This window comes from Manihot esculenta, chromosome 6 (assembly GCF_001659605.2).
Source record: "Manihot esculenta cultivar AM560-2 chromosome 6, M.esculenta_v8, whole genome shotgun sequence".
In the NCBI taxonomy this organism is placed as follows: domain Eukaryota; kingdom Viridiplantae; phylum Streptophyta; class Magnoliopsida; order Malpighiales; family Euphorbiaceae; genus Manihot; species Manihot esculenta.
Window position 1 is genome coordinate 17,843,903 of NC_035166.2, and position 72,089 is coordinate 17,915,991.

Here is a 72,089-nt window from a genome sequence, read left to right on the forward strand (position 1 = left end):
TACAATCGTAGTCACTGAGCAGTTCTACCTATCTTCTCTGCCTCAAATTCAAATCTCTCTGACTCAGGATGTACTGTAGGCTCTTATGATCTGTGAAGATCTCACATTTAACCCTATAAAGGTAGTGCCTCCACATCTTGAGTGCAAAGATTACTACTGCCATCTCTAGGTCATGCGTAGGGTAATTCAACTCATGCTTCTTAAGTTGCCTAGAAGCATAAGCAATCTGTAATACTTGTCTAGAGTCCGGCATCGGAATTCTACTTTCCGGTGGAGTCCGGGATGTCGGAAGTCTCTAGAAGGGTAGATTTATGTTTTTCTATAATGTTTTGCTATGTTTATCAAGTTTTATGCATAAGGAAATGAGTTTTTGAGTGAAATGAACCAAGGCAGAAAAGTCAGGTTCGGCCGCTGAAGTTGAGGTTCGGCCGCCGAACATGCATGGCTTTCGGTTTCACGTGTGGCCGCCGAAGGTGGTCTGGCCAGCCACCTATAAATGGCCCTCAGTCGGTTGAAGCGGTAAGAACACCGTTTTTTTGTCTTCTGAGGTGAGACCCTGTCCTTTGTGAGTTTTCTTTCATGTTTTCATTAAATCATGCAAAGATTTGATTAGTTTTTATGGTATTTTGAAGGTTTTAAGTTAAAAACTCAAAGTTGTGAAGTTTGGAGAGTTTGAAGGAAAGTTGTTCCCAACCTCCACGTTAGGATCGTTCATCTACTTGTTTTCAAGAGGTACGTGAAGATCCTGAGCTTGTTTTTATGTTTTCTGAAGGTTTTATGGGGTTTGTGGAGAGAGTTGCATGAATAGGGTTATTTGTGAGGTTTTGATGCATTTGTGCATAAAGCTTGTTTCTGTGTTGTTTGTGTTGTATGTTTGGGGTTTTTAGGTACGTTTTGACCCCTTTGAGCATATATATGAGTGTATGCAAGTTGAGGAAGTGTGGTGTGCAGTTGGAGAGGAGTTTGGTGCTTTTGGCGAGAGGCAGGGCAAGTTTCTGCCCTGCTGATGAACTCAGGTTCGGCTGCCGAAGGTACATTCGGCCGCCGAACCCCTAAAGAGGTGTGAGGAGGTGGCTTCGGCTGCCCAAACTTGCCCCCGAGCTTTTGGACTTTCGGCTCTGGAGGGAAGTTCGGCCGCCGAAGGTGCCGCCGAAGGTTAGAGACTTTCATCTCTGGAGTGTCTTTTGGCCTTCGAAACTTGCCCCCGAAAGGGTTCAGCTGCCGAAAGTAGAGATTCGGCCGCCGAAGGTGCTTGAGTTTCGTCTCTGGAGAGGACGTTCGGCCGTCGAACCTGCCGCCGAAAGTGTTCTGTCCAGCTTTCCTTTGCATGCTTTGCATAGATATTAGAGTGAGTTTAAGGGGATTCTTGGAGAGTTTAATAGAGTTGTTCATAAGCTAGTTTGGTCCCTCATTTGCGTCTATCTGTATAGGTACAGACCAGAGGAACCAGAGAGAGCAGCAGTAAGTACTGCTCCAGAGTGTACAGAGCCTGCAGAGTCAGTCAGTCCAGATAGTCAGAGGTGAGTGGAACTAAACTTAACTCTTTTAATTGCACAATGGAATGGTTTAGCATATCTCATGCATCATCATTATACAATAGGTTGATTGCATTACTATCCACGAATATGTTGCATTGCATAGTTATTGTTGATGTGGGTGAATGCTGAATGATCCAATAGTCTCAGACAGGAAGTCCAGGAGCCTTTGACTACGCCCTGGCAGGTATAGTAAAGACCAGGAGCCTTTGACTACGCCCTGGCAGGTATAGTAAAGACCAGGAGCCTTTGACTACGCCCTGGCAATGGTAAGTACAGTGGTGTTATATACACATATACATATATGACAGGAAGACCAGGTGCTCGATTCTACGCCCTGGCACAGAGTTACTAGGACTATGTGGTGACAGGTTTACTCTTGATGTGAATTGTCTGTGTTATGACGCATTCCATGAGATCATATTTTAATGAATTGTTTTACTGTTCTACTCACTGGGCTATAGAGCTCATCCCACTCCCTTAACCCCAGTCTTGCAGGTTCAGTGTACAGTGTACAGGGCAAGTCAGCAGAACACAGAAAGAGTAAAGAGAAATGTAATAGTGTAGAGTGGACATGTAATGTTAAAGAGATGTAATAATTATGTTTTCAGTTACAGAAGTGCTTGACTTAGTAGTTTGTGTTGTAAATCTATTGTTATGTACATGATCTGTATATGTATATGTTTTACTGTATGTGAAACACCAGGCTTAACAGGTATGAGTGAACCCATCTAGAGCAAGCTCTAGTCAGGGGTACAGCGTACAGAGTACAGAGTACAGAGATAGAGCATGCACAGGTTAAGCCTTGGTTCAGCAAAGAGTTTTTATTTTCACAGAAAATGTATGATCATGTATGAGATTTACAGGTACACAGAGAGTATAGCAGGCTTGCTACGGGTTCTGGCGGCCTTAAGCCGACCTGAATCCTAGCGCCGGTGACTGTCCATTTTGGGGTCGTTACACAATCACCCTTTCATTCTGCATTAGCACACAACCCAGTCCCACACGGGACGCATCACAATAGACTGAGAAGTCTTCATTACTAGATGGTAGAGCTAACACTGGTGCTGAAGTCAACCTTTTCTTGAGCTCCTCAAAGCTTTCTTCGCACTGGTCGGTCCACACAAACCTCTGGTTCTTCTTAGTTAGTCTGGTCATGGGAGCTGCAATTTTGGAGAAGTCCTGAACGAACCTCCTGTAGTAACCTGCTAAACCCAAGAAGCTCTTGATCTCTGTCACTGTGGTGGGTCTAGGCCAGTTAGCTACAGCTTCCACCTTCTTGGGGTCTACCTCGATTCCATTTTCTGACACTACATGCCTCAAGAATGAAATGCTCCTCAGCCAGAACTCACATTTGGAGAACTTGGCATACAAGCCATGTTCCCTCAAGGTCTGCAAAACCAACCTCAGATGATGGGCATGCTCCTATGCATTCCTGGAATACACTAAGATATCATCTATGAAGACAATAACAAAGTGATCCAGGTACTGGCTAAACACTCTGTTCATGAGATCCATGAATGCTGCAGGGGCATTGGTTAACCCGAACGGCATCACAAGGAACTCATAATGCCCATATCTGGTCCTGAAGGCTGTCTTCGGCACATCCTCTTCCCTTATCCTCAACTGGTGGTACCCCGATCTCAGATCTATCTTGGAGAAACAACTTGCTCCTGCTAGCTGGTCGAATAGATCGTCGATCCTTGGCAACGGGTACTTATTCTTGGTAGTGACCTTGTTCAACTGCCTGTAGTCGATACAAAGTCTGAGGGATCTATCCTTCTTTTTCACAAATAGCACTGGAGCACCCCAAGGTGAGGTACTCGGTCGGATGAAGCCTCTATCTACCAACTCTTGTAACTATTCCTTAAGCTCTTTCAATTCCGTGGGTGCCATCCTGTAGGGAGGGATAGAGATCGGTCTAGTTCGAGGCATCAACTCAATTTCGAACTCTATTTCCCTAGCAGGTGGTAAACCTGGCAGCTCGTCTGGGAAGACATTTAAGAACTCTCTGACTACTGGCACTGAGGCGGGCTCCTTGACTTGACTATCGATCTCTCTCACATGTGCTAGAAAACCCTGACAACCCCTCCTGAGCAGCCTACGAGCCTGTAGGGCTGATATCAAACCTCTAGGTGTACTCCCCCTGTCTCCTCTGAAGACAACCTCTGACCCATCCTGACATCTGAACTTGACTACCTTGTCCTTGCAGTCCAAGGTAGCACCATGGGTAGATAACCAGTCCATCCCTAGAATGACATCAAAATCTGTCAAATCTAGAACCACAAGGTCGGCTGGCAGGCATCTATCCTCTATAAACACTGGACTAAACCGGCAGACTGACTCTGCCACTGACGGGTCACACTTGGGTCCACTGACCCATAGGGGACACTCTAACCCAGAGACCATCAAACCCAACCTCTCGACTGCTCTCGGAGCCACAAAAGAATGAGATGCACCAGGGTCCATTAATGCATACACATCAGAACAGCCAATGATGAGATTACCTGCCACCACGGTGTTAGATGTGTTCGCCTCCTGCTGTGTCATGGTGAAGATCCGTGCTGGAGCTGATGGACCTTCACCCCGGGAACCTGAAGAAGAGGCTGCTCCTCTCCCTCTGCCTCTGCCACTTGCCTGAGTCATGGCTGGAGCTACTATTTAGGCTGCACTACCAGAACCCGTCTGCTGAGACTGTGCCCCTGAAACTGCTCTAGGACACTCCCGAGCCATGTGTCCCTCTTGTCCATATCTGAAACATGTGTTCGTCCCAGCCCGGCAGATTCCTTTGTGTGGTCTACCACACTTCATACAGACATGACCGCCCGAACCAGAACTTGAGCCACCTCTCATTCCCAGACTAGATTTTATCTTGTTCCAGAACTTGCTCTTTTTGGACTTGGATCTGTCCCACTTTGCACTGCTTGGTGTCTTAGAAGCTAAAGACTGATCCACTGACTGTTTAACCCTTCCTTCTATGATTGCGCTAGCCTCCATTTTCCGGGCCATATCCACTATGGCATGGAAGCTCTCCCTTTCTGCTGACTGAATTAAGGAGGAATACCTGGAGTCTAGCTTCATGATATACCTCCTTGCCTTCTTCTGATCTGTGTCTAAGGTTTGCCCTGCAAACGGCAGCAGCTCTAAAAACTTGTCTGTGAGCTCCTCCACACTCATCCCATCGGTTTGCCGCAATTATTCAAACTCAATCATTTTCAATTCCCTGGAGCTATCAGGGAAAGCCCATCCAGCAAACTCGTTTGCAAACTCCTCCCAGGTCATGCTGTCCACCCTCGGGTTCACATAATTTTTAAACTACTCACGGGCCTTCTTGGATTTGAGTGTGAACCCAGCCATCTGAATGGCTCTGCTATCGTCCGCTCCTATCTCATCTGTAATCATTTTGACCCTTCCAAGGTACTCAAACGGGTCATCCCCTTTGTCATTGTAATACCCGGCTCGTTCAGGCATCGGAATTCTCACCGTCCGGTGGAAATTCGGGATGTCGGAGTTGCCAGTAAGGGTTTAAGTAAAGGTTGTAAGTAAAAAGGATTTTTGCGTTTTGAAGAAAAGGCTAAAGAGGCAAAAGCACAGGTTCGGCCGCCGAAGGTGACATTCGGCCGCCGAAAGTAGGGCTGAGCAGAATTCGGTTTAAACCGAAATAACCGACCGAACCGAACCGATTTGAAATTTTGGTTCGGTTTTATTTTTTTTTCGGTTCGGTTCGGTTTGAAATTTTAAAAAAATCGGTGATTTCGGTTCGGTTCGGTTTTAGACGTAAAAATTTCGATTAGACCGAACCGAACCGAAATCACTTATACTACGTCGTTTGAGTAGTTTCCTAATTCCCTATTTCCCTTCCCTTCCCTTCCTTTGCCTAAATTTAAAACAAATTTCTCTCTCCGTGCGTGCATCTCTATCTCTGTGCTCACCCACCCCTAAACCTAACGCCCTCACCTCTCAACGTGCCTCGCCTCTGAGTTCCATCCAAGTTCCATCCAAGTTCCAGCGGCGGTTCCACCATCCACCGTCCACCGTCCACCGTCCAGCCTCCGGTCTCTTTCTGAGTAGTAGAGCCACGCACGCATCTCGTCGCGAGATTCTCGCGCATGTGATGTGCCTCCACTCTCCTCTCGACTGGACTGATTCACCATCGTCGATCTTCACCGATCTTTAGTCTCTCTTTCCACGCAATCATCGGCGTCGGCCGTTGCTCTCTATTGGCTCTCCACGCATCATCGGGCAGTCGGCAATTTGGTCGTGCTTATTCCACAGCCCTCAGTCCTCTCCGAGTCTCTGTGTCGCGCTTCCAGCCTTGAGCCTTTCACAGTTCGTGGACCAGACTCCGGGACCAAGAGTGCCACTCGCGCCTCCAGCCCTCGGTTGTGTCGGACATGGTTGTCTGCCAGTGCCACGGCGTGCTGTTGAACTTGAGTCAACCGTAGAAGCTAAGTAAATATTTGTGATTTGCTGTTGATTGTTGAATTTATGTACTCTTGGTTGAATTTGTGTACTATTGATTGTTGAATTTGTGTTATTGATTGTTCAAGTGTGTGCTCTGCTCTTGATTGTTGATGTAAACTCATGGCCGTGAAGTATTCTATTCTAGATTATGTTAACTGTTATTATTTTTTTTTAAAAATCGGTTCAATCGATTGAACCGACCGAACCGAACCGAACCGAATCAAATCGGTTCGATTCGGTTATCCCTCTTATTCGGTTCGGTTCGGTTTATGTAAAATACTGCAATTCGGTTTTCGGTTATTTCGGTTCGGTTCGGTTTTGAACCGAACCGACCGAATGCTCAGCCCTAGCCGAAAGTGCTAGAGGTTCGGCTTCCGAAAGAAAAGTTTGGCCGCCGAACGTTGCATGGTTTCGCCTGCATGTTTGGCCGCCGAACGTGGTTGACCAGCTCCTCTATAAAAGCCACTTAGGGCGGTGGAAGAGGCAAGTTTTCTTCCTCTTCCCACCCAAGGTGAGCTCATGTCCTCCTTGGCATGATTTCTTAGTCTTTCCAAGTTTTTTTCAAAGTTTTAGTAAGCTTTTGCCTTGGTTTTGAAGGTTTTGAGCAAAAGGAGTAAGTTTTGGCGTTTGAAGCTTTTGGAAGTGTTTTCTCCACGTTTTGACGTTGAGGTCACACCAACTCAAGAGGTAAGGGTTGATCTCTATGTTTTATGGTATTTTAAGCATGTTTTATGGAAAGTTTTAAGGGTTTTATGGGTTAGAAGTGTTAGATATGCATGGGTGTGCATGGGAGGGTTTCATGGACCCTTTGTGCACTATATGTTTATGTGTTGATGTTGTTAGAGTTTCAGGGTGTTTTAGGACCCTTTAGGTATGTTTAGAGGTTATATGCAAGTGAAGTGAGTTAGGATGGGTTTGAGGAGATGTGTTTGTGCATGAACTGGGTTCTGGAAGAACTCAGGTTCGGCCGCCGAAGTGAGTTTCGGCCGCCGAAGGCCTTGAGGAGGTGGCTTCGGCTGCCGAAGGCTGCTTCCGGAAGTTGGACTTTCGGATCTGTCATGCACATTCGGCCGCCGAAGGTGCCGCCGAACCTACCCGAGTTTCGTCTCTGGAGGAGACTTTCGGCCGCCGAAAGTGCCGCCGAAGGTGCTCTGTTTTGCCTTCCTTTGCATGATTTTTCCATGCATGTGTATGAGGCTTTAGAGGGGTTTTGGGAAGATGTATTAGAGTTATGCTAGAGATGTTTGGCACCTCATGCGAGTCCTTTGGATGTAGGATTTGATCAGAGAAGAGGTGTTTAGCCCAATACAGAGTTGGCCCAAGTTAGTAGAGCAAAGGCTTCAGGTGAGTGGGACTAACTATGCATGTTTTAAATAGTGTTGAAAGAGAATAATAGTATGAGCATGAGACACGCATCATGAATGCCATGATATGTTAGGTTGCTTGCATTAGAACCCACGAAGATGTGTTGCATAATTTGATGAGTATGTGGATGAATGTTGAGTGATCCTGTAGCCCTCAATATGGTATGCTACGACATGATATGAGTTAAGTAAAGAGTCAAACATGATACGCATGCGGGCAGGGAGGCCTAATCGCCCCTGTTCTTTTCTGAATGCAGTCAGGAGGCCTAATCGCCCTGACAAAACGTTTATAGGAAAAGGAAAGATAAAATGACCAGTCAGGAGGCCTAATCGCCCTGACAAAACGTTTATAGGAAAAGGAAAGATAAAATGATTTCAGTAACCAGTCAGGAGGCCTAATCGCCCTGACAAAACGTTTTCAGGAGAAAAGTCAAGTGATGCATGAGTCAGTTATGTGGAGGGCTATAGGTGACAACTTCTTCCTTGATGTGAAATGTTTGTGTTATGTTGCATAGCATGAGAGCATGTGTTTTAATGAACTGTTTTTATGGATTCCCCTCACTGGGCTTTAGAAGCTCATCCCTCTCCCTTATCCCAGTATTGCAGGGCCAGAGTATGATCAGAGTAAGCTAAGAGAAGAAGGCTAAAGAGCAGAATAATGAGAAGTTATGTCATAGTATAGTATGGATTGAGGTGTAAACATGTATATGTTTAGAGAAGTTTTATGTTATGTCAAGTTGTATATGTTTAGCAAGATGATGTAAAGTTCAAGTGATGATATGCTATGTTATGTATGCATGTATAGTATAGTTGTGGACATGATGATGTATGGACATGAGCTATATGAATGTATAGAAAAAGAATGTTGTAAAGAGATAAAGTAAAGTTAAGAAAAGTTAAAGAGATATGGTTAGAATGTGTTTTGCCTAATGTATAGAGGTATGGTTTGCCTATGGTTGGCTAATCCTGGAATGGTACATGATCAATGAGTTTAAAGAGAAATGTTTTCATGATGCATGAAATGTTTTACAGATGTTTTTTATGGCCAAGCCTAATAAGTATGAGCATGCAGGAGTTAGGCTTGGAAAAAAAAAAAAGGAAAGAAAAGTTTCAGTTACAGTCCCTCGGGGTAAGCCTGGGGTGTTTAAAAGTATAAAGTTTTATGAAAAGATTGATCATGTATAGGATTAGACCAGAAGTAGAGAAGGAATGTCAGGCTTACTACGGGTCCCGGCGGCCTTAAGCCGATCTGGATCCTAGTGCCGAACAGTTTGGAGCCGTTACAGAAGGGTACCGGTTTCCGGGCTGTTACAGTCATACTGAGGAGCACCCAGCTTCATGTAGTCGGTCATCTTCACCTTGTTCCCTCCAGATGAGCTAGGTTTAGGTATGTGGGTTTCTGGAATTGTGGGTTCTGCTGGGGGTGGAGGAGGTACAGCATTCCCCGAGGTAGGGTCTGCTGGATTTGGATGGTAGGGAGGGGGTGGATACATAGGGTACTGTGAGTATGGTGGGTAGTAAGGTGGGTATGGCATCTGAGAGTGATAAGGGTTATAGCTGGGGTAATCCGATGTACCTCCCATCGAATACCCGGGGTTTTGAGAAAAGGGTGGGTAGTAAGGTGGCTGAACAAATCCCGAGGCCTGAGTGCCTCCTTGGGACTCTCCCATTCCCTCTTCCGACATACTTACTCTGAGACTGCCATCCCTCCTCTGGTCTACATCCATCTGATCCTCCATATCCTCTGACATCCCACCTTGAACTGTTCCCCTCACTGATCTACTTCTGCTCATATCCAAAGACCTTCTAGGGTGTAATACCCGGCTAGACCCCGGTATCGGAATTCCTACGTTCCGGCGGATTTGCCATTGGAAGTCGGGATTCGAGGATGTCGGAGCTTGCCCTAAGGGTATAAGAAAGGTTTTCAAGATGTTTTTTAAGTGTTTTTATCATGTTTGCATGTTTTGAGTTAAGAAAATTGAGTTGTGAAATGAAAAGGCCAAGGGGACAAAAGCCAGGTTCGGCCGCCGAAGGTGAAGTTCGGCCGCCGAAAGTTGCATGGTTTCGCATGCACGTTAGGCCGCCGAAGGAAGAGTCGGTTGGCCACTACAAAAGCCCCTTTGCCCGAGACTTGAGTGTTAAACACTCTGTTTTTGGGTCAAAGGTAGGTTCAAGCTCTCCTTGGAGTGATTTCTCATGTTTTCCTCAAATCTTGCATGTTTTAACTTGATTTGAGCTTTGTTTTAGAGATTTGAGCAAAAGGAAGCAAAGTTGAGCACTTGGAGAGTTTGATTGAGTTTTCTCCTATCTCCAAGCTTGGATCATCAATCCTCTAGTTCTTCAAGAGGTAAGCATGGATCCTCACCTCCCCTTATGTTTAAAGCACGTTTTAGAAGTTTTGGAGAAGTTTATGGCATGTTTTGGGTATAAGCATTAGTTTGAGCATATGTTGCACACTTTGTTTTTGGGTCAAAGGTAGGTTCAAGCTCTCCTTGGAGTGATTTCTCATGTTTTCCTCAAATCTTGCATGTTTTAACTTGATTTGAGCTTTGTTTTAGAGATTTGAGCAAAAGGAAGCAAAGTTGAGCACTTGGAGAGTTTGATTGAGTTTTCTCCTATCTCCAAGCTTGGATCATCAATCCTCTAGTTCTTCAAGAGGTAAGCATGGATCCTCACCTCCCCTTATGTTTAAAGCACGTTTTAGAAGTTTTGGAGAAGTTTAAGGCATGTTTTGGGTATAAGCATTAGTTTGAGCATATGTTGCTCATATACGTTTTGTTGTTGTTTTTGGGGCTTGAACTAGTTTTTAGGCCTCTATATGCATGAGTTATGTTATATGTTAGTTGAGAAATGTTGGTATGTATGTTCTGGGTGTTTGATAGGAGTTTGGAGGCTGAGAGCATGAGTTGTGCTCGGATTCTGCCTTTCTGGAGAATCCAGGTTCGGCCGCCGAAGCAAGGTTCGGCCGCCGAACCCCTTGTGGAGGCAGTTTCGGCTGCCAAACCTTGCCCCCGAAAGCTAGGCTTTTGGGTGAGAAAGGGGCTTTCGGCCGCCGAAAGAGGGAGTTCGGCCGCCGAAAGTGCATGAGTTTCGTCTCTGGATGAGACGTTCGGCCGCCGAAGGTGCCGCCGAACATGCATGAGTTTCGTCTCTGGAGGGAGGTTTCGGCCGCCGAACCAGCCGCCGAAAGTGCCCAGTCCAGCCTTCTTTTGCCCCTTTTTCCATGCATGCCTATGATGTTTTAGAGGGGTTTTGGGGAGATAGTAGGAGTTATGTTTAAGTAAGTTTGGTCCTCATTTGAGTCCACCTGTGTAGGTACGGACCCGAGAGACCAAGGAGGCCCACAGAGTTAGAGTTACAGAGACTGCTCAGCAGTTGACAGAGGTGAGTGGAACAGACCGTTATTTTAAAAGTTAAGAACTGTTTTAGCATGATTCATGCATCATTAATGCCATGTTTATGTAGGATGCTTTGCATTAGTATTCACCAAGTTGATGCATTGCATTATACTTGTATATGTGGATTGGACCGAGGCGCTCTCAATAGCCCATAAGTCTGTCATTATTGTATGTCCTGTGTGAGCTCCTTTGGGGCCGGGCATTTACCTTGGATGAGTCCTGTGAGAGCCCTTATAGGGTCGGGCACCATGAGTAGTTAGTGAAAGACCTGTGTGAGCTCCTTTGGGGGCCGGGCACTGACAGAGGGAGTTTTGGGATCATGTCCAATTCGAGATGTGAAATGTTTGTGCAGTGATGCATCATAGGATAGCATGTTTTAAATGTGATGTTTTTATAGATTCCGCTCACTGGGCTTTAGCAGCTCATCCCTCTCCCTAACCCCATTTTTTCAAGGCCTCAGAGAAGAGAAAGAGAAAGAGATAGCAAGGGTAAAAGGCATATGTAATAGTATAGAATAGTGGACATGATAATGATGTACAGGACAGAGTTTATGTAATGTATAGAAATGATGTAATAGTAAGTTAGAATTGTGCTTGGCCCTAGTGTATGTTTATCCCTTTGCACATGATCATTTTATGTTTATGTTTTATGAGTGAGATAATGTTGTTATGAGAGCTAGGCTTGGTGCATGGTAGTATTTCTATCTCTGTAGTTACTGGATGGTACCATAGCAGGTATCACTCTTCGAGTGCATACAGACAGAGCATGCATAGTCCAGGCTTAGTTGATGAGAAAAGTTTCAGTGTTACAGAAAGAAAAGATAGTCAAGCAAAGAAAAAAAAGAGTAAGTAACAGTTTTAAGCTTCAGTATGATCATGTATGGGATTTATCAGGTACACAGAATTGACAGTAGGCTTACTACGGGTCCCGGCGGCCTTAAGCCGATCTGGATCCTAGTGCCGGTGATGGTCCGGTAAGCGGGCTGTTACATAGGGTCTCTTACTGCTCTTTCCCTGGTAGACCTGCTAGACATTGTCCTTGGCAATGCAGGGGGACGGGCACTCATGCCCTCATCCTCAGGTGGTACTCCAGTCAATCGTGCAGATCGACGAGTTCCCCTCATCCTGTTTTCTGAAAAATAGTACACATCACATAAACATTAGCATCATATGGTTCATGTGAGAACACATGAACCTGCATCACATATATAGCATACATAACATATCTTTAATGCTCATGCATATAATCATGGCATTTCACATCATCATCAAAAGACAGGACTACTCATCCTATCCTAGTGGACATGATCTTTCCTATTGTGCTTGACCTTCTATAACATCTATGAGCCCGACACTCTAGGTCCGACCATGACTCACTGCAATTGATTCAACACAAGTTTAAAGAGTTATCACATCAATGGGGTCATGGCAAGAAAAACTCATCTAACATAGTTCATCAGTTTGAGTAGAGCAAAACAAAAAGAAGAGGAAGAAGGTTGTGGTTGCGTGTGTTTTATTGAAAGCATAAATAAATTAAAATTCAACTGTAGGAAGGTGGAGCCTCCTTTGCAATTTGAATTTTGAATGTGCAAGGCATGAGGTGGCAAGCTTGTGATCTTTTTTGGATTTGGCTTCCTTAATAAGCTGGATTTTAAAATTCAAAATTTGAATATGAATCTTGAAGATTTGAATTTCAAAATACTTTCCTTATTTGACTCTTCATATATGGCAAGTTGAGGCTTGGCTTCTTGAATAAGGAAAAGGCTACTTGGAGTTTTGAAATTTGAATTTCAAATTGCTTTGGCTGAATGTTCTTTCCTTCTTTGCCACTTTCCTTATTTAGCTTCACTTGAATTCAACTTGGCAGGCTTGCACTCTTTTGCTCCAATTAAGGCAGTTTTTGGGGGATTTTCTCCAAAATGTCCTTTCACACCATTTTCTGCAAAATAATATCAAAAGCACTAAATTAAGCAGAAATCATGTAAATAATCATCAATAATATCAAGATAAAATGAACTAAAATATGTTCTATCAAATATCCCCACACCTAACCTTTTGCTTGTCCTCAAGCAAATAAACAGAGTCAAATAAGCTTTTTTGCTACTTGATCCTTATTTCCACTTAAGTTCTTACTCTAGAAACCTATTTTGAATCATTATAGTGAAGAATATATGCATGAAGATTACTCACCTTCTTTCCTTGTTTCCCTTTACTTACCATGGCTAGGATTTGTTTTACTCAAGAGAGAGATCATACATGCACATATTATTTGTTCATATAAGACTCTTTTTAGCTTTCGGATTGACTTGCCCTTACCTTGAAATACTTTATTCAGTCTTTTGCACTTAGATCTTGCTTGAAAAAGTCACCAACCTTTTGACGTGAAGGTACATATTGGTGATATCCATCCCCAGTTATTCAGTTGGTCACCTGTCCAAGTGGCTACTAGCTTTGTTCATAGTCTTTTGACCATTGAAACAGTTTTTGAATTTGTGCGTATGAGGTCTTTGCCTTTGCTGAATTTTCTTTCTCTCAATGGAGTCATGTTAAGTTCATTCAAACAATTTCAATTCATTCTCTCTAATGAGTGTCATCAATATATTTTTCACCATGGCAAACTCAAAGATTCAATTCAAAAGGCAATTCTCAAACATGAATATAACTCACTGCAATTGATTCAACATAAGTTTAAAGAGTCATCACATCAATGGGGTCATGGAAAGAAAAGCTCATCCAACATAGTTCATCAGTTTGAGTAGAGCAAATAAAAAAGAAGAAGAAGGTTGTGGTTGTGTGTGTTATTGAAAGCATAAATGAAAACAAAATAAAAGAAAAACTGAAAGCAAAAATCGCATGAACTGCATAAATTAAAGCAAAAATCGCAAATCTAGAAGGAAAAAATGAAAAAATTTCGCAGAACTGAAGAAGAAAAGAAGAAGAAGAAGAAGAGAGATATGCACCCCCACACCTAAATCATGCATTGTCCTCAATGTATAAGAAACATAAAAGAACAAAGGAAACTGAGTACTCCCCTGGGGTGTAAGGTGCATGTTGCGATCCTCTTAGGCAGAATGAGTGACGAACAGATGTTCGTCTGGGAAGTCTTCCTTGACTGGACAAGGCACAGAGCTAGATGGGAGCCGGCTGAGGTGGTCAGCTATAAGATTTTCTTTCCCTTTGAACCTAGGCCTCTAAGACTAATTTGTAACAGCCCGGAAACTAGACCGCTACCGGCGCTAGGATCCAGATCGGCTTAAGGCCGCCGGGACCCGTAGCAAGCCTAACATACATCCTGTGAACCTGTTTAATCCCATACATGATCAACAACATCCATAAAAATTAAAACTTTTCTTTTCATTCATGAACCAAACTCAACCTGTGCATGCATTAACATAGACATTAACATTAACCCCACCATGGAGTCCTCATCAATACTCCAATGGGGTACTATAATCATGCATTAAGTTTGGTAAAACATAAACATCAATAAAAGATCATGCATTCATAAAGGGATTACACAGCTAGGGTCAAGCACACTTCTAAACCTCAATACCGTCATTACATTACATAACTCAACATTACATTACAACATCCATCATGTCCACTACTAGCTATTACAAAACCAAAACTTTACTCTATCCGACCTCTTGCTCTATCATGCACCTGCAAACCTGGGGGTTAAGGGAACGGGGTGAGCTAAAAAGCCCAGTGAGCAGAACCATAAAATATTTTAATTATTCATGCTTTCATGGAATGCATCATAACACAGACATTTCACATCAAGGACGGACTTGTCACCAATAACTCTCATTTCCATAAACAATCATGCATTTGCCCGAACGCGTGGCATGGGCAGCCCGGGACTTCATAACATGGTGCCAGGACGCGTGGCATGGGCAGCCCTGGACTTCATAGGTTACATGCTGAGAGCTAGTGGGTCATCCAACATCCATCCTTATCAACAGTAAAAATGCAATGCATCATATTCGTGATTACTAATACAACACAACCTACATAAACATGGCATTTATGATGCATGGATCATGCTAAACATTTTATTAAATTTAAAACATAGTTTCGTTCTACTCACCTCTGGCTGATGCTCTAAGGACTCTGAAGCAGCTAGCACTGCTGACCTCCTCGGTTCCTCGGGTCCGAACCTACACAGGTGGACTCAGATGAGGGACCAAACATACATAGACATAACCCTAAAACATCCCCCAAAAGCCCCCTAAAACACCTCAAAACAATCATAGAAAACATGCAAGAAATGGCTGGACAGGGCACTTTCGGCGGCAGGTTCGGCAGCCGAAAGTCCCTCCAGAGCCGAAAGTCAGGCAGGTTCGGCGGCACCTTCGGCGGTCGAAACTCCCAGATAGAGACGAAACTCATGCATGTTCGGCGGCACTTTCGGCGGCCGAAATTGCCCTTCAGAGACGAAAGTCCTCTTTCGGGGGCGGCTTCGGCAGCCGAAGGCTGCCTCCACAAGCGGGTTCGGCGGCCGAAAGTCCATTCGGCGGCCGAACCTGAGTTTCTCCAAAGTGGCAGAAACTCAACTCCAACATGCACAAACGCCTCCCAAACCTTTCAAACATGCATAAACCTGATCTACAACATGCATACTCAAGCAAACAAGCTCCTAGGGGCTTCAAACTATCTTAAACCCCAACTACAACACATCAAGCAACCACAAACATCATACATTGCTCAAAACTTAACATAACCTATAAAACCAACCAAAACCTAAACATGTATTTCTACCCCAAAGATCAACTTAAAACTTGTTTAAAACATGTAATGAGCTCAAGATCGACTCTTATCTCTTGAAGATCGAGAGGAAAATGACCCAAGCTCGGAGATGGGAGAGATCGAGTTTCTTGAACCTCCAAGCTCCAAAACTTGCTATATGCTCAAAAATCTTCAAAACAAAGTGAAAACTAGTGAAAATCGTGAAAGATCTGAAGGAAGGAACTCAAAAACGGCGAGGGATGGCGGAGAGCTCACCTTGGCCGACAATGGGGAGAAAAGCTCACCCATTTCAGCTAAGGGACCCCTTTATAGGTGGCTGGCCAGGCCACATTCGGGAGCCGAACGTGCCTCCGCATGCATGCCATGTTCGGCGGCCGAACTTAAGGTTCAGTGGCCGAACCTGGACTTCCCTCACTTATGCCTTCGGGGGCCTAAAGCACACCCAAAGTGCAAGCATGTTCGGCGGCCGAACCTGGGTCTTCCTCCAAGGCTATTTTCATTCAAAACTTAATTTCTTTCTTGCTTAACACCATAAAATACATTAAAATATTTTATGAAAACATGGTTTTACCCTTCTAGAGGTTTCCAACATCCGAGATTCCACCGGACGGTAGGAATTCCGATACCGGAGTCTAGCCGGGTATTACATTGGGCCCATGGCAATAGCCCATCACCCGAAAGCCCACATGCTATCTGCCTAAAACAAACCCAACTCGCCCAAACCTTAAAACCGGGCTCCACTTGGACCTCTCACCCAGTGATAAAGACCAGACCTGCTCATCACCTAAGAAGGTCAAGAGCTCAGCTCACGGTTTAAAAACAAAGCTCGCGGGTTCGACTAGTCCAGCTCGGACAAATTAGCTAAATAAAAAGCTCAAAGACGCAAGTAGATGGAAGCACGATAAAGACCAGACCGGCTCATCACCTAAGAAGGTCAAGAGCTCAGCTCACGGTTTAAAAACAGAGCTCGCGAGTACGGCTAGTTCAGCTCGGAAAGAGTAAACCAAAAGCAGTTAGTCCAGCTCGGAAAGAGTAAACCAAAAGCAGTTAGTCCAGCTCGGAAAGAGTAAACCAAAAGCGGTTAGTCCGGCTCGGAAAGAGTAAACCGAAAGCTCGGTCGGCTAAATAAACTCTAGTTCGGATCGGCTAGGAGGCGAGAAGGAAAAAAACGATACAGCGGATCCCTCAGCAAAACTACGAAACACGCGATCTAAATTCTTCGCTCATGATAAGGAAAGAACAGCTCGAGTATGAACGAAAAATAAAAATTTCATTAAAAGAAAAGCACATTACAGCATGTCACAGATACCTACACTACGGGATAAAGGGCTACCCTTAAAGGATTTACATGCCCGGATACATCATCATCTACGTTTACATCATTATCACCTACACCACTACCTTAGCTTTCGACTTCAGAAGAATTCTCGTAGTTCGGAAGATGAGCTTCGCAGGCCGGCTGAGCTCTGTCTCGTTATTATAGGGGAACTGAACAAGCCGATCCCCATAAGCATCACTCACTGTTCCGTCATAGGTAGGCATTCTGAAGAGCAATGGAACAAGTGAATGTTGCAAACCTACGCCCAAGTGTGATGCACGATACACTCGTGCACACCCAGGAAAACCAGTGAGGCATTCTGAAGAGCAATGGAACAAGTTAAACTTTCAATATCCTGAAACATATGTGGAAAGGCATCATCAGGAGGTGGGGCAGGCTTTGTTCCTGTCGACCTGAAGTCCTCGATTAATCTCAAAGTCCGAGAGAACCTGAGAGTTCGAACAATTAGAGCAGCTGAGACTGACTTGACACTGATGTACAGCCTTGAAGATTCGAAACCTCGAGAGCTCGGCATGGAAGCCCGAGCTGGAGCAAGGGAAGGGCAAACCATACCCCTTCCACACAACAAAGAAAACTAAACCCGCATCTTTCGGGAGATCGGTTGAACAAGAGGAAGGAAGATCGAAAAGAGAGATCTCACTGTTCCGTTAAGGATCCCAAGGATGAGAAGGAAATGTTAGTAATATATAGCCAGAGGCCGAGCTTTTAATGTGAAACAGGGCGACTTTATACCCTAGGCTAGCGGCATTAGAATCCTTAAAGGCTATTCACCAGAAAGGAAAGAAAACATACCGGGAAGATAAAAGCAGGAAAGTGAAGATAACAGTGTACACAAAGAGCAGAGGAAAGCTAAAAATAGAAAAAAAGACAGAGAAGATTTAAAGCTACAAGTCACGATAAGATGAAAGGGCAAGCCGAATACAAACAGGCGCGGTCATAATGATTCTAGGGGTTTACCCCCTCGACAGTTGGGGCAATAACTGCCGAGAAGGTAAAGGGGCAATTGATGACCTCTGGGCTCACCTCACCCCAGTCTAGGGCCAGACCCATGAAAATAGCCCATTACTTAGAAATCCTCAAGCCACTCACGCGAACTGGGTCCAGTCCGCTCAGCCTCACAATTGGGCTTCATCTGGCTTTCTCCACCAGGCCGACCTCGTCTTCACTGCACCTCGGGCCGATCCCATTTGGGCCCAGCTTTGTTCCTATCCTCCGGCCCAGCCCGGAACCCGAAGAAGGTTTCATCCATCTGCCCCATAGACCCGCCTACACGCGCACAGAGAGAATCAGAGGCCGTTATGCATGGGGCAGAGATCTGATTCCCTCGTACGTCCGTATCAGCGTGACAGGGACAGGTGGTCTAATGATACTCGTTTTGTTGGCACGTCACTAGCAGACAAAAGGAAACATATAAAAGGAGAAATACTCCTCTCTATATTTAAACTTTTTCTAAGTTTTACAGAGCCCATTGTAAAAATCCTATTTCTCTGGATCTCAGATCATCAATATTGATGATTATATTCTATTATATTTTAAATTTTTATAAATTAATAAAATAAAATGAGTATTATTTTATCACAATTTAAATTTTAATCGGTAAAAATTTTAAATACAATAGTAATAAGTATAATTATTTTTTATTCTTTTATAAATAAGTTATCGATAATATAATTAATTTATATTTAATTGTTATAATTTTTGTTAGTTTAAATATTAAATAAATTTTAATTTTAATTCATTTGTGTTAATGAATTGATATGAATTAATATAGAAATATAAGTAGATATTCACCAAAATGTTTTGTTTAGCTCGTCAAAAAAAATATTTTGTTTAAAGAATTTAAGTGTGAAGTTTCAAATTGGAAATGGAGAATTACCGGGCCTGAATGGGCGTGAATGAAAAAAAAATCAAATTGGAATCATGATCTATAAACCAGTTATTTTAGTTTGATTTATCCATTTAATTTATAACTAAATTGATTATTTGATTTATTTCAATTTAATTCAATTTAATTGTTTTCATATTTTTTATTTGAATTGAAATTAATTTTAATGAAATTTAATTTATAATTTATTTTATTTTGATTTTAAAATTAATTTAGTGTTTTGACTGAAGTTAAGTGATAAATTACCAAATTTTATTTTTTTTATAATATTTGACTATGCTAAATAGAGTTCATCTCTTCCAAAAATAAAAATGGGCCATAACGTCCTTTTTGGGCCAGTAGGAGTCCATTTTAAACGATGAGTAGTAGAACAAAGTACAAAACACCGTCTTAACATTTCTCTATGTTTTAGTGAGGAGTCTGAATCTGCAGATCTACCAAGAATCAGTCGGAAGGAAGCAATGGCAGCACCGGATCACCTATTCAGTCTCCGAAACAATTTCTACATAGGAGCTTATCAGGCTGCCATCAATAACAGCGACCTTCCCAATCTCTCCCCCGACGACGCCGTTGAGCGTGACTGCCTCGTATACCGCTCTTATATTGCCCTTGGCAGCTACCAGGTCCTTCGCTTTATTTGTATACTGTTTTTACCACTGATTCATTCATGCATTATTTTCACTTTTTTTTTTTTGGCTTTTAAAATGAACAACTAAATAAAATTTGAAAAATTTTGCAGCTGGTGATCAATGAAATCGACAATTCGGCTGCCACTCCGCTCCAGGCGGTAAAATTGTTGGCCTTGTATCTCTCCAGCCCTGCAAACAAGGTGTCCTCTCTATCTAAATATAAATTTTTTTGGAGAATTTGATTTATTAGTTGGATGATTCATTAAGATTATTGCTTATTTGTTGGTTGCAAGTGTGAGATCTGAGGTTGATTTGGTTCCTTGATCGGAAAAAATATTGCTCTTTGCTGTGGTTGACGGGTGACTTTTAGTTTAATCCCTGAAATTTGAAGCGGAGGCTACAAGTTTAAAGTGAAGCAAAAGCAAAGCTTTACTATCTCTGAAATTTTCCCTTTTTAAAAAAAAAAAAAGGTTTGGACTTTGTACTTGCTTAGTTATGCAGTATTTGGTGTTTGGTATGTGATATGAATTTCTTTAGTGTGTACAACTAGAGATTTGGGCTTTATTTACATGCTTTTATTATGAGCAGAAGTTTGCACCGGATTTCCATTTCAAATGTTGGATTTGTCATGTCCAGAAGTCCGTTATTCCAATAAAAATCCCATTTTCCCTGCCGAATGTTGTATACCTACATATTTGTATTTGTTTGCTTTTGTTTGTGTATGCACACACAGGCACTTGTGCAAATCTACTTGTTCACATTTGTGCTTTTTGATTGACAATGGAACAGAGACAAAGACTTAGACTCCAAGTTCCACTCATAAACTTTTTATTATTTTGGAACATCGAAAGATGTAAAGTCCAATGGATTGTTTTTGAACTGTCCAGGAATCCACTATTTCAAGCTTGAAAGAGTGGCTGGCTGATTCAGCCATTGGAAACAATGCCATTCTGAGGCTGATTGCTGGAACTATATTCATGCATGAAGAAGATTATAATGAGGCTCTAAAACACACGAATGCTGGAGGAACTATGGAATTGTAAGTTCAATTTGACATAGATATTATAGTTTAACATATATCCATCTCCATTCTTGGAATGCTTATCATGGTTATTGTTTATTCTTATAAGCACCAATGCTGAAACGTTTATATCTTGTAGGTTAAATGACTGGCATGTGTATGCGGTCTGTTAGCTAATTCTCGAAGATCAATGTATCTGATTGAAAATTAAAGATTTTAGGAATAACTTAAAGAGTTAGATGTCCATGACTTCATGTAAAGCATACCTAAGAGGGTTGGATTGGAGTTAGGAAGCTCTTATCCCCAAACTAAATATTTGGGTTCCAGCCAAGTGTGAAGGAATATATAAACTTCTCTAAAAAGATGAATGGTCCATGATGTGATCTGGAAGAAGAGCTGTCAATAAATATTATATGTATTTTATCAATTATTGGGCAAGGCCATGCATCAAGGCTTGATTAAATCTTAAAATCGCAGACAATTTGGAATTTGTAAATAATGGTCATTTGGGACACTCTCTCATGGTTTGTCATAGTCTCATTGTGTTTGTCAAGATAATATATTTGGCTTCTGTTGCAAAACTGTAAAAATCAAGATGTAGCTATATGTGGTAAACGATTAGAAAATTAAGAACCTGTTTTTTCTGTGGTGCTTTATTGAATTATATAGAGAAAATTCTGTGCAAATTGCTTTTTTTTTTTTACTTTCTTTTTTCCTTTATATTTTGATTTTCAATACTGAGACATGCCTGTTTGCTCTTATCCAGGCATGCATTGAATGTCCAAATATTCCTTAAGATGCACAGGTCAGATTATGCAGAGAAACAGCTGAGGTACATGCAGCAGATTGACGAGGACCACACATTAACTCAACTTGCAAATGCATGGTTGAATCTGGCAGTTGTATGTGGATTAATTTGTTATTATTATCTATGCCATAATTCATTGACAGTATTCTAATCATATATTATTTTGTGAATCAGGGTGGTTCAAAGATACAGGAAGCATATCTCATCTTCCAAGATTTCTCTGAGAAGTATCCAATGACGTGCTTGATCTTGAATGGGAAGGCAGTTTGTTGCATGCACATGGGCAACTTTGATGAAGCTGAGACATTGTTGCTTGAAGCACTAAACAAGGCAAGTTAGAATTAATGACTATCTCTCGTTTTCCCCTTCCATTGTTGAGGTTATAACTGGTAATCCTTTGTCTTGTTTCTTTACTCACCACTTCTACTTCTACAGAATGCACAGCTTTTCCTGAAATTTACTGGCATAGGGCAGTAATATATACATAATGCTACTTGTTGCATGCTTGCGTGGTTACTTTGAACAATGATGATATTTATTCTTTGCTGGATAAGCTTTGTTACAGCTATACTTCAAATTGGTTTTCTTGGACTGGTTTTGAATTCTCTGCAATTTATTCCTTCCCTATCTATCTCCAAAACTTTGGTTCAACATAAGGAGTATGAGGTTGACATCTGTTGACTCTTAAGATTTTTCTAGATCATATAAGTGATTATGGTTTTAATTTGTAATTGATACAGGATGCGAAGGATTCTGAGACTTTAGCCAATCTAGTAGTATGCAGTCTTCACCTTGGTAAACCCTCGACACGTTATCTCAGGTAAAATTTCTTTTCATGTACTTTAGTTTTTTCTAAAAAGTTCATCTATTTTGTAATAATTTTTTGTGAATATTTAAGATGATTTTTTTTTGTAAGCTAAATAAGCCTTCTCTAATGCTTGCGCAAAAACTTAAACTAAAAAAGTGATGGTAACTCCAGTCAGTCATTAAATATGCTTGTGTTTTTGTGGAAGCTAGAAAAGTTATTAGCATAGTTGTCAAACAATATTCAAATTGAGAATCAAAATCTTCATTTTGTGAATCAGGAATTCGATAATCAAATTAAATTGTAAGATTAGATAAAAAAATTTTAAAAATTAATTAAAAATAATGTGTTTTAAAAAATAAATGTAAAAGATATTATAAGCGCATATTTTAATAAATATAGAATTTTCATTTATCTAATTAAAAATATGTTCTATAATAGAATAATATACTTTTGTTATGTTATATAGTTTTACATTGTCAATTAGGAACACTTGAATTGTACACAATGGTTATCATTATATTATATGCTGAAACTCTCATTTAAATTTGATCAAATAACTAAATAATAAAAGAGACTATTAGGTTATATTAAAAGATCAAAATATATTAATATAAAAGGTGCTTGACAACTATAATTACAGAAGTAAATGAACTTAAAAAAGAAAAAGAAGAGAAAGGGGGAAAAGAATGGGTGAAGGAAGAAAATTAGTTGAAGGATGGTTTATATGCACTTGTCATAACAAAAATGAATGAAATCTTAAAGCAACAACCCTTTAGAAAATAATTCTAAATCCCTTTACTTGGTCGATTCATATTTTGATTTATCTTATTCACTTTCGATTCTTTCAACTTAGTCGCAATTTAGGTACAATTGCGAATTTCCTTGTAGATTCGACTGGCTAGGATATGGAATTAAATCGAAAATTGTAAGATTTAAGTATATTTAAGATTCAACTTGTAGATTCAAATAGATATGTGGGAAATAGATTGGAATCGAAAATCATAAGATTCTAATATAGTGGTTTTTACCTTTGCTGCTGACTGGCGATAACTTTTTGAATGTATGTGTTGAAATTCCTAGGATAATCATATTACTAAATATTCAATGATTATTTTGCAGTCAATTGAAACTTTCACATCCAGATCACATGCTTGTCAAACGTTCATCATCTGCAGAAGAGCATCTTGAAAGGGCATTGCAATCATTTGCTTGATGCGCAGTTGATTTTCATCTTTGTTATAGCCTGTCCTGTGCTTTTGGGTCGAGTAGCCTAGAAGGCGTGCACAATTCTCACGGAAAGTATCTCTTGACTTGGAGCTCAAAGCCGATTACCAATGCCAATTTTCCAAATCCCTTTTTTGATAAGGAACCATCTATATGTATCATTTGTTATAGTGATTTTGAAATTGAATAATTAAATGAAAAAAAATGAACTCCTATAAATAGATATTGGTTAACTAAAATTAAATTTTAATAATGACCATTTAATTGGAAAACTTCAAGATTTGAAATTCAATTTAGGTTACTAAAAGCAAAATTGTGATAAATAAATTTGATTTAACTTAATATTTAAATTGATATTTTTTTATTAACAAATAAAAATGTTCTAAAATTTAAATTCTTTATAATATTGTAAATTCTAAACTGCTAAAAAAATCAACTAAATGTTGTAATAAAGCTAAATAATACTAATAAAACTCTAATATACTATCACCTATACAGTATATGACACAAATTTACCCATTCTAGTTAGGGTTATATTGACAGTCATGATTTCACAATATACATTTTTATTATGTCGAAAATTAATTTGACAAAAGGTGATCATCTGAGATAAAAAAAGATGGCAGAGTTTTAGTGTGCGATTGAGTTTATCTTGGATGGTTTACACTTTTATTTTTTATTTCTTTTTTTCTTATTCTATAGTGACATATAAATGTCATGCTGTTACAATGCTACCTGCTATTATCATATATAGTTTGGATGGTTTACACTTTTATTTTTTATTTCTTTTTTTCTTATTCTATAGTGACATATAAATGTCATGCTGCTATAATGCTACCTGCTATTGTCATATAGAGCCGTACATATAGACATATTCTATTATCTTTTTTTTATCGTTAGACGATTATTTAATTTTTTACTGACACTCGTGCAGATAGAGTCATGCTGTAGTTGGATTTTTTTTTTTCACTGACTCGTTACGTCAGGTGAGCTGATCCCTCTTTGACGAGTTTGGGCTATTTAATTTCTCATCGGCTATCGTGCTGATAGGATCATATGATCCCTCTTTGACGAGTTTGGGCTATTTAATTTCTCATCGGCTATCGTGCTGATAGGATCATATTGTCTGACTCATTACGTCAGGTGAGCTGGTCCCTCTTTGACAAATTTGGACTATTTAATTTCTCATCGGCGCTTGTGTTGATAGAGTCTTGGTATAATTGGATTCTTTTTTCCACTGATTCATTATGTTAGGTGAGCTGAGTCCCTTTTTAATAAGTTTGGGCTCCTGCTTGATTGTGGTCTAGATTGCGCGCTAACGAATCAACTTGCATAGTAAATTTTAATAAGTTTTAAATTTGATTTTTCTAAAGAGTTCGACTACGGTCTGGTGTTAGTGGCCGGCAATCATAAAAAAGTTAGTAAATCATGCTAAAATTAAATTAAAGGAGAAAGGAGAGGGAAAGAGCGAAGTGCTGATGGGTTTCACTGTTTTTGGGTGACAAAACCTATCTATTTGAAAATTTGTTAATTTTTCATTATTCACATAATGCTCTTATCAATCAAGCTTCCTTTTTTTCTTTTTTTATCGAAATTACTCTGAACAAATTTAACTGAAAAGCCAATTAGCCATTGCACGGCTAAAAGGAATGTATTTTCTTGTAAATAGCTTGTTTATCGCTTTTGAAGTTTTTTTTTTTTATTTGTTTGAATGCTTTCGAGTTTTTTTATCTTTATTTTCTGTAAGATTTTATTTCTCCTTTTATTGTGTCATGATTTGATCAGAGGCTTGCAGTCAGTGACTTTTAGCACCAAAATATTATTAGCTTATTAAAATGGCTCCATAATTATTATGGACTAAAAATGCCATGACAAGATTCTACCTTTGATGGTAGTGGCCGACAGTGAATTGAAAGCTTTGGTTGTTTTTTTTAGGTGGTACACGTGGTAGGATGGGATGTTCAAGAGGTTTGGTATCTTTGGATTTGTTCAATTTTATCTTCTTTCAACTTCTAGCTGTGTTTGCCTTCATCGTTGATTGGTAGTTCTTCAGATTCCCGTGTGCCGATTGTTGTGATTTTCGATCACCGACAGTAGCAATTGGCATGTGTCAGTGCTGCTAGGAGTCGTGAATTTCGTTTGGGCTGAATTCATTCTCTGGGTTGAGTTTCTTCTCATCAGTAGTGGGTTTGGATTTTTTTTTTTGGGTTATTAATAAAAGTTTGAATAATAAAATATATAAGTTTTAAGCTATTAATTATGTAACGTAATAAATTTTAAATTTTGTACGAGCAAAATAATTAAATAAGCTTATATCGTGTTTGGGTTTATGAATTTGAAGGATTAGATTTTAATTTAAAAACATACTGATTGAAAATTATTAAAAATATAAATATAAATTTTAATTAAATTCAAGCCAATATGAACATTTAAAAATAAAAATTTTAGTAATAATGATCATTTTCTTATTTGAAATTCATATTCTATTTAATAAAAAATATTTTTTTTTTGAGTACTCACATTTATCTTAAATTTACAATATGAATTCTATTTGTTGACAATTAAGATATATCAAATTGTCATTTTCAAATTCAATATTTGGAATACAAAAAATCTTATTTAATTTAATTTGATTTTATCATATTAAATTTAAAATTTTTATTATAATATCAAATCAATTTAATAAAAAGATTAAGTAAATTTAATAAAAACGCAGTAAAAAAAATTAATATAGCTTCTAATTCTATTATAATACTAATAAAATTAATAATTATTTAATATATTCTATAGAAAATGTAAAATTTTAATAAGTAATTTATTTAAGATAATTTCGTAGTGCTTGTCATTGTATTTATTAATTTTGATGACTAATTTAATTAATGTTAAAATATATTAATTATAGGACTAAGAAAATATATATAATATATATACATAAAAAAATTTATGAGTTAATTTTAAAAAATATATTAGAATATTATAATATTCTAAAAAAATTATTAATTAATTATCTATTAATTTTACCAGTTAAGAGTTTGAAAAAAAAATCTGAAACAGTCTCAATTTTATTGATTATTCGCTTAATCAAAAAATAACAATATTAGCTTCTTAAAATCTTAAGGAAATTTAAATATATTTTTTAAAAATTAAAAAATTAATTAAAAATTTTAATATCTTATAAAGGTTAAATAATAATTTTATATATATATAAATACTTGTTTATTAAGTGTTTTTGGACGGGTTGAAAAAAATGTTTTTTAAAGTAAAATAAGATAAGGTAAATAGAGTATATATTTAGACCAGGAAAACAATAAGAGGAAGGAAAATTTAAATGGAAAATAAATATTTTCCTCTTATTTTGTTTGGGTTGAAGGAAATTCGGGAAGAAATGAAAATAAAAGTAAAAAATAATAAATTTTCTCCCTGATTTAAATAAAAAGTGGGTGAAAATTGAATGTAAATTATTTTTTTATCCTTATAAATATTTATTTTTATTACCAAATAAAAGATGAAATAGTTATTTTATTATTTAAAGAGCAATTTTCCCTTTTATTTTCCTTCCCCACATCCAAAAATTAGGAAGAAAAAAGTACTTTTCACTTTTTTTTTTTTTCCTTCCTAGTATTTCATTCTTTATTTTCTTTATTTTCCTAAAAAGCTATTCAAACAAGGGGCTTTAAAATCTTTACAACTTAGACTTACCAATTCGGTGAATTGTAAAAGTGAGAATTTTAGAGATTTGAAACATTAAAAAACTATAGCTTCCCAAATATTTTTTTTCACAAATAAAATAAATAATTTTGTGAAGAATAATTACTTTATAAATGGTAAATTATATTGTTTAACAAAAAAATTATATAATTTTTTTTGGATAATTTTAATTAAATTGAAAAGTTTAGTTATACAATAGAAAAAAGATGTGGCTGCTCAATCAATAAAGGAATTCTATAAATTATTTTTTAAAATATTCTAAATTATTACTTACAAATATTATAAATAATTTAATTATTATAAAATATTTTAGTCAAAATATAATTTTTGTTCCACTTTTACTTTTTATTAAACTACCTTTAATTTGTAAATAAGTGCTGATCAATTTTAGCTTCGATTAATGCCAATTTTAACACTATAGTCTCACTCAAAAATAGTTTGCTTTAACTAAATTTTATTAGTAAGTGACTTTATAAACTGATTTGATTTTGATGAATTTGAAAATTTTAGTCAAATTTTAAAAAAAATTAGCTAAGAAATTACGTAAATAGTTAAAATATATAATTTAACTTTATTAATATAGATCTCACATGATAAAAAATTAATTTATTTAAGTAAACAATCCCATTATATATTAAATTGTAACTAAATTTTTTAATTTAGCTAAAAGTATAGTTTACCCGTTAATTATTACTAGTAGATTATAATTTGTTCTTTAATATTTAATAAAAAATATATTTTTAAATTTTGTAATTCAAATTTTATATTAATAAAATAATTTCTTAAGTTAAATTTTATATTTTTAATTAAAATTAATTGCTATATTTTTGCACATTAATTCTTAAACATTGTAATTCTTATATTTATAAATTAATTTTTCTATTTATTAAATTTTAATATTTTATATATAAAAATAATAAAATAAAAATTAAATAAAAGATCCTTGAAAATGAAAAAGATTAAAGAGAAATATTTTTTCACTTGAATTTAAATGTATATTATGTTTAAATTTTAATTTTATTTTATTTTATTAATTTATTATTAAATACATATTAAATTTAATAAAATTGTGAGTCATTTATAAAAAAATATAAGTATTTATTCATAAATAATTATAATATTTAAAGATGAATTTATGAGAATATATGAGTGAATTCTAACCAAAGAAAATTAATTTATAAAAATATATGAATAAATTATAATTGAAGGTACTATTTTATTTAAAAATAAAATTTTATAATTAAATTTATAAATATATGAATTAAATTATATTTTTATAAAATTTTAAAGTTTAAAATAGAGTCTTTCTTCATCAAAAAATATATTTACTAATTTTTTTATAGAAAAATTATTAATTAATTATTATATTTTTAATTTTTATTCCTCCATTATTAAATTATATTTATATTTTTATTGATCCATTATTAGATTATATTATCAAGAGAGTGAAAGTTAAATGATTTTTTTATTATAAATTAAATCAGATCTAGTTAAAAAACGCCAAATTACTTTTTTTTTTCTTTTTTAATTATCCCTCCAAAAACTTGCTAAAAAAATTAGTGCAACACTAGGGGAAGAAGAAATAAGCAACTTCTTTCTTATAGTTACTCTCCCTGCTATTTCCCTCATTAGTCATTACCTTCCCTTGCCCATCCATCATTTACCCTCTGGAGTCTGGTAACTCTGTAGCCAGTGTTTTGGGACTCTGCCGCCAGTTAACTTCCACTGTTTGGGAGCTCCATAGCCACTGGAAGCTGAGCAGTCAGAACTTGGCAACAAAAAGTATATACTCCTCAACAGTTCAGTGTTCAGGTGATTATCACCAAGTAATACCAACGATGGACTTAATTCAATCTTCTGCTTCTCGCTTCCTCTCTCTTCCCTTTCACATTCCTCCTCGAAACAAGGATGCCGCTGAATTTCTCATTTTCCGCCAAAGGAAATGCTTCTCCCATTCTCAATCATTATCGACTGTTAGGACTTCTCCGTTGATTCAAGCCACCAGAAGAGATGGAGGATCAGAGTTGGAGACTGCGGTGGTTGTCGACAAGCCTAGATTGGGAAAATATCAGGTGTCTGAGGGCCATCCGGCGCCGTTTGGGGCTACTGTTAGGGATGGTGGAGTTAATTTCTCTGTCTATTCTGCCAATGCCGTTTCTGCTTCTCTCTGTTTGATTTCTCTCGATGATTTAGCTGAGGTTAGTAATTTTTATGTTTTGTTTTAGTTTTTAGATTGAAGTTGATATGGAGGTAACGATTTCCATTTGTTGATGCAGAATAGAGTGACTGAGGAGATCCCCCTAGATCCTCTCGCTAATAAGACTGGATATATTTGGCATGTATTTCTTAAAGGAGAGTTTAGAGATGTATTATATGGCTACAGATTTGATGGAAAATTTTCTCGTGGGGAAGGACATTACTTTGATTCTTCTAAGATAGTGTTGGATCCTTATGCAAAAGTTAGTTCGTGTTTCCTTTATTAATTCTCATATAGTTTAATTCTTGAAAATAGTGGATAAGTGTTCCGTTTGTTCGTATATATGTTTTGAAATTGTACATGACTTAATTGTAACAATTTTCAAGTGCAAGAATAGCTGATTTACTTTTCAATCGTCTAGGCAGTTATAAGCAGAGGGGAATTTGGTGTTCTAGGACCTGATGATAATTGCTGGCCCCAAATGGCTGGTATGATACCGGCTGCTCAAGATAAGGTACTCGATGTATAATTTTCTCTCCTTTTTTGTGTTTTCTCCCTTCCGTCTTGTCGTGAAAACAATTTGGAGTTCTTGAAGCTGATGTAAAATTTTTTCATAAGTTTCTGTATAATTAATTATTGTTTTTTTAATAACAATTGAAAGAAGTGATGGTGAAATTTGTGTACACACACACACAGAGTGGCATATATGTGTTGTCCATCATACAAATCATTCCTATGTTTGAGTCCCCAAACTAGTGCCTCCTGAAAGAAGTCAATGGGTAATTTTGGTTTCAAAAGAAAATCATTATCAACAAACTGTTATTATTTTTATTTTCTTCAAGTAGTTTGGTTAGTTGACAAATTTTTAATCTAAATACAACTTTGTTTATCAGTAATTGGTGCTGTGACCAAATCTCAGTTGATCTATGAATGGTAACTTAAGAGACCTGTTTGTTATAGGTTGTTGTTTATTTTATGGCTCAAACCTTGATGAGAGTCAAAATATATTTATAGTATTTCCAAAATATATCTATTTCTAAATAACTTTAATAAATATATTGATATTATATGTTCTTCTGCTTTGTTTTTCTCCGGTTTTTTTCATATATAAAAAAATTGCATTCAGATTGAATTTAATTGAGAAAATAAATGAATTTTGTATTTTGTTCAAGTAGGATTCATCGGGTTAAACATCATAGTTCTCATCGATCAATTTATGAAGTAGGAAGCTAATCAGGTTGAAGCCTAGTCCTCTTTAGCATGAGTTAGAATAGTTTGTTCGTTTTGATTCAATTGTTGTAAAATTTATACCGCACAGTGTGCCCATATGTTTGGGATTATAGTCAATTTTCTTTTAGTGTAGCCTTTCTTATATGTGAAATTAGGATCTTGTGCAATTGCACTAGGCTAAGAGTGAGTTTTTGGTATCAATTAATTGATTGTACTCAAAGATAATTTTAAGCATTTGCCCTTTTATTTTTGCAGTTTGACTGGCAAGGAGATCTACCATTGAGATATTCTCAGAAAGATCTAGTGATATATGAGATGCATGTTCGAGGTTTTACACAGCATGAATCAAGCAGAACTGAATTCCCTGGGACATATCTTGGTATTGTGGAAAAGCTTGATCACTTGAAGGTAGGTTCCAGTGCATTTCTGTGATGAAGCATCCTGGGGGGGTGGGGGTGGGGAGTAAACTTTTAAAAATAAGAAAAGATAAGCAGTATTTATACTTGAGTCCTAAAGAAGTTATCGCTATCAATCTTTGGCGGAAATAAAATTTAGTAATTTAATACTTGGTTATTGGGTAGACTTTGTTAGGGGAAATTAAAGTTTCTTTCCAGGCTGTTAATTGTTGGAATACTTTGGTTTATTGTTTGGATTTATGTCTCAGTGTGATCCATTTAATCTCACATTGATTTGAGTGTCCTAGCTCTAATTGTTGTAAATGATCTTTTGTGCTCTGGGGTGTTTGTGCCTTTGTGGATTTACTGTAACACTTTTATGTTGTCTTCTTAGAAAAAGCCACTAAAGGGTTTTTGAAGGCAGCCTGGCTGTGTCATAGAAGGTTCTTTCTAAAAATATTTTCTGCTGGAGCCCCCTATAGTAAAGGCCTAAAGGGTTTAAAGCTCTAGAAGCCCAGTTTTCAAGGAGAGGGTCCTCGAATTCCAATTCCCATAGCGTGTGGAATTGGGTGAGAGGACTGTTCTGTGTCATTATATTCTCTGTTATTTCGGATATTTGATTCAGAATTTCAGATATTAGGAAATTTTTCTTGGGCATGCAAATTGGTAATGCTTACCATTTCTAATTCATGCTATTTTCTTCTTTCAATTATTTACTCATTAGAATCTGCAACTAATCATTAAGTATTGGAAGTTAAACACAATCTTTATCTGGAATTTATCAGCATCTATTATTTTGCATTCTTTGCCCAATTTCTGGTTTAATTTTCACTAGTCGTATTTGGGTTTTATTTGAAAAGAAAAGAAAAAACGATAGAATATGTGCAAAGTATTTCTTTCATTTTGTTTTCTTAGAAGATTGATATATCTTTTGTTTCAGTTAACACTAGCTGGAGCTAGAGGTGAGCACTGTTCGGTCAGAACCGAAATAACCGACCGAACCGATTTGATTTAATAATTTGGTTCGGTTTTAAAATAAAATCGGTTCGGTTCGGTTTTAATTTTTGAAAATTTCGGGTTGATCGGTTCGGTTCGGTTTTAGAGACAAAATAATTCGGTCGAACCGAACCGACCGAATCAGCCTTAAACGTTGCGTTTTATGATAGGGTTATATCACTTAACTTCGTCACTTTCCCAAGTTCCCATCCCGCTCCCGCATACAGGCAGCCACCTACCTACCTCCCTCTCTCTCAAACCTCAATCTCAGTTGAAGCACGCTGACGGCAGCGAGAGTCTCCTCACCTTTCTCGTCCCTTCTCCGTTCTCGTCCTTCAGTCCCGCAGCCACGGCCACCCACCCACCCAGTCGCCAGTCCCGCAGCCACCCACCCACGGACTCACCCACTCGCGAAAGCCAGCCAGAGTCTTTCTCTCCATCCTTCGCGTCTTCAGTCCCGCAGCCACGGCCATCCACCCACCCAGTGGGATATTCACTTTCGCACTGCAGATTTTAAGATGAACAAGCCCTTTACATTGTCATTGACTGTCGTTTTATCTTTGGTTCTGTTATTTGGAGAGGCGAAAACTATTGATCCTTACAAGGTAAATTCAATTGATTCCATTCTTTTGTTTTTCTAATGGTTTTAAAGAAAATTTGTTGCTGGTGTGGATTCTCATTGTTCACCATTCTCCTTTTGATGTATGTTTAAATCAATTTCTTCGCCTCCTAAATTTCCTCTACATTTGGGGGAAATTTTGAACTTTATATTTCCTGAGTAAAATTGTTGGCTTTTGATGTTCAGTTAAAGCTGATTGAATCTCATCTCGGCTTTTGCTCTGAAATTTGAACCTTGTATATGAAGCAGATGATCTGTTAGTTTCAAATTTGTGAACAAAAGAATTTGCTTCGAAATTAAGCTAACTGAAAAGATCAAAAACCGATTTCGAACCGAACCGAACCGAACCAATTCGGTTCGGTTCGATTCGGTTTTATATCTTATTTGGTTCGGTTCGGTTTACAATTTAAAAGAATTCGGTTAAATCGGTTTTTGCCGATTCAATTCGGTACCGAACCGAACCGACCGATGCACACCCCTAGCTGGAGCATTTTCCGTGAAGACATCTTCAATTTGTATGTATGCCAGGGTGCTAGAAAATATTGTTAAATGATAATTATCTGTTGTGTCGTAACTGCTGTTAACGTGGTTTTCGTTGCCAATAGGTTTCTCCACCTGGTGTATTTTTGGGTTCATAGAGTATTAAATTCTTCAATTCTAACTTATTAGGCAATTACTGGTTTTCAGGAACTTGGTGTCAATTGCATAGAGTTAATGCCATGCCATGAGTTCAATGAGCTTGAGTACTTCAGTTACAATTCTGTCTTGGGCGACCACAGGTAAGCGAGATTTATCAGCTGGTAAGCATTTCAGATGATTCCATGTTAAATTATATAACCCTAATTAAGCTATATCAGAATTTATATGCAGTCAAAGGTCTATATATTATAAGAATGTATAACCATCAACTATACCTCAATGCTGATATTTGTTTATTGTTGTTGGGCTTTTCTTTTAAATTTTTTATTCTTAAATTCTCACATTTGAAATTACATTTTTACTGTTTCCTAATCTAATTGACCTGAAACACTATATTACTTATTAATTGGCTAAAGAATATTCAGGTTTTAATTCATGTTTCAGACCTATATATGCTACATTTTGACATAAGTTTAGATCTCTACATGTGAAATTTCTTTTCTTTGCCCAGCGATTTATGGTTAAGAAGATGTGGAGATGTTTCTCCATCTATAAAAATGGCTGCATTCCTGAATTACTTTGTAATTATTCCATTTCCTTCTGTACAAGTAAATGTTCTTTAATTTCAGAATTTTAGAAACAACAACAAACAAATTCATGTAACACATTCAACTTCTAATTTCATCCCCTGTCCAGGATGAACTTTTGGGGATATTCTACTGTCAATTACTTTTCACCTATGACAAGATATTCTTCTGCTGGGACACGTAACTGTGGCCGTGATGCAATTAATGAGTTCAAGTTTCTTGTTAGAGAAGCTCATAAACGAGGAATTGAGGTCACACCTTGTTGCATTACAATGTAGAATTTCTCTTCTGATGTTTTCTAAATATTTTTCCTTTATTTACTTGAGCAGGTGATCATGGATGTTGTTTTCAATCACACAGCTGAAGGAAATGAGAAAGGCCCCATCTTATCTTTTAGAGGAATAGATAACAGTGTCTATTATATGCTTGCTCCCAAGGTATAGGGCTTGAAACGGTTGCCAGTTGTTTTTGATGTTCAATAAAATAAGAAAATGATGCACTAGTTTTAGATACAGTTGCCTCTTTGGGATTAAATAGGTGATTCTAAATGATGGAGGAGAAACTGGATGTTTGCTTTTTTCTTTTTCTGAGGCATCAAATTTCTTGGCTGGGATTTTGTCTAGATTCAGTGAAATCTATTGAATTGGATTTCTCTGTCTATTCTTGTCTTTACATTGACACTGACTGTTTCTTTCCTTTCTTTTCAAAAAAAAGCATTTGGGTTCATGTTCCTTTGAAATACCAATCTCTTTGAGAGTGGTATGATTATATAGATTTCATTTCTGCTTTCTGATGATATATTAACAATAGACGAGATTAATCTATATTGGTTTATTTAGTTCAATAAATCAATGAGAAATGTGACAAGATGGATATTTTGTTTTCTGACCATTTAGTTGAAATTTATGGATGTAACATCATCATTAAGGATAAATGCTGAGGGTTTTTGAGTAACCTTTGAGATTTAAGCTACCTCTACTACAGAGGGTTTAAACTATTCATGTTATAGATTATAGGAAGTAAATATATTAATATAGTAAATATTGATAGATGGGTTAGTTGCTTAATCTTAGGGATTGTATAATCATAGACTTAATTTTCCTTCCTGTTTAGATACCGTCTTTTATATATAAATAGGTTGTAATCTTTATTATGAAACACAACAACAAAATATTATATTTCTACATGGTATCAGAGCCAGGTTCGTAGAGATTTATTTTTTTCTATCTCGTCAAGTCTTAAATTTTTGGAGACTCAGTATTCCTGTTCTTTTGTGTTATCCATCTAGGATAATATTTGTCTCTCACCGTTCACCTAAAGAGGATGCCAAAGTCGCTTTGCAGCTTCCTTGTCAAATTTGCAGTTCGTTTGGGTGTTGGGTGGAGGCTTTTTTTGATACTATTCATTTGGGTTACCCATAAAGAGTAACTTTTGGAGACTTAGGGCTCTGTTTATTTGTATTACCCATAAAAGGGTAACATTTGGAGACTTAGGGCTCTGATCATTTGGGTTGCCCATAAAAGGGTAACATTAGGGCTCTGTTCATTTGGGAAAAGGGTAACATTTAGAGACTTAGGGCTCTGTTCATTTGGGTTACTCATAAAGGGTAACATTTGCAGACTTAGGGCTCTGTTCATTTGGGTTACTTATAAAGGGTAACATTTGGAGATTTAGGGCTCTGTTCATTTGGGTTACTCATAAAGGGTAACATTTGGAGACTTAGGCTGCTCATTTGGGTTACTCATAAAGGGTAGCATTTGGAGACTCAGGACTCTGTTCATTTGGGTTATCCATAAAGGGTAACATTTGGAAATTTAGCGCTCTGTTTATCAGCTATTGTTCACGAGAATTATTCATCGGGTACTGTTCATTGGGTACTGTTCACGAGTTACGAGTACTGTTCACAGATTCGTGAACAGTAAGCTGATTAGTCTTATTAATCATTCTGAATTTGTTAAAGAATTAATGTAGTATTTGGAATTTCTATATTCTGGCAAAAGGGAATATTTCTCGTATTTATGATGTGTGTAAGGCGTTTTACCAAGCTGAAAAAATGTGTTCTCCTGTTCTAGTGCTGAACCTGAATTTCGAATCATGGCAAAAACCGTTTGTGAAGTTTTGTAGGTACGTCAATTATTGGAAGAAGTTGGGTTCACAAATTCGGTGTTTGCTAAGTTGTATGGGACGAGTTGATTATATCTGTAACAAGTTGGACATGATTAACATTTATGCTCCAACTTGAGGGGGAGTATTATAGATTATAGGAAGTAAATATATTAATATAGTAAGTAAATATTGATAGATGAGTTAGTTGCTTAATCTTAGGGATTGTATAATCATAGACTTGATTTTCCTTCCTGTTTAGATATTGTCTTTTATATATAAATAGGTTGTAATCTTTATTATGAACCACAACAACAAAATATTATATTTCTAAAGTTCAAAAGTTGGATTGTATGTTCATGATTTAGAATTTGTGTTTTATTGTGAGTTAACTTTTACTTTATGCCATTACAGGGAGAGTTCTATAACTATTCGGGTTGTGGGAACACATTCAATTGCAACCATCCTGTTGTGCGCCAACTTATATTAGACTGTTTAAGGTAAATGTATGAGAGCTCTCTATGCCTGATTTATAGCTGCGTTAAGAGGAGAAATTGAAGAAGAAGAAATCATATTTATCTTGGCAATTCATTAGTTTGATGCTTACTTTGTTTTCTGAATACTATTAAATTTGATCTGTTACTAATGCATCAGAAACATTTAGTTTAAAATATTATCCATGGCTTAGAAATTTTTTGGACTTTCAAAATAATGTTCTTTTGTGTTTTTTATGTGGTTCCTGAATTTTTCTTTTTTCCTAAAATTTTTCAAAAAGGTAATTAAATGATGGTGCATATTTACTTAAAAGCAAAGGCTGCAATATATTTTGTATTTTACACTGGGAAGTATACTGGAACATCCTGTTCCTGCCATTTGCTGCTGGCTAAAACCATGCCAGTTAGATGCTGGTCGAGTATGATCAGCTTATGAGAAAAAAACTAACACTAAAAAGAAAGTCAATGCTTTCTTTATATTTATTATGTTATACATTCTGTTTCATTCTTGTCTATTGTGCTTGTGGATGATGAACTCTTTTTTAATTTGTATTTTTAATAATATTTATCATCTTTAATTGCAAATTTCCTTCTTTTCTATAGTATTTGAAATTGCTTTTTTGTGCTATAGATATTGGGTAATAGAAATGCATGTGGATGGCTTCCGCTTTGATCTTGCTTCTATTATGACCAGGGGTAGCAGGTTCTTATTTAAACATTCTGAATACTCCATAGACTTGTTAGTTTATTTTAAATGCCAATTATTTCAGTTTCTAATACCACTGATTTTTCTTTTTTTGAAATTTCCTTTCTCAACTAGTCTATGGGATCCAGTTAATGTATTTGGGAAACCAATAGAAGGTGATTTGTTAACGACTGGTTCTCCTCTTGGGAGCCCTCCATTGATTGACATGATAAGTAATGATCCAATACTTCGTGAAGTAAAGGTATTTTCTTTAGATTATTTTTCTCATTTTTTTCCTTTGAAGCTTTTTCCTAATCAATTCATATTTTTTAAGATGGATTTTTTCAGTATTTTACTATCAGAGAACGTCATGCGAGATGTAATTGTCAATAAATTGACATAGTTAAGAAGTTTAGACAGTTTTGGTCGCCTTAATTCTTACATTTTATGAGGGAAATTGTCTTCTTCTGTTGGTATTTATTGGAGCCTTGTAATATGTTGAAGATCCTATAATCTTTGGCTGTTTTGTAAATGAGAAACCAATTCACCCTTCATAAGGGTGGTAGACCTCTATTTGTACAACATAGTAGAGCAGGAGTTCTGTATTCTAATAAGAAATTATACTATTAGATTATTTGGTGAAAAATGATGTGTTTATATAAATGGTTGACGGAAGCCTCTTTTTGTAAAACGTTTGGTGGTGACAAATGAAAAAAAAAAAAAAAGCCTTAAACAAAGTCTGGTAGAAAAGGAAAAGAAAGAATATCCAACCAATAGCCCGAACCCCAAATAAGCCTCTCTCCCTTTCTAATTTTGTTATGTTATGGCTGTTTCCTTTTGAGAAACAACTCATTAAGGGGATCGGGCATCATCTCCTGATTTCAAATCACAAAATGAGAAAAATATGAATGTGCCTCTTACAAACCCTGTAACAAGAAATTTCTAAAACCTTGTTGCCACTTGCATGAAACAAACTTATGTTTCTAAAGAGCTAGAAGACAAGTGACATATTTACCGAGCAACTTTACCGTGGGTGAAATCACTTGTATACAAATATAACTTGCTTTCCACTCGGATAATTTTCTATTTGATTACCTCTATTTGATTGTCTAGCCATATTTTCATTGAAGGTGCAAAGTGCATAAAGGTGTAAAGGGCGTAATTTAATATATTCAACACTTTCTGCACTTCTTCAATTATATCTTTTTTTTGTCCAATTAGTTTGGTCTATAAGTTACTAATTGGTTTCAAATGTATCTCATGGATCTATGCCATGATGCATATTTGATTTAGGCTAAACTTTTGCTTTCCCTAATTCATGGTAGTTTGTGGACATTCTACTCCACTTCTAACACATCAAGCTTTTCATAGATCTTCTCTGGAAATTTTGCTGCAGTCACCTTTTTCTTGCAAAACTTATCTTAGCAAATAATGTAACTCCAAATATATCCATTTATGTTGCTGGATCAGTCTTAATTTTTCACTTTTGATTCTCAACTCTGACCTTTCCCCATTTTGCCTCTGGAATTCTTTTGTAAATTTTTTTATTTGGGTTTCATACACTATTATTTCAGTTATACTAGTTTTAGGATTAAATGATAGCTACTGTCATCTGTTTATGTGCCAATGCTATTATTCTTAACTGATGCTAACTTAGTTTCTATTTTATTAAAAAGCTCATTGCTGAAGCATGGGATGCGGGAGGCTTGTATCAAGTGGGTACATTTCCTCATTGGCAAATATGGTCGGAGTGGAATGGGAAGGTTAGTTTGGAAGTTAAACTGTTCTATAGAGGATCATTTCAATTGATCTGAATGAAGTTTTGAAAGCAGCTTTGCATAAAATATCTGCAATTGATTGCTTGAGCAAAAATGAAAACTATGACTTCATTGATTCTCTTTTTGGTATCAAAATATTCACCTTCATAGAGTCCGCAATCTCAATACATGTCCAAATCTTAATCTTTGAGGCATTTGGAAATTTTTATGTCCTTAAAATGACGAGTTCACAACCCAACATATTAATGGGTCAGTGTCAGTTGGGAGCAACTTTAGGCATGCTTTGAATTCACCCTGTTGTTTAATGTTATAATTTCACCATTAGCTTCTTATCTTAAAACCTTTCTGCTAGTACACTTGTCCTGGACTCTGAAATTATATATGGTGCCATTCATAATTAATTATTGATGTTTAGTCCCCTTGCAATATTGTTACCTGTATTAGAATTTGAAGAATGGTGGAGTACAAAATATGGAGTGAGCAAAATGTAAAATAAGAGAGGAGACAAAAAGTACAATGCTGGAAGAGAAGAGAAAAGGAATTTGTATTTTTGTGCCATCTTGTATTATCATATGCTGCTGTTCCATAGCGTTGGATGATTTTATTATTAAAATATGCATTCTTAATATCCCAATTAGGTATTGGCTTGAGCTGATTTATCTTTTTGTTTCCCTTTTCTTTTCATCAATTTTAGTTTCGTGACATTGTGAGGCAGTTCATCAAGGGTACAGATGGCTTTGCTGGGGCTTTCGCTGAATGCCTGTGTGGTAGCCCTAATCTATACCAGGTGTGCCTTAATGATGCTGGTCTTTCTGCTATTTTGAGCCTATTATCTTTATTTATCTAAATTATATATATGATCTGTTCTTTTTTTTGAATGACATATGGAATAATGATGTGCCAGCACTCTAGACTAGATCACTGAGAAATCTACTAAATGTACACTGCTCTAACACTTGGACATGTTTCTACGTCCGTGCTCAGGAAGGAGGAAGGAAACCATGGAACAGCATCAACTTTGTATGTGCTCATGATGGTTTTACTTTGGCTGATTTGGTGACCTATAATAACAAAAATAACTTGGCAAATGGGGAAGACAACAATGATGGAGAGAATCATAACAATAGCTGGAACTGTGGACAGGTAAAGTTTGTTATGCTAGTGTTTGAATTTGGATGGAGAGAAATGTCCACTTCAAAAATCGCCAGCTTTTAATACCTTTTCAGACAAGTTGGTGATTTGCACTTCTATTTGGGCTTTTAAGGGGGTTTGTTTGAGTGCTATTCAACTTATCTGGGTGAATTACTTTTGTTTATTTATTTTAATGTTTAGTATGTGACTATTGGATTTTATAGAAGGAAGCCTAAAGTGAATGAAGAGACAAAATCATTAGATTGCATGGCATAGCGACTCTTTCTTCTACTTGCAGCCTCTTTTTAGGGCAAATTGTATGCCTGCATTATATGAATTCAATCATTCCAGATTTGGTTTATTTGGCTTTCTCATCTGTGCTAATTCATTCTGTTCCATTAAATCACCTCACAGGAAGGAGAGTTTGCAAGCATCTTAGTGAAGAAGTTAAGGAAACGGCAAATGCGAAATTTCTTTGTTTGTCTTATGGTTTCACAAGTAAGGTTCATTTTACACATTGACATTTACATGTGAGATAATATTTTAATTTTTTTAGCCCATTGATGAAGACTTTTAAGCAAAGAATAGGTTTTGGCTTTTCTACTTATTCCTGGTTTTGGCTTTTCTACTTATTCCTGACGTCTGGTTTAAGTCTCCTCAAACAGCAATATTTGTAGAGGATTGGTGGGAAATGGGAAAAGTGTACAATAGAGCCTGGTTAATCTCTTGCTCTATTGTGTCTCAGATGAGTAGCTTGCATTTTGCGACATGCAATATTCTGTACACATTTTAATTAGAAAACTTAAGAGTTTGTTCGCCTACAGAAAACTAAAGCATTTCTCTGGAAAATTTTTCTTAAAAATTGGAAAATAAAGTTTTATATTCACGTGTCAGTTTTCCAAATAGAGAACTGAAAAACCAATTACATTATCTCTTCCCCCAGCCATCATCCATCAATTCTCTACCACTATACCTTGCTTTTATCTGGAGATGAAATATAGGTGTTGCATCATAAGTTGGTTGCTAATCCTCTTATCTATATTTTTTATCTTCTCTGCTTTATGAAATCTGCAAGCTTGTCTCACTTTCTACTTATCTTCCTATTCTATTCTTTATTGAATCTTTACCATTTCTCAGTATTCCTTTGTTTTTCCTTTCCCATCTCTTTCCTCTCAATGGTCGGCAAGTAATGCACTAATTGAAACACTTAGGACCTGTTTACTTAAAGTAAACTGGAGTAGTTTCTTGGAGAAGTTTTCTAAGTAAACTGCAAAATAGTTTTTTGTGTTCGCATTACCTGTTTTCCACCGGCACATGGAGAATTGGAAAACTAGCTTTCTAGTTTTCCAAAATTTAGCTAAGATTTGAAAAACAATTCTAAGTTGTTTTCTACTGTTTTACTTTATAATAAAAGTTTTGTTCAAATGAAATACAATCGACTCTTCTATCGTGAGAATTATATTATATCATTTATATAAGTAAAATTAAATACTTTATAAAATATTTGTTTATTATTATAAAAAATAATTGTATTATTATAATAAATAAATAATACTTGGTAAAATGTTTTTCAAATATATTTTTTAATGATTATTTTTTAATTATAATAGTTATAAATAATTTCTTATCATTGATAAGTGAATGCGTTTGCAATATTTTCCGTTGTTTTCTATAGAAAATGAAAACTAGAGTTTTCTTAGAAAATGGAATATAGAAAATTGATTTTCCATAAGTAAACACATTTTTAAACTTCGATCCAAGAAAAAGTAATTAAGTTATGGAACTCTTCAAATATATTAAAACAGAGAGTGTATAGTTCACCCTGGAAAAATGAGCCAGTATCCTGAACTCAGAAAACTATGCTTGGAGTTCTATGCATCTTGTTATATTTTTGTTAAAAATAGATTGGAGTAGGCATAAAAACAAGTAGTTCACTGCACAGTTGCATCAGTACAGATCAGTTAGAGAGCCTCTTATATATATATATTTTTTAATTCCTTGGGAGATACCTAGTCTGCTTAACATTGCCTCAAAAGTTGACAATCTTCTCAAAAGATTGTGTTATAACTGAAAAAAGCATGAAGCTGGTGCATTTATGATGTAGTGGTGGGAATAGAAAATTAATGGACAATACTGCGACAGTACAAACTATGTAGCACGTCAAATGTAAAAGCATCTGATGACTGTAGTCATAGATGCTTTTCTAGTGGTGCCTCTGATATAATGCAGTTAAATTTGTTTGTTGATTGTGAGATCTATCTGTGCTGTAGTTAGCTGAAACCGACTTTTATCTTAACCCAGAAAGTGCATTAGCAACTAACCTTGATCTTTTGTCATGAGCAGGGTATTCCAATGATATATATGGGGGATGAATATGGTCACACAAAAGGGGGCAATAACAATACATATTGCCATGACAACTATGTGATCTTCTGCACCCTGCTGCTGTTATTATATACCAGAAGCAACTGCTGATTATATTTAGTGATTGTCTGCTATGATGCAGATCAATTACTTTCGATGGGATAAGAAGGAAGAGTCATCATCAGACTTCTATAGATTTTGCTGCCAGATGACCAAGTTCCGCCAGTGAGTGTTTTTCTTTGATGTAAAAAATTCTACTTGATGAAGTTTGTTTATTCTTCAACCTACATTTTCCACATATCATGTGATGCTATTGCAGTGAGTGCAAGTCCCTTGGTTTGAATGATTTCCCAACAGCAGAGAGGTTACAGTGGCATGGTCATTACCCTTGTGTGCCAGATTGGTCTGAGACAAGCCGATTTGTTGCCTTTACACAGGTATTTCTTGAAAAATTTTCAGAGATATATATACCAATTATTGACTTTCCCTCCTCCCTAAAGCCATTTGAGCATTGCTTCACTGACTGTGACTCTTACCTAACTGCTTTTCTCCTCTGGTACATTGTGTCGCACTAGGATTTAGTTTCAAAATCCATTACTATGCATAGTCGGAGATAACCATAGAAAACGAGTGCTGTGATAGACTCAGCACTTTGTGCTATCTAAGTGGCAGTAAACTTATGTTAGAATTTATTTACAATTATTTGTACAGTTTTCCAAGCACTGTTTGCTCATTAAGAGGAAAAAAATAGTGTTTGCATGTTACAGTGCTCTGTGTTAGTTCACGAAGACTTTAGATTTCCCAATCGCTCTCGACCATTATCCTATAAGTGATGCTTAGCATGCGTCTCGCTCCCAAACTAGATTTCTATTCCACGACATAGGATTGAGGTGGATGTGAGAGTTGCCTTCAACACAGAAAAATACATAGAAAATATTCATGCTTATGTTATTATGATCAATATCATTATTTGCAGATAATCTTGGCATGCCATTATGCTCTCTTCCTGACCTCCTAAATTAAATTTATGGTTTAATGGCGTTGCTCTTATTATTTTTCTCATATCCACTAAGGCTTGTTTGATTTCAATTGTTTAATTCATCCAAATTTGTTCTGAGCTTGGACCCAGATTGACTCAGCAAAGGGAGAGATATATGTTGCGTTCAATGCTAATCATTTGCCTGTTACCGTCACACTGCCTGAACGGCCAGGATACAGATGGGAGCCTCTGGTAGACACTGGGAAGCCGGCACCATATGATTTCCTTTACAGCGACGTCCCTGAAAGAGATGCCGCTGTTAAACAGTATGGTCACTTCCTGGATGCAAATTTTTACCCCATGCATACTTACTCTTCTATCATCTTAATCCTTTCTCCTGATGAAATTGCTTAGCTTGAATCCTAACTTCTTCAAAAATAGTGCTTCAAAGTATGCAAGTTGTACATATTTCCAGTTTAATGTACAATCATTCTACAGCCTAACATTTGATATAATATGATCTCTAAAACAATAGCACTGAATCAAATGGAAATTATACCTTCACCTCAGCAGAAGGGCATCATATTATTAGCTAATTATCAGTTCAATACATATAATGAATTGGCTACTCCTACCGCTATTATATTATATTAAATGGGGAAAAATAATTTTCTTTTAGCCCCCTCTTCTAAGATATTAGAAGCACAGCTCAAAGTGGGTGCTGCATGGGGGTCTTCTTTAAATTTCTACTATGGACGTCTCTCAATTGTTTCAAGAAGCCATCACCAAAGGCGATCCATAACCATTTCTATGTGCCTTTTGCCATCTCCATGCAGTCTGTAAGCTCTGTTGGAGATCAGTGTGTTGTGCTGTCCAGTTCAGCTGAAGCCTAATCTTTGTTGGGTCACTAAAAACTTCAGCATAATCACCAGGTCGGCGAGGTAAATAGTCGACTTTGATGTTCACACCAGTTGCTTTCTTACACGCCTCCACAAATTCCTTGACGGATCTACCTGATGATGAGGGCCAATTGAAAAATAAAAAATGAACGCGATAAAGGGAAGAAATAAATAAAAGAATCAATTGATGTTCAAATTTGCCACACCTTTTCCGGTACCAACATTGTAGATCCCAACCTTTCCAGGCATTGCCTTTTCTAGGGCCTTCACATGAGCATCAACAAGATCGGTAACATCAATATAATCTCGAATACAAGTGCCATCATGTGTTTTGTAGTCTGTTCCTTTAACCTGTAGAGGAATGGTAACACCAGATCAATGGAAGTAAGAAATCTATATCCATGGATGCAGGAAAAAGGATGTATCGTTGTATTCGTTTTCAGATATGTCAGATTGATCATATACGGAAGAAGGTAGACATGGGAAAGAATTCATCTCTGGTTTATGAACGTCTCCCAGACAAATTACATAAATATACACACCGAGGTCATGCACAACAAATAGCAGCATAGCCGTGATATACTCGGCAAGAAAGGTGCAATTCAGGGAATATAAAGAACTACCTTCAAGCCAGGAATAATACCATGAGCTGCATCGAAACAAGCACCAGAAATTCGTCCATGCTCACGCAGTTCAGGTCTGGGAGCCTCACCTAATCTACCATCGGGATCTGAACCAATCACATTGAAGTATCTGGAAGTCATTCACAAGAAAGATGCATCAATAAGCAACCACTGGAAGAGACAATTCCTCATTATCAAATATTCAAATTCCAAAGCCCCCCCTTTTCAAGAGTTTAAAAATAAGTCATCTGGCATTGTGTGTGCATGTTCTAAAATTTGGCCTGCACATGCTTGTGTTTAGCAAGGCAGCTCACATATCAATATGTGAGCAGTTAGCCTTGGACTTTACGGCAGACTTGGACCGGGCCTAACTTTTGCTGCCGACATCCGATAGAGACCCACGATAGCTTTTCGGAAAGGAAATTCCGAGACGCACGACTTTCAAAAGTATGACGAGGGCCGTAGGCCTGTCACAAAGTTCGACATGAAAATTCTATCGTTTAGGGGGTCAATTTTGCAGTTTAATTATTTTTTTAGATATTTTGAATATTTTCGTAATTTTGCATATTAAAGTTTTATTTCTATTATAAATAGCCTCTCTTGGCTATTAGAAAGACACTTTTTTAAGGAATTTCAATAAAACTTTTAATCTTTCATCCTATCTTTTCTCTTATTTTATCTTAGCCAAACGATATTGATTGAAACTACTGACGGAATCTAAATAGTCCTTTATCAGATTGGTATCAGAGCAAAGTTCGGCCATGGCAGATAACCAAGAGGCGCGACTTGCTGCGATTGAGGCATCCTTGGCAGAATTGAGGGAGATGATCGGACAACTAACCCTGCAGCAGGGAATCCCCCAACCCGCCGCCGCCGCACATCCCCATGTGGCCGCCAATCCTGTGGTCATCAATCCTATGCCTGCAAATCCCCAACAGAACTATCAGGAAGGTTACAGGATCAAGGTAGACCTTCAAAACTTTTCTGGTTCGTTAGATGTTGAATCTGTTCTTGATTGGCTGGCAGAGGTTGAACGCTTCTTTGAAATTATGAACGTGGAAGAGGAGCGCAAGGTTCCAATTGTGGCCTATAAGTTGAAAGGGGGTGCAGCAGCCTGGTGGAATTCGATTCAAAACGAACGCTATCGGAAGAGGCTGGAGCCCATACGAAACTGGGTGCTGATGAAGCAGATGTTTGAACAACGGTTCTTGCCTAGCGATCACGCTCAGGTCTTATATAACCGGTATCATGACTGTGTACAAGGGAACCGAAGGGTGGATGAGTATACCGAGGAGTTTTTAAGGCTGCAAGCGAGATGTGAGAATGAGGCCCAACAGGTTGCTCATTATCAGAGGGGGCTGAATCACGAAATTCGTTGTATGATGGGAGTAGCAGCGATTTTCACCTTGGCAGACGCTATTGAGATGGCAAAAAGGGCAGAAGAGCGTGTTGATTGGCAGCCACGACCGCAGCAGTACAACCGAAATTTCAATTACAGAAATTCTGGTTCAACAGGGACGCAGCAATATAGAGGCAACTACAGCGGGCAGCCTTCTAAGGTTGTAAACTCTAGCAACCCTCCAAATACCATGGAAGAAAGGAGAGACAGTAAGGGCAAGGCAGTCACTATTACAACAGACAAAGGAGGCAGGACCAATCCTTATCAGAAGCCAACGGGAGACATATGTTACCGGTGCAGACAATCTGGTCATCGATCGAATAATTGTCCAGAACGTAAAGGAGTTAATATTGACCGCCAGCAGGTTAATATAGTTGAGCAGGTGGCTGAAACTGACGAGGAAGAGAATGACGATGACGGATCTATTGCTGGTTCTGAAGATGGAGAGGTCACCTATGTGATGAAAAAGATCTTATGCTCAACAAAACAGGAGGACGAGACACAAAGGAGGAAGATTTTCCAGGTAAAGTGTCGAGTAGGAGAGGCAATTTGCAGGCTAATTATAGATAGCTGCAGTTGTGAGAATCTGATAGCTAAGCAGTTGGTGGAAAAATTACAGTTGCCTACACAGCCCCACCCCTCACCATACAAAGTCGGATGGATTAAGGAAGGACCGACAATTGAGGTCAACAGAATCTGCAGCGTGCCTATCTCGATCGGTAAATCTTATACTGAACCTGTTAATTGTGATGTTGTGGATATGGATTGCTGTGGCATTTTGCTAGGTTGCCTGTGGCAATTCGACGTTGATGCTTTGCATAAAGGGAAGGAGAATTCATATATGTTCACGTGAAATCAAAAGAAGATTACTATCTTGCCTTCCGGTTCTGCGAAACATTCTAAGGTGGAAGGGAAGCATACTGTTGCTGTTTCTACGGGAGTGCAGAAGCTATCAGGCGCAGTTGAGAAATCTAGAGGCACACTAGCTTTATTGGTGAGAGCAAAAGGTATAATGGAGGATGCACCATCTTTACCACCGCCCGTCGAAGAGTTGTTGAAGGAGTTTCCTAAGATAATGGAGGAATCATCCAAGCTTCCACCCCTGCGGGATATCCAACATCAGATTGATCTCATTCCTGGATCAAAATTACCGAATCTGCCTCATTACAAGATGAGTCCAAAGGAGAGTGAAATCCTCCAAGAACAGGTGGAAGAATTACTGAAGAAGGGGAATATTCGGGAGAGCATTAGCCCCTGCGGAGTACCTGCCCTATTAGTTCCAAAGAAAGATGGGACTTGGAAAATGTGCGTGGATAGCAGGGCCATCAATAAAATTACAGTTCAATATCGATTTCCTATCCCACGATTGGATGACATGCTGGATCAGCTATCTGGGGCTAAAGTCTTTTCTAAAATCGACCTCAAAAGTGGCTATCACCAAGTTCGGATCAAGGAGGGAGATGAATGGAAGACTGCCTTCAAGACTAAGGAAGGCTTGTATGAGTGGCTGGTTATACCCTTTGGTTTAACAAATGCACCTAGCACTTTTATGCGACTCATGAACCAGGTTTTGCGTCCTTTCTTATGCAAAATTCTTACGCAAATTTGTGATTGTTTATTTTGATGACATTTTGATATTTAGTCGCAGTGAGGAAGAACATCTACAGCATCTCCGTCAAGTCATGATGGCCCTACAAGAAAGTGAGCTGATTATTAATCTTAAGAAGTGCATCTATATGACGGAGCGCGTTCTGTTCCTGGGATTCGTTGTTAGTGCAGAATGGATACATGTTGATGAGACGAAGGTAGAAGCAATACGGAATTGGCCCATCCCCAAAACTATTTATGAAGTTCACAGCTTTCATGGCCTTGCCACTTTCTACCGACGGTTTATCAGAAATTTCAGCAGCATCATTACCCCTATCACAGATTGCTTGAAGAAAGAGAGAGTGCAGAAATTTGCATGGACTGAAGCTGCCAACAAGAGCTTTGAAGATATTAAAGATAAGCTTACTTTTGCCCCTATTCTTGCTCTACCTGATTTTGATAAACTGTTTGAGATTGAATGTGATGCTTGTGGAGTTGGGATTGGAGGAGTATTGTCACAGCCTAAAAGGCCTATTGCCTTCTTTAGTGAGAAACTGAATGAAGCTGGAAAGAAGTGGTCTACTTATGAGCCGGAACTATATGCAGTATTTCAGGCTTTTAAAACTTGGGAGCAATATTTGATGGGATGAGAATTTATTATTCACACAGATCATCAGTCTCTGATCCATTTTAAAACTCAAAAACATGTGAATAAGATGCATGCCCAATTGACAGCTTACTTTGGAGCCTTTTATTATGTCATCAAACATAAGGCTGGCCATAGTAATAAGGTGGCAGATGCTTTAAGTAGGAGGGCTGCTCTGTTGATTACAGTTAATCAGGAGGTTGTAGATTTTGAATTCCTGAAGGATTTGTATGCTACAGATGATGATTTTGCTGATATATGGGCTAGAGTCCAGACCCACCAGCCTACTGATGGGTTCTTGAGACACGATGACTTTCTTTTTAAAGATAACAAGTTATGCATCCCTCGATCTTCCTTGCGGGAAAAGTTGATTCGCGAGATCCATGGAGGAGGTTTGAGTGGTCATTTGGGGCATGACAAGACTATTGCTGGGTTGGAGGAGCGTTTTTACTGGCCTCAATTAAAAAAGGATACAGGTCGGATGGTTCAGAAGTGCCCAGTGTGTCAAACTCAGAAGGGACATTCGCAGAATACAGGCTTATACACTCCACTGCCTATTCCAGCCCATCCTTGGGAGGACTTGTCTATGGATTTTGTTCTTGGTCTTCCACGTACTCAACGTGGATCTGATTCCATTTTTGTTGTTGTTGACAGGTTCTCTAAAATGGCGCATTTCATTCCCTGTAAGAAAACTAATGATGCTTCTCATGTAGCAAAACTGTTTTTCCAGGAGATTGTTCGCTTACATGGTGTCCCCAAGACCATTACTTCTGACAGAGATGTGAAGTTTCTAGCTCACTTCTGGATGACTTTATGGAAACGTTTTGGGACTGAACTGCGATACAGCAGTGCTGCCCATCCCCAAACTGATGGACAAACTGAAGTCGTGAACCGAACGCTTGACAATCTTCTACGCTGCATCTGCAGTAACAAGAAAACTGCTTGGGATCTTGCTCTTGCCCAAGCAGAATTTACTTACAACAGTGCAATTCACAGCTCCACAAAAATGTCACCATTTGCTATTGTGTACAGGAAAGTCCCAGCGCATACAGTTGATCTTATCGCACTTCCCACAGGTTATCACAACAGTCTTGCAGCAAGCAACCTGGCAAAGCAGCACGTGGATATTTTCAAGCAAGTACAACAATGCTTTACGAAAGCCAATGATAAATATAAAGCTACAGCTGATAAATATAGGCGTTTCAAATCTATCAATGTCGGTGATCAAGTTATGGTGTATTTACGCAAGGAACGTGGTGGACAGAAAAAGCTGGACGCCAAGAAGATTGGTCCATTCCGGATCATTCAGAAGATTAATGACAATGCCTATGTTCTTGACCTCCCACATGAGATGAAAATTTCCAAGACGTTTAACGTGACAAATCTATTTCAGTACTATCCTGCTGAAGACAACTCGAGGTCGAGTTCTTTACAAGTGGAAGGGAATGATATGGAGCAGTTAGCCTTGGACTTTATGGCAGACTTGGACCGGGCCTAACTTTTGCTGCCGACATCCGATAGAGACCCACGATAGCTTTTCGAAAAGGAAATTTTGAGACGCACGACTTTCAAAAGTGTGACGAGGGCCGTAGGCCTTTCACAAAGTTCGTCACAAAGTTCGACATGGAAATTCATCATTTAGGGGGTCAATTTTGCAGTTTAATTATTTTTTTAGATATTTTGGATATTTTCGTAATTTTGCATATTAGGGTTTTATTTCTATTATAAATAGCCTCCCTTGGCTATTAGAAAGGCACTTTTCAATCTTTGAGGAATTTCAATAAGACTTTTAGTCTTTCATCCTATCTTTTCTCTTATTTCGTCTTAGCCAAACGATATTGGTTGAAACTCCTGACGGAGTCTAAATAGTCCTTTTTATCACATATGCTTTGCAAAAAGTTGCAGTTGGCAAAATAAAGGGCCAAATACAGCATAAGCAGTAATATTCAATTCTAACAATCTGAAGTGGATACCTTTCCAGAATGCTGTGTTTGCATAATCCACAAACAAAAAAGAAAAAGAAAAAAAAGGTCCCAGACTTGATCAACTCAAATAGATAAATAAAAAAATCATATGTTCTGAGTCCTGATTTAAGAAATTTCATGTGGCTTTCAGAAAGGAGAAAATTTTCTGCCAAAACCAGGTTTTGATGATAAACAATGATTAAGGCTTCATTTTGTTTGCGGAAAATAACTTGTATTTGAAAAATATTTTCCAATGAAATAATTTATTTTCTATGTTTAATTTTAATTTAAAAAATAGAATACATTACCAAATTTATATATGGAGATCTTAATAAGATGCTCAAAATGAGAAAACTGACTTAATTTGAAAAAAGAATGTCATTTTCTTAAAATGATTTAATTTTTCCTTTCATCAGAAAAATATTTTCCATTGACTAAAATTTTAAAATGCCCCAAACATTAGAAAATGTGGAAAATGTTTTGGTGGAAAATATTTTCAATGATAAAAATAGAGCCTAACCTTAGAAATACGTTTCCTAATGCTGCAAATACATTTATGAGCAGTTACATAACTGCGTAGCTGTGTGGCCAAAAAGTGAATGGTGGGAAGTGAAAACCACCCAATAGAGTCATTGAAGGGCAAGAACAGAAGTCAATGGGTTAAATACCAATTTGGATCCCCACCACTAATTTCTAGTGGTGTTTTAGGAATTCAAGATACTAAACTGCGGCCACTCTTAATGCAATTCTTGCAATCATAAGCTAAGCTAAAATAATAAAACAGAATGCAAAAACCTGTGAAAGGTTTTTCAGAAAGGTTGACGACATGAAACTATAAAAAGGTTACTTGTAAGAGTAACAGTTAAAGAAAAAAGTTTCAAAAACTAACGCAGTTTATCAAATAGAATCTACAGAAACACCAACCTTAGTATCATAATTGCCATGTTAGAATTTTTAGAAAAATCCAGGATGATGTCTTCTGCCATCTTCTTAGCTTTTCCATATGGATTAATTGGGATCTGAGATGATGCAGGAATACATATCAGCCATTTAGCAATAAAATACTATGCAGAATCCAAGCATGTAATTCTAAAATTTTCTAGACATGAATTAAAATTTAAATTAAGCAAATCATACTGACTAGTTAACATATAATCAAGTCTCTCAGCCATAACCTGTGGAGTATCTTCAGTAATGGGCATTTTCTCAGGCTCTCCATATGTTGCACACGTACTTGAATATATCAAAGTCTTCACATCATGTGCAGCCATCGATTCCAGGACTACCAAGGTGTTCGATGTAATGTTGTGATAGTACCTTTGTAACAAGAAAAGGAACATCACGATAAGTAACAGGCTATTCATTAAGTTTGGGTAATAAAGAAGCAATGGTTTTTTCATTCGAATATGATTCAAAACAAACAATAATAACATGAAAATTATAGAATAATTCTCAAGGCTTCAATTTTTATGTCAATAAAAAAAAAGAATTAGAAAGCAATTTTTCTATGCTCTATAGCTTCCAATTGATTTTTCCATAATTCTAAAGAGTCAACAAAAATGAATGCAGGATTCAATCAGGGAGAGTCTACATGAACTTAGTTTTTTCCTAACTTATGTGCAGAATGTTTACTAATATACTTGTAGAATGTAGCTACTGACGTACTGATATTAGATAAGATGGAGAAGATATTCTCAAAAAGCAGCATATCACTTGAGTGCCACTGATCTGCAGGGCTATATTATTGGAGACAGTAACAGAAAAGGATGGGCTCAATGTGGTAGTGATGATGAAAATGCTAAGGTGACTGCTTATTAGCTTTTTTTTTTTTTTTTACAGAAAAGAAAATTAAGAAAAGCCTAAATATCACCAATGGCTAAAAATATTTGTCTTCTACGACAATAATACATATTTTAGTACCCAATGGCTAATGTGTCCTTCTGTACTTGTCAACAAACCTAAATATCACCATTACCAGCATCAGAGGTCATTTCTTTCTGTATTATTTTAACTTCATTCACCCTCAAAAAGAAAAGCCTCTAGTCTCCAATACAAGCATAAGACAGCTCTAAGAAGGAAAACACCAAGAAAATTTTAAGTTATTAGCCGCCGCCACCATCAAATCATTAGCTTAAGTTCCTATGTTCAAACTTCTTCCACCAAATTCCTAAAATTTGAAACTAAGTTTTGGGGAAACCTTACTCAGTTATTCATTATTACTACCATCACCACATGCAAAATAAACAAATTGCCGCAAGCTTAAAAGTGAATAATTTTGTATCTGAGTTCAACAGAAATTTTTAACAGGCCTGCGTCACACTACCAACAAAACTTACTTAAGAGGATCCATGGTGCTTTCCCCAACATATGCAACAGCAGCAAAATGCATCACAGCATCAAACGCATTTTCTGAGAATATTTTGTTAACCTGAAAATTTTAGTGAAGGAAACAAGCATACACACAAGAAAAGTTTTATCATACTATAAATGCCACAACAAGGATACAGATGTTGCATCCCCCAAATCAGCGTATATGAACTGTAGCCTCCCAGGTTCTGGAAATAATTCTTGTAGAACTTTGACAGCACCAATATTTCCCCGTGAGAGGTTATCCTGTCAACATTATCAGCCTTTTCTTTAATAGATCCATAATAGTAAGTACTTAGCATTGCAGATCTATAAGAGACACAATAGAAACTTTTTCTATGGCATAAAATGAACATACCACTATGGTTACCCTGTAACCATCCTTCAGAAGCCGCATTGCAGCATGTGAACCAATATAGCCAGCACCACCGGTCACAAGCACATGAATTACCCCTTCTTCATGCAATGAGAACTGAAGAACAGCCGACCAAAAAATGAGCATGTTATAAATTACCATAGAACTGCAATAAATTGCTGTAATAAGCAATTGCAACAAAGCACAAGAAAAAGGGAAGAGAATTCTCGCTTGACATGCAACTGTTTACACTTCAATTTCTAATGTTTTCCCAACGTTTAGGAAGAGAGCCAATGTTTATAAAAAAAAAAAAGTAGCAAAAATATACTATAATCAACAGCCCATATCATCATTCTTCAATTGTTGAAGTTAAGAAAGTAAGACAATTAATTCATATTTTGACACAAGAATAGCATAGCGCTCATGGATAATGGTATCATGCACGCCCTATGGGTCCACAAGGATGTATAAACGCCAATTCTTCCAATCTCAAAACAACAAAAAAAAAAAACAGATAGAATTCTATGAACAAGCAAGACCTAAGCAATCAGGATCTGCTTTACAATATTAATGTTGACTCTATTAGAGCGAAGCATTTAATCTCTGGATAAAAGTTGAACATAGAGCCAACAAATTACCGGGCTTGGGGTATTGAATGTTGGGGATTGTTTGAGCATAATAATGCACAAGGCTGTGAGGAAAGCAGCCAAAAGAATCTTCCCTGCATAATTACCCTTCCTTTTAGGGTCTGCATAATCCAGGCCTGCAACAGGAGATACACAAAACACTAATTCAATCCTGAAAGCAGCTACGCTTAACACATAACTCAAGCAGTATATTCAAAATTAAGCAAAATCCACATGAAATCAAATGCCAACCAAAAAGTATTATATAAATAACAAAAGAGCAAAGAAGAGTAATATTAAATTCCATAGGTAGAAGAAAGCAGACCTCCAAGAGGCATAGACCTGTTGGACCTTGGCTGATTTCTGGTCCTGCCAACGTTTAGCATTTGGCGAATCTCTACAACGCTAATATCTTCAACAGGATTCTGAATTACACTTCTTTATGATGATCAATAAAGTTCCTTCCAAAATTTTCTTTTTCTGCAAGAATCTGCTGCAACGAAAAGCAAGCAATAAACAATCATCAATTCTGAAATAGACTTGAAAACAATTAGAATAAGAGAATTATAATTTATTTTTTGCAAACATATATATATATAATAAGGTAAAATCAGAACTAAGAGAAAGTATGGCTGGGCCATATATTAGCAATGTAAAAGAAAAGAGAACCAAAAGCCTAATTCCAGAAAGTATCAAAATTTATACAACAGAAATAGAAGAAAAAACTCAAAATTTTAGTTTTGATAGTGAGAGAGAGCAAGAGGTGGAGAGGAAGGAGAGTTTGAAGATCAAAGAGATCACAAAAGCCATCTGAGAGCAAATTTAGCCGTTAATAATTATCTGTCGGTGCATGTCTGCTCAGAGAAAAAGAAACTGCAAGCGATCAGGTTTTAGCAAATAAATAAAAAAACAGGAAGAGAAGGAGAGGAACAGACCAAATCCATTTTTTTTTAAAAAAAAAAAATCAAAATTCCCAAGATCTAAAACCACCCATCTCAAAATTACCATGGAAAAACAAGGCTACCAGGACCCCTTGACAAACCCAGGAAGAAAAATGAGAATGATAAGTGCCTGGTCCTAGGAATGTGTTAAGACCAGAGAAACTTGAAACTGTCAAAACATGAAATTAACCAAAAAAAAAAATTATTGCAAAACAAAGCACCTGAATATGCAGGACAATAATCACACTTCGCAGATAATGAAAAGCTGAGAGAAAAATGATTTACCAAGAATCACAAGATCCACACATGCCATTTACATAAACAACGATATGCAGAGCACCCATCACAGCAACGCACATAAATACACACAAAATACAGAAGCCAGAGCCCAAAACCCAAATTAAAAATAAAAAAATTACCCGCGACGATCGGAAACGTAAAGAGAGAGGGAGGGAAAGAAATGAACTTTTAAGAATTTAATTCAAAAGAGGCACAGGGAGAGAGAGAGAGAGAGAGAGAGAGAGAGAGAGGACGTACGTAAGCACGACAATGTAAAAAAGACAGATTGAGGTCCGATGGTGTCGTGAGAGAGTATGTTTGAATATGAAGGAGAGAGAGAGAGAGAGAGAGAGTCGAAACAGGCGGAGAAGTCTCTGTGCGCCCATTTTGACAAAGCGCGGAGAGAACACGAAAGAAAAATAAATTTTTTTAAGACTTTTTTATTTTTAGTTTTTTATTATTATTTATATGTTTAGGCCGCAGTCCAATTTGACTCCGCCAGACCATCACTAACCTGTGACCGTATAATTTTTATGGATGATTACCTGCGCAGCTGGATTGTGTTGCTTGCAGATAATTTTTACCTGTGTTGATTTTTCATCCTGAGGCGGCGAAGGTGGAGTTCGTGTTGGTTCTTTATATCGATATCAAAAGGGTGTACTCTAGGCAATTTTTCTAGGTCTTTTAGTTGATTATTTATTGTTATTAGATATTAGATTAAGCTCACGACATTAAAAAAAAATAAGCAAAGAAAAAAAGAGAGTAGGAGAAGAAAAACAAGTGAAGGAGCAGCACGTAGTATAGCGTTGTTTATTGTTGAGCACGGATTACCACTCCTCATCGGTGAACCTGAGAGAGGGCTTACATGTTCATGACCTTCTTCTTACGAATGGCGGTGTACTGCTTTTGGCGATGGGTAAGGTTTCCATGATAGTTTAGTTTTTTTTTTTTTTTTTTTTTTAATCTTTAGGCTAAGAGACTTGGATGGGTATGTAAAGTCTTTTAACTCTAACCCAAAGTTATACAATGCACTCTCTTTTTCTTCTTAAAAAAAAATTTAAAAATAAATAGTATTTAACCAATCATTTAATTCTACCGCCATCAAATAGAATATTTGTAAAAATTAAATTTAAATTTAATAATTATTATTAAAATAAAAGTCTAACAGGTTAGTTTTATATATTTTAATTAATAATTTTTTACGTAAAAAATTTAATTTTTTAAAATATATTTAAATTTAAATTTTTAAATGAAAATATTTGAAAAAAAAATTACAAATAAATAAAATTTGTACTCGCAATAGACATTTTTGTCTATTAAAGGTTTTGTCTGTTGAACCTCAGTACGTGTCCATTTCCCAACAAATGCCCATTGACGCGTCTTCATTTTCCTTTTCTTTTTGCCCTTTTATTTTTTTTTTTTGACATGGGTGGCGTTATTCCTACGACGTCGTGTATCGATACCACGCTTAAGAAGACGATTCTATCCTTGTTTTTTTCATTAGCAATGAGTATGACACCTCTTTCCTTTAAAATTTCAAAATTTTTATATTATTTAATTAAAAATTAAAATATTTACTTGAAAATAAATATACGATTAATAATTTCAGATAGTTAATGGATAATATAAAATAAGCAGACAAAGCCTTTATATCTATATAGAAATATATAGTTTAATTAATCATCTCATTAGCTTTTGAAAAATGGAAAAAATATATTCTGTACGTACCGAATGGCTATATTAAATCAATAATTATAAATACTCATCTCACCAGTGTTAAAAACTTTGAATTCAAGTAAGCTTCAACATTAATTTGTGTCATATTCCACTGCCACTCTCATTGCATAGCATAGCTAGCCTATTTATATAGTCCATTTAAAGGAATGAAATATTTTAGGTCAATAAACTCTATTTTATTTATTAATTTATCAGAAAAGTGTCGTTTTATCATTAAACAGAAAATTACAAATCAAATAAGGAAAAAAAAATATTTTACTTGTAAAATAATTATATCTAAGTCAGAATTATCAATATTTATTGCCATTATAAATATTAATATAGCTCATTTGGACATACTTGAAAAATATAACTCTTCAACCTATAGATGATTGGAAAAAATTATGTAGGAAACTCAAATAAAATAAATCAATAGAAAAATAAAAAATATTAAAAGTAAAAAACAATACAAAATTTATCAATTAAACTATGAAAAAAGCTATTAGTCTAGTTATTAATATTTTAAATACCAACCACTAATTTACGGAATGTTTATCAAAGAAATTTTATAATTATTATTTTTTATAGTAAGAAAAAAATAATAGAATGGGTAAAATAATAAAAAGAGAGTAGGTGATGTTTATGTTTATAAACACAAATTAATCCATTGCTAAAATTTAGAAAGAAAAAGGAGATTTTTTTCCATTCAATAATTATCAATAAATTTAAATTTTGTTAATAAATTTATTGTTAAGTAAAAAATGGCGAATTTTAGAAAAGAAACACATAAATTTTTATCTAAATTTAGAATCGAATTTACTGAAAAATTCAAATTTTTAGTATTTTTTATTAATTTATAAATTTTTAATATTTTTTTATTAATTTATAAATTTAATGGAAAAAAAATAGATTTTCAATTTCATTGTTACTAAATAGATTTAAAATCTATTAGTAATTTTAACACTTTTTTAAAAATAATTGAGTGATTAAAGTTTGTTGATAATTATAAACAAATTTGAATAAGTTAATAAATTCTAATACCAATTATTTTTAAAATTTATAAATTAGGTTTTAAAAACAGTTAATAATACCAATTGATTTTAAATTTGGTTGGTAAATTTAACATAGTTTTTAATTGCTTAGAAACCAATAGAATGTTTGAATAAATAGTTGTTATAACTTACTATAGCTAAAAAATTATATATTTATAATTTAGGTGTAAGTATAATTATCGAGATATATTAAATATAAATAAAGCCGACGAGTAAATCAATTCTAAATATATATATTTAGTGAGTAAAATCTTTATATTTATCTGCTAGATTTCTTAATGTTAAAAAAAATTATTTTTTGAAAAGGCATTTTCCACAGTTAAATAAATTGAATTTTTAAATTGTACAAAATGGTAGCTAGAGAATAAAAGTCACTTTAGAGATAAATATAATATAATTAAAGAACTTTAAGAATTTATAAATTAGATTATAAAAATTTTAATTTTAAAGAATATCATTTTCGAAAATGCTATTAATGTAATATCATTAAAACATGGGTAAGAACCTTAGTTGAGGCACCTATTTGACGATTTTTTTGATATATTTTATCTGTCTTATAAATTTTATTTATTATATAAATTAGAAAATAATAATTATTTTAAAAATAAAATATATCAATAAATTTAATTTCAGTCCAATAAATTTTAGAAATATCTATATTTTTATTTCATTTATTCAAGAAAAAAAAGCCTCTGTATTTTCTATTAATAACATTGTAATGTATTTGATAGTTTTTCTATCCCATCTCCTCTTCATAAAATTTTAAAATAAAAATATTTATTGAGAAAAAAGAAGAATTATTTTTTTAAATCCCTGAAACATCATATATACCACAATCAAGTAAATATCTTTCCAGTTTTAATTGCTCACACATGTTCATATAAAAATAAAAATTCTCATTTATACGCATAAATACTATTTTAAAAAAAATTATTTAAATCAAATATGCATAAGATTTTAAAATAAAATAATAACGAATCACTCAAAATCTTATATATTTATATTACGAATCCATATAAATTAAACCTAAATAAAAATTATCCATCTTTCCAATAATGCATGTATCCTAGATGTAGCATTTGTAAACGATAGGCTAGTCAACTTGATCTACATTTTCTTTTAACAACTTGATCTAGAAATTTATAATAAGGAAATTGTTTCTTTTCCACATAGATAATAGATAAGTTAGGCCTGTAGGAAATATTATTAAGAAGAATAAATGAGTTAGGTTTTGGGATTGAAAAAAAAAAGGTTTATTGTTTACAGGAGAATTTATGTTTAATTTTATTTAACGATTAAAATTAATAGAATAATTAATTAGTAGATTTTTTAATATTTTAAAAATATTTTAATATATTTTTTTAAAATTGGGTATTAATTAATAAATTTATTTATATAATAAAATTTAAATAATAATTTTTTTTAAAAAAAATTGTCATGTTTTGTATAACCTACTTGGTTGAGTTTTGTGTTTGTAGTTCATTGATTGATAAGTTTAGCTAAGGAATAACTCATTCAACACCCAAAAATTAGACCTTTCCAATCTACTTTTCTTTATAAAAAAAATTGACTAAATTCGGTGTATGTAATAAAACTGAATTTAAATAAAAATTGCTCTACTCAAAAGGTCTAAATAAAGATATATAGGAGCCATGGCTTAAGGCTTAAAGTAGCTTTATGTGAAAAATCCCTTTTAAAAGATAACAACTGCTTGCTGAGATTTTCGGTAAAGACAAAAAGGAAAGATTGAATTCTCAAGATACTTGCACTTTCTGACGAGCAAATAATGGGTTAAATTTTCAAACTAAAACATCAAATCAAATCCAATTAATTTTTTAGACAGTTAATTTAATGTAATCAAATTGAAATAATAATAATAATTTAGGAAATTTATAATAATGATTTTTGTTTTTCAAGAAGGCCAAGTTGTCCTTATCATAAGGTGAGCCTGTAAGGAATAATAATAATAATAATATGTTTGGTCGTATCATTGATCTAGATATTCAAATTTCTAAGCTTGTTAATACGTTAATGCTTTGGGTACCAAACTTGATGTTGAGTTTTGGTTTGTAGCCAATTGATGGGTTCTAAAGAAAGAAGCACAAGTTAATAGTGCATTGATGTAAACATTTAATAAGTTTAAGTTAAAATTGAATTAAATTAAATAAATTAAAAATTAAAATTTTAATATTTATAAAAATTAAATTAATTGATTTTAATTAGAAATTAAATTAAATTAAATTAAATCAATTTGATTTGATTCGATTCAGTTTGATTAGTTTAAATTTTTTATAATTTTTTTTTAAATTTTTATACTTTATTTTTAATATTTTAATATTTAATTAAAATATTTTACTTTTAATATAATATGATATTTTATATTATTAAAAATAATATATTATTATTATTAATTAGTTTGATTTATTCTTTTAATTTTTTTTATTAAAATTGAATCGAACTAAAATAACTGAAATATTTAAAATTAAAAATCAAACCGAACTGAAATGAATAAAAAATTAAATTAAATTTTTAAATTAATTCAATTTAATGAATTTTTTCGATTTTAAAACAAATTCTACTACTCCCTAATAATCCGCTACTTAATTTAATAGTCAAAAGTTTTACGCTTAACTAAACTTTTTTTTCTTTTTCTAATATAATTTGTTTTATGTGAATATGCATATGATAAAAAAAAAAAGGCACACAATCAATACCCATATGGTTTGACCTTTCCATTCCACTCAAAGTTTAGATCCATAAACACCATCCCTAAGTCTTAAGACTTAAAAGTTGCTTCATATGACAAGTTCCTTTACCTTTGTTTAAAAAATAAGAAATTTGTAAAAAAATTTTAATTTAATTAATTGTCATATTTAGAAGCATGATGAGTAAAAAAAAAATAAGAAAACAAAAATCAGGCAAAAATAATATAATTTTATTAGAATTTGAATTTTTTCTTTAATTTTCACATGATTTATTTTAAACAAGTTTAAGAAACCACTTGTTGAGATTTTAAGTAAAGACAAAAGGAAAGACTGAATTCTTAAGATACCAGCAATTTGTAGAAGAGGTGATCAAATGATGGGTCAGATTTCAAACTGAATTTTAAAAAAATACAAAATTAAATCAATTTAATTCAGTTAATTTTGAAATATAAAATTGCTTCTAATGGATTTTGATTATTTTTCAGTGGATAATTTTTTTTTTTTTATACATAAAATGAATTTAAAAGAGAAACCACAACAATCAGAGAGCAATAATTTTAATTTTTTTTATTTAAACATAACAACAACTGGCAACAATTAAAATAATCAATGAAGTCAACAAATGGGATGCAATAATTTCAATAAGCAAGCAGGAAAATCAATAAATTATAAATTAGGAAAATTAATATGATATTATAATAAATTAATAAACTACTAATTTAATTACGTAATTTATGCAATAACATAACAATTTCTTTTTTAAATATACTGAAATTGTTATATTATAATATTTATATTTTTCGCTTAATACTAAGCACTTATTTGGAATTAAAAATTTAATTAAATATTTTTTATTAATTTTTATTTAAAATAAAATAATGTAATTCTTTTTAATTTTATAAAAATTTATTTAAATTATTTTATTATAAAATAAATCATTGTAAATGGTTGGTAAATGTGTTACAAAAGAAACTTAATCGAAAATAGAAAGATTACGATAAAAACTCGCTTGATTATTTTATTTAATTAGAATATATTTATATGCAACTCTATTAAATATTCTGAAAAATATATGCATCACACCATACAATTGTTGTTATAGCAGAAAACATGTGAATTAAGAGAGAGAAAAGGAGAGAAAATTTTGGAATATCCAACCGATTCCAATCTGGTCATTTTAGAATAGTCGTCAGACCTAATAATTTTGGAGTGATCGTCTAGTCGTGGTCATCCGACTTGATCTTCTGAAATGGTCGTCTTACTTGTCCAACTTTTATATGATCTTGGGTAGTCCTCCGTCCTAATCTTCTGGAATGGTCATTCGACATGATCTTCTGAAATGATCGTCCAAGTGGTCATTTGACTTCTGAAATGGTGGTCTGACTTTCTCAATTATTATAGAGTAAGTGCTTCTATTTATCACGTAACACCCCCACAAGCTGGAAAATGTAAGTCAATTATTCCCAATTTGTGAGTTTTAATTTTGAGAATGAATCAAGGGGTAAAGGTTTAATGAAGATATTTGATAATTGAGTTGTTGAGAAAATTGATAGAAGTTTGAGGAGACCAATCTATATTTTTTCTCTTATAATATGGCAGTCTAACTCAATATGTTTTGTTATTTCATGAAATGTAGGATTGACAGTAATGTGTAATGAGCTTTGGTTGTCACAGTAGGCTAAAGCTGGTGATGTATGAGAAACTTGAAGATCATCAAGGAGGTAAGTGAGCCATTAAAGTTCATAGGTTACAGCTGCAAGTGCTATATATTCAACTTCATAAGATGAGCGAGAGATAATGGTTTGCTTTTTGGATTTTCAAGAAATTAAGCATGAGCCTAAGAAGACACAAAAATCTATAACTGATTTGCGGGTGTCAATGCAGTCAGTTCAGTGAATCACTGAAAATTTTTAATTTAAAATCAGATTTGGCTAGAAAAATAAGCCAGCTCCTGGAGAACTTTTAACATATCTCAGAATCCTATGAGCTGCCTTTAGGTGAAGATCAGTAGGTTTTGCTAGATACTAACTCAGTTGTTGAACTGCAAAGCTAAGGTCAAGTTTGGTTGTGGTAAGATATAACAATCTACCCATTAACCTTCTATAAACTGTTCAATCATCAAGTAGAGAACCCTTGTCTTGTTGTAATTTGTGAGCACTATTCATAGGAGTTTTAACTGGCTCGAAAGTTAAGTATCCTGCATCAGAAAGAATTTCCAAGGCATATTTTCTTTAATTAAGGATAATCCCTTTAGGGGATCTTTTAATTTTCAGACCTAAAAAAAATTTTAGTTCTCCTAGATCCTTGATTTTGAAAGAAGTATCAAGAAATGATTTGGCTGCATTTATCTCTTCCATGTTATTTCCATGATGCCATCTACATAAACAAACAAGGTAGTAAAGGAAATATTTGTCTTTTTTGTTAAGGGTGAATGGTCCGACTTGCTTTGTACATATCCAAGGGCAAAGACACTAGAAAGTTTAGAAAACCACTGTCTACTAGCTTGTTTTAAACCATATAAGGACTTCAACAACCTGCATATCTTTTTAGGATTGTTAGTTTGAAAACCAGGAGGCAAAATCATGTATAATTCTTCATTAAGGTCACCATGTAAAAAAATATTATTCACATCTAATTGGTGTGCAACAACTAAAGCAAGAACTAATCGTACTGTGGTGAACTAATCATATTGTGGTCATCTTTGCCACAGGAGAAAAGATATCAAAATAGTCTATACCTTCAGTTTGGGTATAGTCTTGGGCAAAAAGCCTGACCTTGTATCTTTTTATTGAACCACTTGCCTTAAATTTTACCTTATAAACCCATTTGCATCCAATGGAGATCTTCCCTGGTGGCAAGTCTATGAGTTCCCATGTATGGTTTTGTTCTAAAGCAACAATCTCAACTTGCATAGCTTCTTTGAAACAATCAAGTTTAATTGCCTGTGTATATGTTCTTGGTCGGTTACAATTGAAGTAGGCATGACAGAGTGCTTATGGGAGGAAGAGACATGATCATATGTGAGGAGTTGTGAAAGGGGATAAAGAACACCAAATTGTGAGTGGGAAGGAACAAAACTAAGTCAGTTGCAATGGTAGTCTTAGAGATAAGAGGGTTTTCTTTTGGTTTTGGTAGAAGTTTTAGGAACATGTAAATGTGAGGAAGGGTAGGCAACTTAAGAGGCTAAGAATCTACACTATAATTAGGAATAATGGGATAAGTAGAGAAATCACTAGAAGTAGTATAATCTTGAGAAAGAACAATAGATTCTGTAGATAGATGAGAAAGATTTGAATCAGATTGATGCTTGTAAGGAAAGAAAAATTCATAGAAATGACATTTCTAGAAACAGAAACTTCTCTAGATGATATATCAAAGATAACAAATCCTTTAGTTCCAGGTTTGTATCCCAAGAAGATGCATTTCTTTGTTCTAGAGTCAAACTTGGTTCTAGCAATAGCTAATATAGCTGCAAAACACAAAACTAAAGATTTTAAGAAATGAAAGATCAAACAGCTTTTGATAAAGCAATTCATGTGGTGATTTATTTTCAATAACTGGTGTAGGCAATCTATTAATCAAGAAAACTGAGTGTGAAATGGGGACCATAACATCTTTGGTAGATTAGCTTGAAATTATAAGGCTCGAGTCACATTCAAAATATGTTGGTGTTCTCTCTCAACAATAGAGTTCTATTCTGAAGTCTTCACACAACTTGTCTAGTGTATGATTTTTTTATTTGCATAAAATTGAGTCATTTTAAATTTTAGTCTATTATCACTTCAAATATTTTTAACTTTGATAGAGAATTAAGTATCAATGAGTTGGACATAGGATTGTAGCAAACCTAATGTCTCTAACTTGTGCTTCATAAAAAAAATCCAGGTGTGTCTAGAGAAATTATCTACTATTATTAAAAAATATCTATGACCATGTATGGATATGGTCTTGAATGGTCCCCAGATGTCAACATGAATCAAGTTAAAAATTATAAAGATATTGATTGTCTTACTAAAAAAGGTAGTTTTTTCTATTTTGGCAAAGTAGTAAGTATCAAAAATTTTATTTCCTGCAGTAGTAACATAAAAATGTCTATTTTTGATACTATTCATAGTAGACAAGTAAGGATGCCCCAATCTAAAGTGTCATACATTATAAACACTAGAAGAATAATTTTGAGGGGATAAAAAATTAACAAGTTTAATCAAGGATAAAACTGCATTGAATGAAGGAGAGGATATTGCAGGATCTGTCATGAGATAAAGGCCATCTTTTGCTTTAGCTAAATCAATCATCTTCAAGGTATTCTGCTCCTGTATGATGCATTTATCATGAGAAAAGATGAGGCAACAATTGTAATACCCGGCTAGACTCCGGTCTCGGAATTCCTACCGTCTGGTGGAATCTCGGATGTCGGAAACCTCTAGAAAGGTAAAAACATGTTTTTATAAAATGTTTTCATGTATTATATGGTTTTAAGTAAGAAAGAAACTGAGTTTTGAATGAAAAAGACCATGGAGGCATTTCCAGGTTCGGCCGCCGAACCTCAAGTTCGGCCGCCGAACATGGGATAGTTTGGGGGGGCAAGTTAGGCTTCCGAAAGTGGCCTAGGTTCGGCCGCCGAACCTCATGTTCGGCCGCCGAACCTCATGTTCGGCCGCCGAACTTGCATGAGTTTTGGAGGCACTTTAGGCTTCCGAAGGTGGTCTGGCCAGCCCCTATAAAAGGCCCCATGGTCGAAAACGGGTGAGCTTTCTCCCCTATTTTCGGCCAACGGTGAGTCCATGCTCTCCTATGGTTGGTTTTGATGATTTTCCTCAAATCTTTCAAGTTTTAACGAGTTCTAACTTGGTTTTGAAGAGTTTTGGAGCTAAGATCAAGTTTTAGAGCTTGGAGACCCAAGGAGTTAGATTTCTCCCATCTCCAAGTTTAGATCGCCTCCCCTCTCGATCTTCAAGAGGTAAGGGTAGAGCCTTAGCTCATTTCATGTTTTAAACAAGTTTTATGAAAGTTTATGGGGTAGAAATGCATGTGTAAGTTAGTTGTTTGTTGTTAGGGCAAATGTTGAGTTTTTGGGTAATGTATGTTGTTTGAGTTGCCTTATGTGTTGGTGTTGGGGTTTAGGATAGTTTGAGACCCCTAAATGCTTATTTGCTTGTGTATGCATGTTGTAGAATAGTTTAATGCATGTTTGAATGGTTTGGGAGGCAAAATGTGCATGAAGAGGCTGAGTTCTGCCATTTGGAAGAACTCAGGTTCGACAGCCAAATAATTTTCGGCCGCTGAACCTGCCTGCGGAGGTAAGCTTTCGGCTGCCGAACCCTGCCCCCGAAAGTTGGACTTTCGGCTCTGGAAGGGAGTTTCGGCCGCCGAAGGTGCCGCCGAACATGCATGAGTTTCGGCTCTGGAACCACTTTCGGCCGCCGAAGGTGCCGCTGAAAGTGGCTGAGTTTCGGCTCTGGAGGGACTTTCGGCCGCCGAACCTGCAGCCGAAAGTGCCCTATTCAGCCTTCCTTTGCATGTTTTCTATGGTTGTTTTAAGGTGTTTTAGGGGGTTTTTGGGGAGTATTTTAGAGTCATGTTCATGTATGTTTGGTCTCTCATTTGAGTCCACCTGTGTAGGTTCGGACCCGAGGACCCCAGCAGTGAGATAGCTGCTTCAGTGTCTTGTCAGAGCTAGCTTGAGGTGAGTAGAATGACTCTTTATGTTTCAAAGCAAATAATGAAAGTTTTAGCATGAATCACGCATCATGAATGCCATGAGATATATTAGGTTGTTTGCATTAGAATTCACGAATATATTGCATTGCATATTATGTTGTTGATGTGGATGAACATTGAGTGATTCATTAGCCCTCGTATGGTATGATATGATATGATAATGATACGGTATGGAAGTCCAGGAAGACTCATTCTACGTCTCTGGCACTATGTAAGAGAAAGTCCAGAAAGACCCATTCTACGTCCCTGACACATTGGAATGTCATGATATGTTATGTAAGAAAAAGACCAGGACCCATTCTACGTTCTGGCACTAATGGAAATGTAGAGGGCTATTGGTGACAAGTTCATCCTTAAGGTGATTTGTCTGTGATGTGATGCATTTAATGAAAGCATGAACTTTAAATATAATGTTTTATTATTCTGCTCACTGGGCTCTAGTAGCTCACCCCATTCCCTTAATTCCCCAGGTTTGCAGGTACGGGATAGATCATGAAGTCAACAAGATTAAAGTTATGTTTTATGTAATAGCTAAATGTGGACATGAAGATGATGTAATATAAAGTATAGTGCAGTAATGTGATGTAATGATGTTTATTGAGGTTTAGAGTTGTGCTTGACCCTAGTATATTGGTTAATCCTATAACAGCCCGGAATCCGATACCCCTCTGTAACGGCCCGAACCGCTATCGGCGCTAGGATCCAGATCGGCTTAAGGCCGCCGGGACCCGTAGCAAGCCTATCATGAACTCTGTGTACCTGATAAATCCCATACATGATCAAACCTTAACATAAAAACTAAAAAAAACTTTCCTTTCCCTTACCAAGCTCGACCTGCATGCACTATGTCAGAAAACATAGAACCCACTCTCATAGGGTCAGTATATCACATGTCAGCCTGGGTTCAACACATTTCTCATCAAGAAACATAAAACAAGATCCATGTACAAGGGGATTATCCATACACCAGGGCAAAGCACAACTCTATCCATAAACACATTAACATACAATCGATTACGTAACTATGCATCATTTTACATTACATCACTTTGCATTTACATCATGTCCACTACTATCTATTACATACACTTCATACTCATAACTCTGCAGACTCTGACTCCCCATAGCTATCTCTGGCCCTGCAAAACTAGGGTTAGGGGAGAGGGGTGAGCTAAAAAGCCCAGTGAGTAGAAACAATGAAAATAATTCATTAATTACATGCTTTTATGAAATGCGTCACAGCACAAACATTTCACATCTCGGATTGGACATGACCTCAAAACTCCCTCTGTTAGCGCCCGGCCCCTCCAGGGAGCTCACACAGGTCTTTCCTTACTTAACAGATCGTGGGCTATTGAGGTGGCCGTAGTCCATCCACATCATCAATAAATAATGCAATGCATCATATTCGTGACTACAAATGCAATCAACCTATTGCATACTCATGGTGCATGAAACATGCTAAAAGCATTTAATTGCTCAATTTAAAACATTAAGTTTAGTTCCACTCACCTCTGGCAGACGATGGACTGACTCTGCAACAGCTAACACTGCTGGCCTCCTCGGTCCCTCAGGTCCGAGCCTACACAGGTGGACTCGAATGAGATGCCAAACACACTCTAAACAACTCATAAGCAACTCCCCAAAAACCCCCTAAAACATCCTCAAGCATGCATGGAAAACAAGCAAAGAAAAGCTGGACAGGGCATCTTCGGCGGCACCTTCGGCGGCTGAACCCCCTCTCCAGAGACGAAACTCTGGCACTTTCGGCGGCACCTTCGGCAGCCGAAAGTCCCTTCCAGATCCGAAAATCTAAACTTTCGGGGGCAAGGTTCGGGGGCTGAAAGACCTTCCAAAGCCGAAAGTCACCAACCTTCGGCGGCATGTTCGGCGGCTGAACCTTCCCTCCAGAGACGAAAGTCCCATCTTTCGGGGGCAAGGTTAGGCGGCCAAAACAGCCTTCCTAAGGGGTTCAGCGGCCGAACCTGAGTTTCATCCAGAACTCAGCTTCATGCACAAACAAGCCTCCCAAACCTTCCAAACACCCAAAACATGCAAACCACACTTCCACAACCTGCATATACTCAAGTATAGGCACAAAGGGGTCCAAAACTAACTTACAACCCCAACAAACAACACATCTAAACACATAAGCATGCTTTGACCACAAATCAACCAAAAACCCACTTTACCCTAAACATGCATCTCTACCCATAAACCTTCATAAAACTCACTTAAAACTTCATGAAAGCTAAGGAGCTACACTTACCTCTTGAAGAACAAGAGTTGGTGTGACTCTAAACGTGAAGATATGGAGATCCAAGCTCCACAAGTCTCCAAGCTTCCAAATCTTGTTCAAAGCTCACAACTCTTCAAAACAAGGAGAAAACTCATGAACACCTTAAAAGATTTGAAGAAAAACCATGAAAACAACCCAAGGAGAGCATGAACCTACCCTTGCACGAAAAGAGAGTGAAACACACTCTATTTCCGGTCAACGGGGCTTTTATAGGTGACCAACCGCCTTTCCTTCGGCGGCCTAAGCTGCATGCAAAACCATGCAACGTTCGGCAGCCGAACTTCACCTTCGGCGGGCGAAACCATGCAATGTTCGGCGGCCGAACTTATCCTTCGGCTGCCGAACCTGCAATTTATCCCCTTGGTCTTTTCCTTTCCTTTTCAAAACCCAAATCCTTTGCATTCAAAACCATACAATGCTTAAAAATATTTTGAAAACCTCTTTGAAGGCTCTGACATCCTCGAATTCCAGATTCCAACGGAAATTCCGCCGGAAAGTCAGAATTCCGATGCCGGCGTCTAACCGGGTATTACAAATCCCTTTTGAGTACATGATCTCTTAATGAAATGATTTATTGATGTTTATGTAGATCAAGCTTAATGTATGATATGTTGCCCCATTGGAGCATTTGATGAGGGCTCCAATGTGGGGTTTGTTATTATGAGTATGAGTTGTGCATGCACAGGTTAAGCTTGTTAAATGAAAGAAAAAGTTTAGATTTTTTATGTATATGTTTGATCATGTATGGGATTTAACAGGTATACAAGATGTATGTTTGGCTTGCTACGGGTCCCGGCGGCCTTATGCCGATCTGGATCCTAGCGCCGGTAGCGGTTTGGTTTCCGGATCATTACAACAATGAAGTGATGAGGTCAATTTGGTGACTAAAATAAGATTGAAAGAAAAATATGGTATATATAAGTCTTCATGAAAAATGAGACACTAGGAGAAGTATATTATGCCAGATATGTGTAATACCCGGCTAGACCCCGGCATCGGAATTCCCACTTTCCGGCTGATTCTCCGTTGGAATCCGGAATTTGAGAATGTCGGAGCCTTCCCCAAGGGTAGAACAGAGGTGTTTTTAAGATGTTTTTGCATGTTTTGGGTGTTTGATGGTTTTTGGAGGCTTGAAGCTCGAGTTTGGAACAGGTTCTGCTTGTTTAGGAAACTCAGGTTCGGCCGCCGAAGCAAGGTTCGGCCGCCGAACCCCTTGAGGAGGCTGTTTTGGCCGCCTAACCTTGCCCCCGAAAGTTGGGACTTTCGTCTCTGGAGGGGAGGTTCGGCTGCCGAACATGCCGCCGAAGGTTAGTGACTTTCGGCTCTGGAAGGTCTTTCAGCCCCCAAACCTTGCCCCCGAAAGGTTAGACTTTCGGATCTGGAAGGGACTTTCAGCCGCCGAAGGTGCCGCCGAAAGTACCCGAGTTTCGTCTCTGGAGAGGGTGTTCAGCCATCGAACCTGCCGCCGAAAGACCCCTGTCCAGCTTTCCTTTGCCCATTTTTCATGCATGCTTATGATGTTTTCAGGGGTTTTTGGGGAGATGTTTATAGCTATGTTAGAGTATGTTTGGTCCTCATTTGAGTCCACCTGTGTAGGTGCAGACCCGAGGAACCAAGGAGGCCCTCAGAGTTAGAGTTACAGAGAGTTACAGAGACTGATCAGCAGTTGATCAGAGGTGAGTGGAACAGAATAGAACTATGCTTTTAACTTACATGAAAGTTTTAGCATAAACCATGCATCATAAATGCCATGATGATGATAGGTTTTTATGCCTTGCATTAGTATTCACGAAGATGTTACATTGCATTATTATGTGAAGATGGGACGGACACAGAGTTGGACCCATTAGTCCTTTGATATTTATGTTTATGTAACAAAAGTCCTGAGGAGCCCCTTGAGGGCCGGGCACAGAGTTTATATGTATGTAACAGAAGTCCTGAGGAGCTCCTTTGAGGGCCGGGCACAGAGCAGAGGGATTTTTGGGTCAGTCCGTCCGTGATGTGATTTACTTGTGTTGTGATGCATTTCATGATGGCATATTTTAAATGTTTTATTTCTACTCACTGGGCTCGAGTAGCTCACCCCTCTCCCTAACCCCATGTTTTCAGGGCCACAGAGAAGAGAAAGAGAAAGCAAGGGTAAAGGCATATGTAATAGTTAGAGTAGTGGACATGATGTACAGTTTAGAGTTGATGTAACAGTTAGGTAATGTAAACGTGTGATAGTATTGTGCTTGACCCTAATGTATATGTGTCCCTTTGTACATGATCAGTTTTATGTTTAATTTGTTTATGATGCAAAGAAAAACCAAGCTTGATGTATTATGTTTTCTTTAGTTACTGTATGGTACCACAGCAGGTATCACTCTCAGAGTGCATACAGAGCATGTACAGGTCAAGCTTGGGGATGTAAAGTTCAAAATGTTTAGGGAATTATATGATCATGAATGGGATTATCAGGTACTCAGAGTTCATAGTAGGCTTGCTACGGGTCCTGGCGGCCTTAAGCCGACCTGGATCCTAGCACCGGTAGCGGTTCGGTTTCCGGGCTATTACAATATGTCTACAGTAACTGTGGTACCATTTGGTAATTTGACACATATAGACCTAATTCTTTTGTATGATAGGAAATGACTAAGAGAAAAATAAACATGAACAATAGCTCCAGTGTCTAAGATCCATACATCGGTTTGCAAAGAACACAAAAAAATAGAAAAATTACTTAGAGAATTGGAGTAAGAAGTAATGAGATGAAGAAAATCTATGGTTATGGATGTGCTTACTTGATTTATAGAGTGTATATCTTGTTGAGATTTGGTTGACTGACTTTCTGATTGAATCAAAGCAAGTAAGCGTCGGAATTGATCTTGGGTGAAATGAAGATTTTAGGAATCAGAATTCCCTTGATTGATAGCAGCAATGCTAAATGAATCAGTTATCTCAATGTTATTAATACTAGCGTTGCTGGAGCTATTTCTAAGCTTAAAACCAGGTGGGAAATCATGTTTTCTATAACAAGTCTCCTTTGTGATTTGCCACAAAAAGTACAAATCTTGGTGTTATTCTGAGTATTATATCTTTTGTTACCTTGAAAAGAAGGTGTATTAGTACCTCGCCCATGATAAGATCTTTGGAACGTTTCTTAGTTAGATTTGGCAACCAATGCCTTAGGTTCTAGGATTATACCAATAAACAATTGTATTTCTTGTTACACCACAAGAGAAAAAACTTTGATTATTAAAGGCAATGGATCCATCATCATGATTTATGACCTGATATTGTTGAACTGATCATTGAGACCTTTTAAAAATCTAATGACATAATCATTTTCTCTGTAAGTTCTCACAGTTGCAATTGCACCACAGTTGCATGAAGGATTACATGTGCACTGAGGTATGGATCTGAAGTTGATTAATTTATCCCACAAAGTTTTTAGATGAGTGAAGTAGTATGTGTAACAGATGAATCTGCCTGTTTGAGACTGTAAACCTCTTCATGTACATTAGAGATGCAAAACATATCTCCCTGCCAAAATTGATCTTGAGGGTCTTTCCAAGCATCTACTGCAACATCAATCCAAATAATACTTTGTGCAATTGACTGTAATAAAAATTTCGTGATCCAAGATAGAACCATGTTATTACACTTTTGCCATGCTACAAATATTTGATGTAACGCCCCGGAAATCCGGACCGCTACCGGCGCTAGGATCCGGGTCGACTTAAGGCCGCCGGGACCCGTAGCAAGCCTGACATATAACCTGTAAACCTGTATAATCCCAT

General features: G+C 36.4%; 3 protein-coding genes across 6 annotated transcripts; 2 read left to right on the plus strand and 1 right to left on the minus strand.

Annotated features, from left to right (window-relative positions):
* Nucleotides 1-19,111: 19,111 nt before the first annotated feature.
* On the plus strand, nt 19,112-23,442 carry LOC110616626 (coatomer subunit epsilon-1). Its single transcript, XM_021759058.2, has 7 exons — nt 19,112-19,356; nt 19,473-19,562; nt 20,250-20,401; nt 21,150-21,285; nt 21,366-21,521; nt 21,932-22,011; nt 23,119-23,442. The coding sequence occupies exons 1-7, from the start codon at nt 19,195-19,197 to the stop codon at nt 23,210-23,212; spliced, it is 870 nt and encodes a 289-aa protein (XP_021614750.1). The 5' UTR covers nt 19,112-19,194; the 3' UTR covers nt 23,213-23,442.
* A 5,043-nt stretch (nt 23,443-28,485) lies between these two features.
* On the plus strand, nt 28,486-43,643 carry LOC110616648 (isoamylase 1, chloroplastic). Its single transcript, XM_021759081.2, has 18 exons — nt 28,486-29,129; nt 29,208-29,390; nt 29,550-29,642; nt 30,614-30,766; nt 33,056-33,147; nt 33,704-33,845; nt 33,924-34,031; nt 36,112-36,197; nt 36,823-36,894; nt 37,012-37,138; nt 38,553-38,639; nt 39,349-39,441; nt 39,639-39,797; nt 40,200-40,283; nt 42,129-42,209; nt 42,292-42,374; nt 42,469-42,586; nt 43,279-43,643. Exons 1-18 carry the CDS (start codon nt 28,770-28,772, stop codon nt 43,540-43,542), a joined length of 2,385 nt encoding a protein of 794 aa, XP_021614773.1. The 5' UTR covers nt 28,486-28,769; the 3' UTR covers nt 43,543-43,643.
* Nucleotides 43,644-43,666: 23 nt separating this feature from the next.
* On the minus strand, nt 43,667-55,219 carry LOC110616649 (UDP-arabinose 4-epimerase 1). 4 transcript variants are annotated; one of them, XM_021759082.2, is made up of 11 exons: nt 55,073-55,219; nt 53,920-54,084; nt 53,607-53,731; nt 52,972-53,085; nt 52,752-52,859; nt 52,583-52,674; nt 51,422-51,563; nt 51,171-51,265; nt 44,651-44,780; nt 44,234-44,378; nt 43,667-44,141 (listed from the first exon to the last, which is right to left on the minus strand). In XM_021759082.2, exons 2-11 carry the CDS (start codon nt 53,978-53,980, stop codon nt 43,900-43,902), a joined length of 1,254 nt encoding a protein of 417 aa, XP_021614774.1. In that variant the 5' UTR covers nt 53,981-54,084; nt 55,073-55,219; the 3' UTR covers nt 43,667-43,899. The 4 variants fall into 4 exon arrangements, with proteins under 4 accessions (XP_021614774.1, XP_021614777.1, XP_021614776.1 ...); XM_021759085.2 differs by having other exon boundaries at nt 53,920-54,087; nt 55,073-55,209; XM_021759084.2 differs by having other exon boundaries at nt 54,955-55,097.
* Between the last annotated feature and the right edge of the window lie 16,870 nt (nt 55,220-72,089).

Coding starts and splice junctions, on each gene's coding strand:
- LOC110616626 (XM_021759058.2), top strand. CDS start 19,195: ATGGCAGCACCGGATCACCTATTCAGTCTCCGAAACAATTTCTACATA. Junction 21,522..21,931: donor TGCTTGAAGCACTAAACAAG/GCAAGTTAGAAT, acceptor TAATTGATACAG/GATGCGAAGGATTCTGAGAC. Junction 22,012..23,118: donor CCCTCGACACGTTATCTCAG/GTAAAATTTCTT, acceptor ATTATTTTGCAG/TCAATTGAAACTTTCACATC.
- LOC110616648 (XM_021759081.2), top strand. CDS start 28,770: ATGGACTTAATTCAATCTTCTGCTTCTCGCTTCCTCTCTCTTCCCTTT. Junction 36,895..37,011: donor ATTATGACCAGGGGTAGCAG/GTTCTTATTTAA, acceptor TTTCTCAACTAG/TCTATGGGATCCAGTTAATG. Junction 39,798..40,199: donor ATAGCTGGAACTGTGGACAG/GTAAAGTTTGTT, acceptor ATCACCTCACAG/GAAGGAGAGTTTGCAAGCAT.
- LOC110616649 (XM_021759082.2), bottom strand. CDS start 53,980: ATGCTAAACGTTGGCAGGACCAGAAATCAGCCAAGGTCCAACAGGTCT. Junction 52,860..52,971: donor GTTACAGGGTAACCATAGTG/GTATGTTCATTT, acceptor TAATGTTGACAG/GATAACCTCTCACGGGGAAA. Junction 51,564..52,582: donor AGCACCATGGATCCTCTTAA/GTAAGTTTTGTT, acceptor CTTGTTACAAAG/GTACTATCACAACATTACAT.